At 31.9% G+C, this 50,730-nt stretch overlaps 1 protein-coding gene across 1 annotated transcript; it reads right to left on the bottom strand.

Annotated features, from left to right (window-relative positions):
* Positions 1 to 4,352: 4,352 nt before the first annotated feature.
* On the bottom strand, positions 4,353 to 44,860 carry LOC126888089 (alpha-tocopherol transfer protein-like). Its single transcript, XM_050656112.1, has 6 exons — positions 44,675 to 44,860; positions 29,482 to 29,641; positions 27,220 to 27,472; positions 18,546 to 18,656; positions 9,111 to 9,213; positions 4,353 to 4,753 (listed from the first exon to the last, which is right to left on the bottom strand). Exons 1-6 carry the CDS (start codon positions 44,814 to 44,816, stop codon positions 4,608 to 4,610), a joined length of 915 nt encoding a protein of 304 aa, XP_050512069.1. The 5' UTR covers positions 44,817 to 44,860; the 3' UTR covers positions 4,353 to 4,607.
* Between the last annotated feature and the right edge of the window lie 5,870 nt (positions 44,861 to 50,730).

Raw genomic sequence — 50,730 nt, 5'->3', positions numbered from 1 at the left:
GACGATCGTGGCGAGCCGTTATTACTTTTTGGCGACTTTCCCTTGCTTTATTTTTAGTTCTTGTTACCTAGCAAAAGTTTTGGACAGAACGCCCTTTGTTATGCATAGTTCTACAGCTATGTCCCTCTGAGAACATTACTTTCTCCACAAGACCAATATCTTTCCCTGTTGTAAGTTCTATAACCCCACATGAGGCATATTTTCGTTTTTGGACGAAAAAGTTAGTTTATTATCTATATTCGTTCAATTTGCAACTCAAGCAAATAACCTATACCGTACCGAGCTGTACTATTTGATTCTCTTATAGATTTGTTTATTTTCAATAAAAACCTTTATTCTTCGCAACAATAACAAGTTTTTTCAAAAGAAATAAATATTGCTTTGAAATACATGGAGATTCCATATAAGTTTGGGTGTGTGTACATTGTACATAGATACAAACATTCTCCCCTTTTTAAATAGAAATTGAGGCAAATTTCTGAGCTCGACTCGGTAACCATTGAATGGTGTAACCGATTTTCAGAATTAGGTATGCATTGGAAAGGTAATGATCAATGCTATCAGAAGCTGTAGAGGTTAGACTAAAATTTTCGAAATTTTTGGGAGTTTTGGGGACGAGAACGAAAAACGGATCCAAAATGGGGAGGGCCTTGGACCAAAATGGATGGTTGACATATGGATTGACTGGTCTTTTCCTAAACTTTAAGATGAGATTTGGACCATTTTTCAGTTGAGTCAGGTTAACAGAATCGAAAACTTCGCGTATATAGTGGCGAGAACTACGAGAACCACCGTTCTCTGGGATAAGCGTAGTATAGTGTAGGAAACAAAGGTTGAACCTTGCAAAATGGACACAAGTCCGGTTTTATTTTTTTTTTTCTAGTATATCAAGGGGTGCTTATTATAAGACCAACTTTTTCTGAAAAAATTTCGCCCCGGAACTCCCATTTTCACCCCTTTAAAGGGGGTAATTTGTGGTTTTTGCGGAACGTAGCCCTTCCTGTACCTTTTACAAAAAATTCCTTTTATAGAAATATGAAGAGGACTATATTTTCTACGATTTATTTCCCGACAGCATCTGTCTATCATCCACCGTTTAGCGGGGGTGGCGTCCCAAAGTTGACAAGTTTAAAAAAATGTTATAAAAAAATATATATTTTTCCCTAATTTTAACGTAAATTAAGAAGAAATCCTTCGGCAAATATTCACAAATAATTGATTGATTTTTTGGTATAGGCTTCACTTAAGAGTAGTAGCCCTTTTTTTAATTACAGGGTGTTACATTTTAAAAAACCCTTTTTTATACCATCTGAACTGTTTATGCTAGAGTAAAAAAACTTTCAGAGATTACCCATGTACTGGTGCTATTTACAAATTTGTATAATGCACCCCCATTTTTCCCCGGAACCACCCCAAAAAAAGAAGAATTAATAAATAAAGTGATTCTCTTGGAATCCTTCACACGCAATGCCCTTTATTAATATGCTTCATATATCCTTTTGTGCTCTTTATTATTACCTACACATGGACACCAAAAGCGATTTCGTAGTGCAACCTCTGTAGCAAAAAAAAATAAATAAAAGGGGGGGTTGATTTTTTTTTGTTTTTTGCTTTTTGATCCATATGGGCATATGCTTCATCAATAGTGCTTTTCAAAAATATATATGGTTATTGCAACATCCCTGCGGAAACCACCCTTATCCTTGAAAATATACTGCAGAAACTACCCCTAGCCCTTGGCGAGCATGTTTTTACGATTTTCTCATTACCTATGCATTTTTTTTAAACAAAACTTATACAAGGTTAAAGACCACTATTTACTCTAAAAATTAGGCCCTATTATTTTTTTTCGTATAAGCAACCGTTACGGCAGAGTGGCGCCGTAAACCTCATATATGCTTTGGCAGGCTCCAGTTTTTGTTTTTTATTTCGTCATCTGTTCGTTTTATTGATAAAGTGCTTATGTAAAATAAAACAACACAGTGTAACCTACAAATTATGACCTATGCCAGTGTTTCTCAACCTTGTACCATTTGCGACCCAATTTTCCATAATTATTTTCACCGCGCCCCCCTGGTACAATAACAATCTATTTGTGCAATAATAATGTACCTTGAGTATTTTGACCAAAAACAGTATGATGTTTTCTGCACTGAAAACCAAAGCGTTTCGTATACTATTACCGTTTTCAACATCCTGCCTTTGCGAAACAGGATTTTCCGCGATAGCTGCTTTGAAGACCAAATATAGCTCACAGATAAATATAGAAAAAGAACGTATATTTCTTATATTTCACCCTGTTTCGATAAACTTTGCTCTGCAAAACAGGCCCAAGGAAGTATATAATTTACATTAAACTTGTTGATAATTAATTTAGTATCTCTTTATAACTATAGCTCCTTATCAGTGTTCATGTGTATTTTATTTTTCATTTTGTCAGAATTTTGTTTTGATTTGATTTTAGTAAATTAGTTAATATTGTTGGCGTTTTTTCTTTGATATGCTCACGGCCCCCCATTACTAAAAGCGCGCCCCCCTAGGGGGGCGTGCCCCACAGGTTGAGAATCACTGACCTATGCACATTTTACATTATTTCCGCCCCAAAGCCACAGTGGTGGCCCAAAATCAATTTTTGCATATTTTCGCCACCTAGAAGCATTTTATTGCATTAATGCTACTTTAATAGTACAATAGGAGGGGTGATCGGGGCGATCACCCCCCCCTCCTTTCAAACCAAGTGATATTCTATTTAAAGATTATAAAAATATTCATTTATTTTTATAGAAATACTTATATTATATTATTATTTTTATAAGAATGGCGTACGTTTTATGCTTTAGCGACAGTGGCTGATCCAGCATCGTTAAGAGGGGGTGCCAATTGGCTAAATTTTTATAAAAATAAATGAATACTTTTATAATCTTTAAATATAATATCACTTGGTTTAAGAGGGGAGTGATCGTCCCCATCACCCCTCCCTGGATCCGCCACTGCTTAGTGACCACTTAAGGGTGAATATTGTGCTATTAAAGTAGCATTAATGCAATTAAATACGTGTAGGTGGCGAAAATAGGCAAAAATTCATTTTGGGCCACCACTGTGGCTTTGGGACGCAAAGAATGTAAAATGTGCATAGGTTATAATTTGTAGGTTACACTGTGTTGTTTTATTTTACATAAGTACTTTATCAATAAAACGAACAGATGACGAAATAAAAAACAAAAACTGGAGCCCGTCAAAGCATATATGAGGTTTACGGCGCCACTGTGCCGTAACGGTTGCTTATACGAAAAAAATTAATGAGACCTAATTTTTAGAGGAAATAGTGGTCTTTAACCCTGTATAAGTTTTGTTTAAAAAGAATGCACAGGTCATGAGAAAATCGTGAAAACATGCTCGCCAAGGGCTAGGGGAAGTTTCTGCAGTATATTTTCAAGGACAGAGGTGGTTTCAGCAGGGATGTTGCAATAACCATATATATTTTTGAAAAGCACTATTGATGAAGCATATGCCCGTATGGATCAAAAAGCAAAAAACAAAAAAAATTTCAACCTCCCATTTTATTTTTTATTTTTTTTTTGGCTACAGGAGTTGCACTAGGAAATCGCTTTTGGTGTCCATGCATGGGTAATAATAACGTGCACAAAATGATAAATGAAGCATATTAATAAAGTGCATTGTGTGTGAAGCATTCCAAGAAAATCACTTTATTTATTAATTCTTCTTTTTTGGGTGGTTCCGGGGAAAAATGGGGGTGCATTATACAAATTTATAAATAGCACCAGTACATGAGTAATCGCTGAAAGTTTTTTTACTCTAGCATAAACGGTTCAGATGGTATAAAAGGGGTTTTTTAAAATGTAACACCCTGTAATTAAAAATGGGGCAATTACCCTTAAGTCAAACCTATACCAAAAAATCAGTCACTTATTTGTGAATAATTGTAGCAGGATTTTTCTTAATTTGCGTTACAGTTAGGGAAAAATATATATTTTTTTAAAACATCTTTTTTAAAAACTTGTCAAGTTTGGGGCGCCACCCCCACTAAACGGTGGATGATAGACATATGCTGTCGGGTAATAAATCGTAGAAAATATAGTCCTCTTCATATTTCTAAAAAAAAATATTTGTAAAAGGTACAAGAAGGGCTACGTTCCGCAAAAACCACAAATTACCCCCTTTAAAGGGGTGAAAAGGGGGGTTCTGGGGCGAAATTTTTTCAGAAAAAGTTAGTCTTATAATAAGCACCCCTTGATATAACAGAAAAAAGATAAAACCAGACTTGTGTCCATTTTGCAAGGTTCAACTTCTGTTACCTACACTAATAGGAGAATTGAATGAACGAAACAATATGTTTGAAATATCAACATTTTATTAACATCAAATTTGATGTTTTAAACAACATTTATATTATTAATGAATTATATACAAGATTATGATACTAAGATAAATCATAATACAAAAATATACAATTATTAGGATTATTAGGAGCAGTAGTACCTGCCCAGGAACAATAAAAGCATTATACTATATCTATATTATCTTCTTAAATATCTTGTCTTCCAACTGTTCTAGTAATTATACTACTTTTAACTACTATTAACGAATTATTCCACATCGATTTTCATATAATTTCCATAATATTCGGAAAGGTTATTGGTACCAAATTTCGGTCTATTAGCATTGATGATATCCATATTTTCCAGTACTGCAAAGCGGTCATCATACTGTCTTAATTTTTTTAACCATGCATCTAAAAATTATTAAAATTTGAGATGTATACAAAAATATATTAGGCTAGTTACGGTTGTAAGGAAACAATTTTAAAATTGTGTCTGGATCATACTTTAGATTTTAGATACGGTAGCAATTCTTTTATGTATGCCTAGCCCAACCATTGCATTCCGTAGTCTTACACGATTACTTGAATCATGTTTGAAATCTATACAGATCTGATGTACATAAGTCAACTTTTAACAATTTTCAAGCATTTGTCTAATAGTAAATAATATTTCACCAATTTCCGATCTTTTAGGCATGAAGCCACACTGGTATCTTTTTAGGAATACCGAAGCCAATATGTTATACGTAGTAATTAGTAAAATTCCCCTACAGTTTATACAAGAGCTCTTTTTTCCTTGTTTGTGTATTGGTACAATAATACTGCTATACCGTTCTTTCTCTATACCATAGTGCGACCCATAACTTTAGAACCACCTTGTATATTTTTTTTATATTTGGTATATATAATATGTCTCATTTAGAACCCAAACCACCAAACTACTTATCACAAGAAAAATCAAGGTCCCAATAAAAAAAATTATAAATTCATTGTGACGTTGAAACAACACACTCTAATATGGAAATTTTCAAAACCCGTTTGCATATTTGAAAAGGGCACAACAAACTAAGTCTAATGGTTGATTTCAATTTTTTGACAAGACAATTTAATGACTTTAATTTTGAAACTCATTTATTTACAACAATACTTATTTACTACATCGGAAAACCCATTTAGTTATCACAAGAAAAATCCAGGTACGGATTAACAAAAAAAAATTAAAGTAATTGTGACCTTGTAACAACACGCTGTAAATTGAAATTTTCAAAAAATTCGTTTGTACATTTGAAAAGAGCACAAAAAACTAAGTTTAATGCCTCGCTTCAAATTTTTGCGCAGACAATTTAGTGGTATTCATTTTGAAATTATACCGAAATTTTTGCTAGAGTTCTCAGAGTTTTTAAAAACATCGACATAATTTCGACAATAAACTTAGTTTTTTGTGGACTTTTCAAATGTGCAAACAGATTTTCAAAATTTCCATATAGGTATAGGGTGTTTTTTCAAGGTCACAAATACTTTATATTTTTTTATTAATTCCGACCTGGATTTTTCTTGTGATTAGTAAGTGGGTCGTTTCAATGTAGTAAGGGCAATAGTGAGGGTATTTGGCTCCGAATTCCATCCTACTAAATCGATTGACTTGATATTTTCACAGTAAGTAGGGAATAGCTGAAGAAACAAAGTCTACCCTATGACGATGTGTGCTTTTTTCTTAGGGGTGATTTTCACCCCTTCTCGGGGGTGAAAAATTTTTTCGTTAAAATAGCCACGAAAGAGGCTAGAGAACCTAATTCTAAGCAAAAACTGTTCTATAATTATTTTTTGAAAACTCAATATTTTTGAGTTATTCGTGGTTGAAAATTGGGCATTTTCATTGAAAAATGACATCATTTCGGACGGATTTTGGCGAATACCTTAAAAACTATCCATCTAAAAAAAATTATCTACAAAACATTTTTGAACGTTATAAAAAAACAAAGAGATTCGTTCCTTCATAAATCTTCTAGTTATAATACAAAAAGAAATATGGTAGGTGAGAACAGTTTTTTTTTTGGTGCAAGCTCAAATCGGTGTATTCAATTTGAAATAACAGAGAAACGGTCGACTTTAGGTGTATTATAACTTTTGTAGTGCTTGAAAAGGCATTTAAAATGAGCAATATTAAATGTCGATTACATTCAAACTAAGCGAGATATGCTACAAAAAAATTGATGACTAATGTATTTTAAGAAGAAATGAGAAATATATTTTACCCCTCATCCATCAGAATTAAAATACATCGTTTTGCTTTTACCATACTTTTTATTACAGTGTTATTTCTATGTCCAAAAATTTGGACTGGTTTAAAATGAACGGTTTTTGAAAAAAATAAGATCAAATTATACATTTTGAAATTTTGCGCATTTTGAAATTTCCTTGAATATCTTCCTTTTTCTCCATGTAACTCGAAAATGATAAGAGATGCGAAAAAAAGATACCTCAAAAAAATGTGGAGTCCTTTTAGATAAAAATTTCATTTTTATTTTTCATTACTGTATCTCTTATCAGTTTCAAGTTACATGGAGAGAAAGGAATATTTTTAGAAAATTTAAAAATGCGCTCTATAATTTGATCTCCTTTTTTTTTAAACCATTCATTTAAAATCCGTTCAACTTTTTGAACATAGAAATAACACTATAATAAAAGGTATTGTAGAAGGAAAACGATGCATTTACATTCTGGTGGATGGGGGTTAAAATTATTTCTCATTTTTTCTTAAAATACATTAGTTATTAATTTTGTTTGCAGCATATCTCGTTTAGTTTGAATGAAATGGATCTTTAATATTGCTCATTTTAAAGGTCTTTTCACGGACTACAAAAGATACTGATTGCATTATACACCTAAAATCGACCGTTTCTCTGTTATTTCAAGTTGAATACACCAATTTGTGCATGTACCAAAAAAACAAACTCTTTGTACTTGTACAAATATGTATACTTTGTACTTGTACTTATAATACAAACTTGTATTATAAGTGGAAGATTTGTGAAGGCAAGCATCTCTTTGTTTTTTTATAACCTACAAAAATGTTTTATATAGTTTTTTTAGTTAGATGCATAGTTTTTATGGTATTTGCGAAAAACCGTTCGAAAAGGTATTACGTTTCAATGAAAATGGCCAATTTTCAACCACGAATAACTCAAAAATATTGAATTTTCAAAAAAAACTATGGAAGAGTTTTGGTTTAGAATTAGGTTCTCTAGCGAATTCCGTGGTTATTTTAACCTAAAAAATTTTCACACCTAAGAAGGGGTGGGAACCACCCCCCAAGATCGGCACACATCGGCATAGGGTAGACTTTGAATTAGGAGATAAGTAGAGGCTATTTCCAAAATTTCATTAAAATCCATGCTGTAGGATAGAATCTGGAGGTTATATCCTATTCTTACTCCCATTGGCTGGCGTATAAATAATTATTATTTAATGTTGTTCTGAAGCTATTTCCTTGTGGCATTTTTATGATTAATTATTTATATGGGAAATAAGCCACAATTAAAATGAAAAAAATAATTTTATTAACGTTTCGACGCCCAAATCGGGTTCCGTTGTCAAAATACAAAATATTACAGTAATATTTTGTATTTTGACAACGGAACCCGATTTGGGCGTCGAAACGTTAATAAAATTATTTTTTTCATTTTAATTGTGGCTTATTTCCCATATAAATAATTAATCATAATTATTATTTATTTTTAAAATAAGTATGTATTTATTTATTAACTTTAATATTTTATTATTTATTATTATTATTATTAAGTGCTTTAAAAATCTCCTTTTTAATTTCAGAGTTCTTAAAAATTTCAACATAATTTCAAAATTAAAGTCATTAAAATCTGACCAAAAAATTGAAGCATTAAACTTAGTTTTTGTGCTCTTTTTAAATATGCAAACGGAATTTGAAAATTTCAATATACAGGCTGTTATTTTAAGGTCATAATTACTTTATGTTTTTTTTAACCTTTAGCTGGATTTTTCTAGTGATTATTAAATTATTCGTTCCAATGCAGTAAATAACTATTGATTACTGTTAAAATGAGTACTTATTCAGTAACTTTAATAATTTATTAATAAAAGTTAATAATACATACCTTCGTTTTAATCTCAGAGTTATAAAAAAATTCAATTTAATTTCAAAATTAAAGTCATTATCTGGCCAAAAAATTTAAGCGAACCGTTAAACTTAGTTTTTGTGCTCTTATCAAATATGCAAACGGATTTTGAAAATTTCAATATACAGGGTGTTGTTTCAAGGTTACAATGAATTTATAATTTTTTTAACCCGGGCCTGGATTTTTGGTTGAGTTGTTTGGTTTCTAATTGAGAGATATTATGTGTACCAAATATCAAAAAATATACAAGGTAATTCTAAAGTTATGGATCCAGAAATAAATGAACAAAATCGATAAAACACCCTCTAACTCGGTTATAGAAATCGGTGAAGCAATAAATGTAATATAATCTAGAACCAGCTCAGTGACCTCTATTCACCATTTAATTATTTCCGTTTCCCAATGAAACACCGTGAATAAATCGATTAAAATATTTTTAAGTACTTATTTCAAATACAGCAAGTTTTTTTATCTTTTAGCACAAAAACAAAATATTACAAAAATCTAAAATGACAAGATGGTCGATGACAAACCAAAGGAAGATAAATGTCACGTTATTGGAAAATATTAATTGTATGTTAATCAAAACGTGTTACTCCATACTCCATACTTACCATTAAGTTCTGATAACGACTTTTGACTACCTCCATATTCCTTTGGCAAAATTTCTCTTGGAATAAACTTGTACACCTCTTCAATTGATTTATGAACAAAAATCTACAAAAGCAGTAAATTCTATATTTGTATTAAATTACAATAATATTTTCAATGCCATACCTATATAGGGTGTCAATTTGAAAAGTTGCCACCCCCTATAATTTGGTATCTATAAAAAATTTTAAAATATGCAAAAACACGTCAAATTTATTTGTGAGGGGAACATTTTATAGACCAGTTTTCAACTAAATTACACTAACCCTCTAGCGGGGGCAAACGCAACCCCCAAAATCTTTAATGGAAAGGGGGGTTGAGTGATACCTCATTTTAAAGATCGTTCGATTACCTTTTTAAAATTACCACATACATTATATTTCTTTTCAGTAGTTTTGGAAAAATCAAGTGAAACCGTACAGATATTAAGAGCAAACAGTAGCGAGCAACAGGTAGCAACAAACGCGTTCCAAGATTGCGGCTCTAATTTTGAATATTTTGTCGAGACATTTGGCACACATATTCGAAATATAATAAAGAAAGGCGGTACAGAGCCAAATTTCAGAAATATATTAGTATGTGGAAATTAGTCTATAAGTAAATAAAATATTAAAAAAAGGAATTTGTCTCGCCATTCACCTTCCGATGACCAACCTTTTTTTGTTACACGGATGACCAAGGGGAGGGGGGGGTGACCCCAGGTCAAAAATGTCAAAAATGACAACAAAAAAAATAAATTTTTGTTTATTTTTTATTTTTTTTATTTTTTTTTATTTTTTTTATTTTTTAATTTTTTTATTTATTTTTATTTTTTTTATTATTTTTTTATTTTTTTATTTTTTTTTTATTTTTTTTATTTTTTTTTACTTTTTTAATTTTTTTTATGGCATGGACTTTATGTCATTCAGCCAGTCACAACATGAGTATTAGTGTCATGTGTAGTGTGTATTTTGAGTAACTGTCTTGTTACTTTGCAAAGTCGACGTCATTAGCGTAAAACTACTTGGAATTACACATAATAGACGGTATTTTACTAAACATCAACTTCAGAATATATTTTTTATTCGTAAAATATAGGGAATCTTTTTTATTTTAAAATATGAGGATATCTAGAATGATATTCAATAATTGTCAAAGTTAATTTAAATTTGGAAATCTCTCCGAAAAATATTAATTTTTGGCGGATTATTTGATTTATACCGTTCTAATTTAGTTTGTTTAGTTTTGTTAAACTTTTCCTTATTTAGTTTACATTTTGAAAGTGTTCATAAGTTAAACGTTACTTGAAAACTCCTCTATGGAGTCATCTAGTGGAGGCGAACCGCCTGATATTGAGAATTCGATGGATAGTAGCTGTGATTTACAAGATTTAAATGGATTTCTACCCAACCAGCCTCAAAATAAGATAAGTAGTAGTATTAATCTTAACAATATTAATGAAAAACAAAATACTTTAGTAAACTCAGATCAACCAGAAAAAACCAGGCCTGTTTATTTATACGAAAAAATTGATTTAGGACCTTTTTACATTTTCATTGAAAACTCCAGTTTAAATTTTACAGGAAAATTAAACGCTGTTAAAATAGGCGAGATCCTATTTACGTTACATCCAGAAATTGACAATTATATAAAAAAAATTGACTCAATCGGACGCAACCGAGTTAGGGTCTCATTTAAAAATTATAGTAGCGCAAATGCTTTAGTTACTTCCAAATTCCTTATTCAAAAAAATCTGACCGCATACATTCCAAAATTTCAATTGTTTAAACTAGGTGTAGTAAGGGATATAGATTCAGATATATCGGAAGAATATCTTAAAAATAGAATAAAGGAATTTGATCACCATTGCAAATTCTCGGTTGAGTATGTGAAACGAATAACAAGAAAAATAGTAGCAGATGACAAAGTAATATTTAATCCAACAAAATCAGTTATTGTGTCTTTTAAATGCCAGAATATACCAAAGTATGTAGTAATTAATCATGTCTTACACACTGTTGAAAAATACCAGCAAAAGGTAATTATCTGTTACCACTGCTATAGGTATGGGCACATGAGTAAGCAGTGTAAAAGTAATCCTCGCTGTTTTAAGTGTCATGAATCTCACCTTTCCGATTCTTGTTCTTTATCATCGTTTAACAAAAAATGTCTATCCTGTGAAGGTGAACACTTCACTAATGAATGGGAGATATGCCCAGAATTTGATCGCCAAAAGAAAATAAAACATTATATGTCTGAAAACAGCTTATCTTTTAAGGAAACAATTAAACTCTTTCCTAAGATAACTTATGCATCTATAGCAGCCAATAATTCCTCAATAAATTCTCATCAAACTCCAAATATGAATGCACCATCCTCTTCATATTCCTTTACTCAATTGTCCACGTCTCAAACATCTTCCAATCAGTTCGCTCTACCTTCAGTTTCAAATAGATATACAATAATAAAACCACCAAAATACAAACGACCTATCTCTTCCTCACCAGACCAAGTAACAATGGAACATCAAAAAATAATAAAGTTAAACCCCATGTCCAACAGACCTGGTGGTATTATCACCTCTTCTTCGTATCAATCTACATTTAATCCAGAACAAGGATCTAAAATACATGAACCATCAAAAGAATTAACAGAATTAATATCAAATATAGTTACAAGTATTATCTATAATATAAATCACAAAAATTTTGAAATTCCAGAAAAATCAGTTCTAGTAAATTCAATTCAATCAGTTTTAAGTTCTCTCTTATATAATAATGAATAGATTGGTAATTTGTCAATGGAATTGTAGATCGGCTAACTCTAATAGAGAAAACCTTATCCACCTATTAGAAGACCAGAAAGTTGATATCGCATTATTGTCAGAAACTAGATTTAAACCAGAAAAGTATTATAACTTTCACGGGTACAATATTGTCAGAGACGACCGCTTTTCAGTAACTGTTGGCGGTGGCTCAGCAATTTTAATAAATTCAAACCTATATTACGAGGAAGTCACCATGAAAGTAGATTTAATAAACGTCAATAAAGTAGCAATAAAAATAAAGTTTAAGTCATATACTGTCACATTTATATCTATGTATGTTCCCCCAGGAACCAAGTTATTGTTACAACAATGGAACAATTTCATAACATCTATAGAAAGACCATTTATAATAGGAGGTGACCTTAATGCTCACCACATTGCCTGGGGCCTAGACAACCAAACAGATATGAAAGGTAAAATCTTGATGGACTGTATAGACGATAATAATTTAATATTCAAAAATGATGGCTCTCCTACTTTCTTTAGGAACTTCTCGAAATCGGCAATAGACCTGACCATTTGTACTCCTGACTTAAACCACCTGATCACTTGGAAAACACTTCAAGACCTATTTGGTTCAGACCATACACCTATAAGAGTAGAGTTAGAGGATCAACCAACTCATACATATAATCCATATTCACAAAAGTGGAATTTAAAGAATGCCGACTGGAAATTATATGAACAGTATTCGGAAGATGTATTCTCTCAATTTAAAGATATAAATTCTTATGAACAAATTTTGCACAATATAAATACAACTGCATCCTACTGCATCCCCAAATTTAAAATAAAAAAACCGACTTCCAGAGGAAAATACTGGTGGGATTTAGAATGTGAAGAAGCAGTCAGAAGAAGACAGGAAAGTTTTTGTATATTCAAAGAAAATCCAAACCATGAAAACCTACTTAAGTATAAAAAAGATGATGCACATGTCAAGAAGATCACTAAACAAACTAAAAGAAATAGCTGGAGAGATTATGTCGGATCCCTAAATAGGTCAGTCCCTATTAAAGATGTATGGTCAAAAGTTAACCGAATAAAAAATAGAAAAACAATGAACAAAGTCCCTGTTATTCTGTCGGAAGCTTCGTGGGTAGAAGAGTTCCATCAAAATATCACACCGCCGTCTGCAGAATTAGTAATTCCTGATTTACAACTAAATGCTCTGTACGACTATCCAGAACCAATCCGTTTCCTAGTCAAACCATTTTCTGCCACTGAACTAAACTTTGCGTTGAAGAAAAACTCAAATTCAGCACCAGGTGCCGATAATATCCATTACTCGATGCTATCAAATCTTTCAAGAATTGGTAAGGCTGCACTACTAAATATATATAATGAAATTTGGATGCGCCGCATAAAGATTCCTGACGATTGGCACGTTTACACTATTATCCCGGTTTTAAAACCAGGAAAATCATCAAAGAATTGGGATTCTTACCGTCCAATCGGTCTGGCTTCCTGTATACTAAAAACATATGAGAGACTTATTAAAAACCGTCTGGAATTTTGGCTAGAAAAGAACGACCTATTACCAAGAAGTCAGTTTGGTTTTAGAAAAGGTAAATCCACACAAGATAGCCTCTGCCACTTTTTAATAGACATTTATAGTTCCTTTACTTATAAGAAAGCAGTTAGTGCTTTGTTCTTAGATATAAAAGGGGCTTACGACAACGTTAATCTTCACATACTATACGCGAAAATGTTGGAAATAGGAATACCCGAGATAGTAACATGGAACATCATTAACTTATACATTAATCGAGCAGTTCACGTTAGATTAAATGGAGATCAATCTAACTCCCGATACACATCTTTGGGACTACCTGAGGGTAGCATCCTAAGTCCTATATTATATATACTGTATACTGCTGACTTAGAAACTAAACTTCCTCAACACATAAAAATCCTACAGTACGCTGATGATGTTGCGATATATGCAGAAAATAAGTCAATAGATAGATGTAATAACTACCTTAAATCGACATTGAATATTATAAAAAAATGGGCTACCGATAATAACTTAACAATATCAGAGAGTAAATCAACCATTGTTACCTTTACTAAAAAACGATATGTTCCTCAAAGCCATCTACAATTTGATAATACTAGTATTCCTTATAAAACTTCAATAAAATTTCTTGGCGTATTTTTAGACTCCAAATTAAATTGGAAAGAACACACAAATTACATATTACGAAGAATGGAAAATGCAATGAATATCATGAAGACTGTAAGTGTCAGTAACTGGGGAGCTGATCCAAACATATCAATATTACTATACAGAAATTTGATAAGATCAATCTTAGACTATGGATCTATTTTTTATGGCTCAGCATCAAACTCTGTACTCCAAAAAATCGAGAGGATCAAAAATAAGGCACTTAGGTTATGCACTGGTTATCTTCGTAGCACACCTATATTGGTCATGGAATGTGAGCTTAATAAACCTCCACTTTCATTACGCAGGGAATACCTAAGTGAGAAATTTATAGTTAAAACAGCGGTTAACGATAAACTGCTATTAAATAAAATTGTTCATTTAACCACCTCATACCTAACTCATTATTACTGGGAAAAAAAGAAACTGCTTTTAGTTGTGGAAAGCTTCCTCAACGTTTCTAATTCCATTGGCGACATACACCAAATTGAACAAAGCTCGTCTCGAAAGCTAAATTATGAAGATTATTTATCTCCAGTTAACTGTCATTTAAGTAATATTCGTGCGACAGACTTCCTTACTAAAATAGACCACCTTCAGTGTGTACAAAAAAACTGGGGGAGTTATCAGAAATTATATACGGATGGTTCAAAAATGGAAGGAAAAGTTGGATATGCTATATATTACCCACAAAAAAGTATAAAAATAAACAACAGATTACCTGATAAAATGACAATTTTCACAGCTGAACTCATTGCAATCAAAGAAGCATACAAAATATGTATTAATCAAAAAGAACTCAATTATGTTATATTTACAGACTGCCAAAGCATTGTAAAGACATTGAAATATAATGTACATAATTTTGCAGAAAATTATATCATCAGTGACATCATAGCAATGAACAGTGAAGATTTGAAATCGGGCAAAAATATAATATTGTGTTGGATAAAAGCACACATTGGTATAAAAAACAACGAAATAGTAGATGATCTGGCTAAAAAAGCAACAACGAAGGAATCCACTCTGCATACTTATCAACTTCCTATGGGAGACATAATTTCTATTATGAGATCTATCAAACGGACGAAATGGCAGGAACAATACAATAATTCAGACAAAGGAAATTATTACAAAAAAATCCAGCCTACACTTCCCATCAAGACATGGTTTAATCAAGTTTCCAACAAAGGCTTTATCAAAACTATTTGTCGAATAAGAAGTAATCACTGTCTGACTCCAGTCTACAAAAGAGAAATAGGACTTGTAGATAATGATGAATGTTTATGTGGAGAGCTAGCTGATCTACAACATATGCTGTTAGAATGTCCTTTACATTTTATTGAAATATCAAACTTTTTTGCCAATCTAGTTCAAGTTAATGTACAATTTCCTTTTAATCTTATATACCTTTTACAATCAAACAATCTAGATGTTTATAAAATTTTGTACAACCATGTTAATTGTTTAAAATTAAAGCTCTGAGAAAAAAAGAAAAAAAAAATAAAAAAAAATAAAAAAAAAAAAAAATAATTAAATAAAATAAAAAGTTACTAAGATCTAAACCTCCGCGAGGTTGAATCGGGTTTAGGTCTTAGCGCGATAAAAAAATATACAAAAAAAAAAAAAAAAAAAAAAAAAAAAAAAATAAAAAATGTAATAAAAAAAATGTTAAAAAATATAATAAAAAAAATAATAAAAAAAACAGTAATAAAAAAACAGTAGTACTAATAGTTTTAAATTTAGATACTAAGCATATATTTTGTAAAAGAGAGAATTCAAAACACACTGACTGGCCAGTTGGTTGCTTAAACCAGTGCCAATAAAACATAAACACACACACACAGAATGATATTAAAGTCAAATAAAAAAATAATGAGTTAAAAATTGAAAACACTTTTAAATTTATTAAAGAAAAACATACGCTGGGGTCACAATTTCCCCCGCTTGGTCATCCGAAGGTTAAGAAAGACAAACAAATACACTTTCTTCAAATAAACTTTTTTATCCCGTGCCTAGATTGTGCGTCACATTGGAGCTACTAAAAATCGATTTTTTTATAACAAGAAATCGAACGTCATTGACTTGGCAACATTTCGCGCCTATGTGTATAAAAATTATTGTTTTTGATAGTATAAACTTCACTGTCAATGTCGAATTACCGACGCACTGTTGCCTTACTTTTGAAAGTTCGCAGAACTTTCGCAATCTTGGACCGCGTTTGTTGCTACCTGTTGATCGCTACTGTGTGCTCTTAAATATCGAGTTCAGAACTCCAAAAAAATTTTTTTGGAGTATTGAACTCCAAATTGAATTTTTTTTGGGGTGTTGAAGTATTTAAAGTATTTTTTGAAGAATTTTTGGAAAAATCAAGTAAAACCGTAAAGATATTAAGTTTCGAGTTCAGAACTCCAAAATTTTTTAGATTATTGAGTCCAAGATTTTTCCAAAAGTAGTGAAAAGAAATATAAGGCATGTGGTATTTTTGAAAACGTAATTTCATGACCTGTAAAATGAGGTATCACTGGACCCCCCTTTCCATTAAAAATTTTGGGGGTTGTGTCCGCCCCCGCTATAGAGTCGATGTAATTTAGTTGAAAACTGGTCTACAAAATGTCCCCCTCACAAATAAATTTAACGAGTTTATGCATATTTTTAGATTTTCTATAGGGACCAAATTATAGCGGGTTGCAACTTTCCAAATTGACTAAATTTCAACTAGAGTGGAAATGAAATGAATAAATTCGGTATCTCGTAAGCCGGCGACTTTAGGGAAAAATACCGAAATAGGTCGATTTTTGTTTTTAAATTATAATTTTTTGGTTTATATATATTATCATACTAGTGGTGTCATCCATCCTGGCGTGACGACGTAAAATAAAGTTAGTCGCTTTTGTTTTGTTAAAAAAAAACGGGAAAATCACCCCCTAATTAGCACCTTAACCTTTAACTACCCAAGTTATAACATAACTACATCAAGTTATAACATAACTACACGCGTGGCGTACTTTGTACGCCACAAGAAAATTCACTTAAAAACAGCGGATTTGTTTAATTTTTTTTGAAAAAATACACTTAGTTGTTTGTTATAAACCTTATTCGGCATCAGTGAATACTTGGAGTTCCTTTTCAGTAAGCCAATTGGGATTTATAACTGGAACCATGGAATAACTGGATTCCATGATAAATAAAATTACTAATAAAAAATTTTTTTAAATGTGATTTTTTACAGGAGAAAAAGTATTGTTTACAAAGAAAAATATATTTTTTGCCATAATGACTAAAGAACAATTAAAATATGTACTTGTATTACGACTGATAGTAATATAATCCTGGGGTATATTGTCCACCAGCGGAAACAACAAATAATAAAATGTAAATTACGATCTGTCCAGAACGCCGATTATAACGAAACTAAAACCAAATTGTAAAGCACATTCCAGTGATGGGTTAGAAAAATAATCAAGGTCAAAAATTAAATTTTTAAATATATTTCCAGTAGAATTCTTATATCTGGCGTACAAAGTACGCCAGCGCGTGTAGTTAAAGGTAAAATGAAATTAATCGTTACCGCTTCATAAGTTGTTTTACTTATATTGTGTTTATATAATTTGTAAGTTGCAATGGCTTGAAGTGCTTACTTTTGAAAAAATTTGGTTTTAAAATAAAACTTTTAAAATTTTTAATTTTGAAAAAAAACATGCTTTTTTGCACACACTCGTGATTAATGATTCGTTCAATCTCTTTCAAAAACTACATCCCTTTCAAAAATAATGACTTTGAACCGATGAAACTTGTGAAGTGGTAACGATTAATTTCATTTGAAATGCTAATTAGGGGTGATTTTCCCGATTTTTTTACCAAAAAAGAAGGGACCAACTTTACTTTGAGAGCGAAACTTGCTTGCTTCTGATGATAGAAATTTTTTTGCCAAACAAAAATAAAGCTTTTTTAGACAAAAAAAACTTAAAAAAATTTGTAACGAGTTTTCTCCAAACAAGAAGGGAAATCATTCCCAGGGCAAAAGCACACATAGGCACCATATCACTTTTTTTCTTGGACTTGTTAGCTATGTGTATGCCAAATTTTATGTCAATCCAAGCTGTTCTTTAAAATTTAGATATTTAGCAATATTTTACCGTCAGTGAACGGACTATAAATCTTCCTAAGATTCGGTAGTTATTCTAAAGCTGTTACTTTTTAGCTGTCCTCACAAAAGATGTCTAGGAGAGTTCTCAACTTCAACACTCTGTATCTTTTACATTTACTTTAACTTTTTATTAAAGCGTGTTAACTTGTATCGTAATACTTTAAAGTGTAGAATCTACTGTTTCTCTATGCACATACAATTTTCTTTAGCATCGCCGTGTATAGGTACATTACGGAACAATTAGAGACTGTTACCTTATAACTAAAATGTTTACTTACTTTGTCGCCCAACGATTTTCCCAACACAATTTTACACAGTTGGACCAACTTTTCCGCATATGTAGGTACATTCATGAAGTGATACTCTTTAAGATGCAAATTCCATACTTTCTGAAACATATTTACTTAAATATATTATGAAAATATTAAAACATAATAATAGTTATTTATGTACCAAGTCAGTAAAGTGACTCTTTATCGAACGAGTCTGATATTACGAGTAGAGGGAGCGAAGAGAGCAAGGCGAGTAACAGATGAGTCCGATAAAGGGTCTTTACTGACGTGGTGTAAAAAAGAGTGTGTGTACTTTGTATGCACGTAAGAAGTAATACTACTCTGGGCTAATTAGCAAAATACAAGGAAAAGTTATTTACCAGCAATTTTATTGCAGAATAATATAGGCATGCAAAGTCCGCAGATAGTATGCTACTTTTTTATAAACAAAATGGCGCCCGAAATCCTGTTTTTTCAAGTTTTGCTCTATAACTCAAAAGACTTTAACTTTACACCAAAAACACTTGAAAAGAATTCACCGTAATTAAATCCTGCATAGAGACGTGTTTTTCCCGATTTATTTCGACGAAAATTTTTCCCGGAAAATGCGAGTTTTTCCAACAAAATCTTTTATTTCAACTAAAATTTTAGGTAAGCAATTATGTATCAATAATTCAATATCTTGCTAATTTAGAAGCTGTTTTCGTATATATTATAATTCCAGAAGCCAATGGAAATTGAATTAACAGTTTAGCGACAATTTAATTGTTTATTAAAAATTTACGGTCGCTATACTAACCACAATAATTATGGTGCATAAGAATCACTATGATTTTTGTATAAAAATACACTATATCTATCTAATGTACTTAACAGAATGGAAATTGGACTATTTAGACGACCTCAGGAATATTTTAAAATTATAAACAATTTTTTGGCTTATAAACAAATTTAGTATCTCGGGAAATATTGAATTACATTAAATCATAAAAACGGTATTGGAAAATAAGCGGAAGAACGCTTCTTTTAAAAGAAAAACGTTTAATTGTGATGAGTGCTTCCTGAGACACAACCGGTCAAATTTGACCGGCATTTACGGCAAAGATATAAACAATAGGATTTGAACCATCACCTTTTTATTTCGGTTCTCTTTCTACACACCAATTTTCATATCTTTAAAATACTAATAACATATATTATTATAATAAAAACTATCGACATTACGAGTGAAAATTGCCAAAAACAGCTAAATTCCAATAAAAAATTAGGTTGGAGAAAATGGAACCTACAAGTTCAAAATCGGTATACGTTAAAAAATGCATTTTCTCGGCTTCTCATGGAGCAATTTTCTTCATTCTTTTTTTGTTCTCAAGTAACTCGAGAAGATCCATTTAACTAACGCATTATTAAAGGTCAAAGTTGCTTTGAGTTACCATCTGTTATCCTCTATTAAGATAGGCCAAATGCCCTTACCAACAGAATTACTTTGTTTCATATTTTTACCTGCTACGTTATTAAAAAATAATACTTCGAATAATTTTAACCCTCAACCCATTCCCTCTCCCCACCATCAAAAACTTCTTTTTTTCGTTATTATATTTTTAGGTGGCATGTTGTCAATTTAAAATTTTCAAAAAATGTACTGTTACAAGACATGTTTATTTTTTATAGACCCGTAGGTTGAGTGTACATAACCTCAAAATACATTTTTAAAGCCCACAATTTTTTGTAGATGACTGCAGGTCTGTTTTTTTTTAGTTTGTGTATTTTATCAAATACTATATATATTTCTATTTTTTTTATTTTCGTCCTCAGAATAACCGGGAACACGACCCACATAACAATTTCACGTTCTTAGTAGATTCATAGAACATACTTTTTAGAAAAATTATATGCTGAGAATATGCGTAATTACCATTGCGAAAGTGCACAGCAGATACTGACATTGCAGTATATTATACTACATTACAGTATATACAGTGTATACTACATTACATCAAACGTTCTATTTATATACTTAGAATGTACTACCGCACTTCTTTTCAGTATATACCAAGAATATACTTTTTAGAATTTTCCAAGGAAGTGCTATAAACCTTCTATTTATATACTTAGAACGTACTACCGCACTTTTTTTAGTATATTGGAAGAACATACTTAAATTAACTTTTAAGAATATTCCAAGAAAGTGCTATATTGCTCAAAAGTATGTTTTAAGCATCACCTATTCTCATCTTAGGTTCTACTGGTTCTATCAAGTATATACCTACCTATTATATTTACATATTTCAATTGCATATGAGAATGTAGTTAGTAGGTACATTCTACAATATTACTTAAAAAGTAAGTACATATAATATATGAATTTTAGTTATTTATACAGGGTGTCCCGAAAAGATTGGTCATAAATTATACCACAGATTCTGGGGTCAAAAATAGATTGATTGAACCTCACTTACCTATATAAAATAGTGCACAAAAAAACGTTACATCCCTTTGAAGTTACAAAATGAAAATCGATTTTTTTTCATATGTCGAAAACTCTCAGAGATTTTTATTGAAAATGGACATGTGGCATTTTTGTGGCAGCAACATCTTAAAAAAATTAAAGTGAAATTTGTGCACCCCATAAATATTTTATGGGGTTTTGTTCTGTTAAACCTCCCCAAACTTTTGTGTACGTTCCAATTGAATTATTATTGTGGCACCCTTAGTTAAGCACAATGTTTCTAAAACTTTTTTGCCTCTTAGTACTTTTTTGATAAGTCAGTGTTTATCGAGATATTTTGAATATTTGTCGGATCCACCACATATTTGTATGTAGTTAAGTACGGTTATAAAGACCTGTTAATAATCTGAAAATTTATTTATAATTTACATTTTTAGGTATATTTTAAAAAAGAAGCTACATCTCAATAAAAGGTGACTTATAAAAAAAAGACTAAGAGGCAAAAAGTCTTAAAAACACTGTGTTTAACTAATGGTGCCAAAATAATAGTTTAATTGGAACGTACACAAACATTTGGGGGGTTTAAAGGAACAAAACCCCCATAAATATTTTACGTAAATATATTGAAAAAGAAGCCGCATCTCGATAAAAACGGGCTTATTGAAAAAATACTAGAAGACAAAAAAGTTTTAAGAACGTTGTTTTTAACTAATGGTACCACAATAATGAATTAATTGGAACGTACACAAAAGTTTGGGGGGGTTTAAAGAACAAAATCCCCATAATTTTTTTATGAGGTGGACAAATTTCATTATAATTTTGTTTTAAGATGTTCCTGCCATAAGAATGATACATGTCCTTTTTTAATAAAAAATCTCTAATAGTTTTTGATATATTGAAAAAAATCGATTTTCATTTTGTAAATTCAAAGGGCTGTAACTTTTTTTATGAGCACATTTGTACTAAGGTAAGTTAGGTTCAATCGAACTATTTTTGATCCCAGAATGTGTGGTATAATTTATGACCAATCTTTTCGGGACACCCTGTATAAATATTATATAATATTTGGCTAAACTGAACTACAAATAACTAAAATTTATATACTTACCTAGGTAGGTACTAAATAAGTAATATTGAGTTACTAAAATGAATTAAATTTTGAAGCATTGCAAACAAAATAAAGATATTCATGTTCTTTAATCCTAGTACATACTTTATTGTTCGTCTTCGTCCTTAAAACACTGCATAAATACAAATAATGCCTGTTTTAGTTTTCATATTTTACCTTTGTTTCCATATCCTATCACCCATCTCTATTCAGGTAGGAAGTGGACAGAAGAATGAGACTGGCCCTTTGCAGTTTGTTCACCGAACAACAGTCCGGTGTTGCCAACCAAAGGGAAATTTCCCTTTTTGCGGGAATTTTCAACATAAAAGGTGATATAAGGGAAAAAGTTAACTCAAAAGGGAATTTTTGCTCCAGTCCAAATAGTAAAATATTTTTAAAAAATCAAAATATTTGAAAATAATTAATATTATCTTCTCAGATTTTTTAAACAGGAGGGAATTTTTTCATAAAAGTGGGAATTTTTAAAATACGTTAAGGGAAAAAGCTTACTCGACGGTTGGCAACACCAAAGCCTTTGGTTGTGGATTTTGGCACGTTTTGATGTTGGAATGGCCCATATTGAATTGAATGTACCTAAATTCCAAGGATGTAAAAATACTCATGGTAAACTCGAGATGGTACATTCATTTCAATTATGAAAACGAATTTTTATTAATAATAATAATAAGAATAATAATAAACGTTAAACTTAGCAGACCACCGCTACCACGAATAAACTCTTGTAAGAAACTAGGTGCGCTGTTACAAATTGTGAACACTGAAGTCCTACCCAACTATGTCGTAGAAGCCCCCACGTTAGAATATTTGCATATGCTAATCTACTGTGCAGCAACAGCAATTGCTAATGTAATGGGCGTTAAGATCAGAACATGACGGGGTACAAATAACGAAAGAACTGGTAACAGAATTGCACCCTGGGAAAAAGACTACTCGGAAAAATTGAATTACTACGTAGGGATATTGGTATAGTCACAGAATTTATACGAGGTGTAACTAGTGGAAAAGTCATCAGGAGAGCTGAAGAAATAATGCTGAGTACCGCAAGACAGTCAAGATATGATCCAGAACCAACACAGCCCATCAGTGTCTGGATACATTAAAACAAAAACTCTCCGTTTATTCAGGACGACTAAGGAGGTACAATGTTGATAAGACTTACCCAAGCCAAGAAGAAATTCATGAGTTTTGGGGAAATCAACTTTCCACACCAGCTGCTCTTAACAACAATGCTGGATGGATAGAAGATACGACACAGAACTGCCAACACTACGTTACTACCCTTTACGAACCCTTCACTACTGAAGAAGTCTCAAATATCATCAAAGAGCTTCATAACTGGAAATCTCCTGGACCAGACGGAGTTCAAAACTTTTGGCTCAAGAAGTTTTAGAGTGTTCATAAATGCTTATCAACACTAATTAATCATGTTGTTTCTAATCCACAGGATATACCATCATTCCTAACTCAGGGAACCACTTATTTAATACCGAAAGATCAAAATAACACCCAAGATCCAGCCAAATACCGCCCAATTACTTGTCTTCCAACTTTGTATAAATTCGTCACATCCTGTGTAGCCCTTCGTATCTACCAACACTGTCCTCTGAAAAATATCATCGAGCCTCAACAGAAAGGATGCGCTAAGGGTTCCATGGGTTGCAAAGAACAACTCATCATCGACTCAGTCATTTCTAACCAGGCATATTCCAAAAAGAGGAATCTTTTTACTGCCTTCATTGATTACAAGAAGGCCTTTGATTCGGTGCCGCATGAGTGGCTTATAGATATATTGAGAATATATAAAGTCGATGATAATATAGTGACCTTTTTAGAACATCTCCCAAAATTTTTGGGAGATACACCTGCATACCAAGTCACCTAGGGCTCGATAACCCGGAAAGAGTCCCACCAGAGCTCAATACTTTTGATACCGTAGGTATCTGGGATGAGTCAATTTTTCACTTAGAGGGAGTGTGAGCCGTATGGCTAAATCTGGATAAACGTTAATACAATTTATGTTTAAACTTTTTTGCCATACAATTAAAACAATTTTAAGAAATGAATTCGTCCAATACTACATACATACCAAAATTTTATTAATTATTCTGAAAATTCCACACCTGTAATTTTGAACCAATCAAAATACGTTATTTTGACAGATCACCATGGCAACGGAGGTATTTTATCGGAAATTTTTTGCTCGTGGGGTACCCAATAGCGAATTATAGTGGAAATTTTTTGACGTTTACAATAACAGAACATTTTTGACAGACTGGTTTTTATTTGTTTACATAATTTAGTTTTGATTCATTTTAGTTACAAAGCTAAGATGTTTTCTATATTCTTCGGACACCTCCTCTCTTCTTAATGGCGAAAATGCAGGACTTTGAATGTTTTCAATTAAGTTTCTATGTCTAATAAAAAATATATAATATTTAGACACTAATTTATTTACCTTTTTCCCATTCAGTACTTTCAATTTTGCGTAGTTTAGACAAATACGCCAAAAAATAATTTTCTATCACTTGTAGTTACTCAAAACTTATGTAAAATTAAAGAATATACTATTTTCTATCTTGAAATGTTATTCCCATGCAACTACAATGAGTAGAAATTACGAATTTGAAAGCCTAAACAATTGCTGACAAAGCTATGGCGCGCTATTAATCTGTTCATGCAGCTTTGGATTTTCAAATGCAAATTTGGTGTGTAATTTTCTTACCGAATACCACGCGAAGTCAAATTAATATCCGGAAATTTTTTTTTGATCATGAATATTTTTAGAAAATTTCCCTCGTCTGCGACTCGGGAAATTTTCAAAATATTCATGATCTCAAAAAAATTTCCGGAAATAATTTGACCTCTAGTGGTATTACTAGTGAAAATAACGAAGTTGATAATCTCTAAGTCTAATATTGTTCTTCCTATACATACAAATTATTTTTAAAAAATTTTAAAAGTGATTATAAGTATGTGTTACGAATATAATTTTACAGAACATTCGATAAAGGTATATTATAAGAATAAAGTTTTACGAATATTTCGAGATACTACGTACATACACGAATGTGCTCAGTATATTTGGTATGAGAATATTCTTTGAAGTATATGCAAAGAACATGAAATTTATAATGTTTTTTAAGGTACATGCTATGCTTGTACTACGCATATACAAAAAAAATATATTCTGACGAATGTTGGTGGTATATGCTTTGAACATGATGCGAACATCATTGTTATGTGGGGACAATAGCTACACCTCGGCCGTTTTTCGTACAATTGTCGATTGTGGGGGCTTTGTCCTCCTTAGCACAAGGTTTCTCAAATATATCTTCAACTTTTCTTGCTTCTGTAAGCAGCTCAGTAAAAGTTGAAACGGAATCTCTAGAAATCTTTTCTCGAATCCCCTTGTTTAATACTCCATAAAACAATGATCTAGCTAAACTTCTTCTGTAAGGCTGCCTGGTTCTAATTGCGCGAGAACAGCCCTACATCGGCAAACAAAGACGTCCACTGTCGTTTTTTCGTCTTGCTCCTCGGCAAATAGTTCGCGGTGCGCACAATATGCCGTTTTTTTACCAAACGTAATACTTAATAAACGGACAAGTTCTTTCAATGTCGAAATGGTATCTTTAACGCCTTGATACCATTTTGCCGCGAAATCATCGAAAAACATATCGATTTCCCGAAATGCATTTTCGTCCGATACTAATGCACAATCTTTATATATTTCTACGCGCCGCTAATAAAGGCATTTACGGCGGTGTTCTTGTGTCCATTAAAATGCGAATGGCATTTCGACAGGTTGCCACTTTGGAACGACCGCGAAACGGGACCACTTTGTACCGACAATCTCGACAAAAGTTCTTGGAATTATTCATTGGTCAACATCACGTTTTGAGCCATGTCTCTAATGTTTATATCCACGGATCTATTTGAAAAATCAGAGTCCAACTCGGAATGATTTATCGCACTCAAATGTTGAAGGTTACTGTTTGCGTGGAACGCAAATTGTATAAATGATTTTGCATGCAAAGATTGGAAAGTACTTGCCAGTAAATAGCTGTGTCCAAGCTTGGATAAAAATACCTTCAGCACTTTTCTGCACACCACACTGAATGATCCTTGGAACCTTGGAACAACTGGCACAAAATCACTTCAGAGTTCGACAAAACAGAAGGTTTTTAAACGTAAAGTCCAGTAAGTCATACTGAAGCAGTCAATTAATTGTCTAATAAATTAAATAAAAAAAGCATCCGAATATCCGAAGCACTTTGAAGAATATTTCGACTAATTATATACCGAAGCGAATTATGTCCGAATACTATAATTACCGAATCCCTTTGTTACTTGTTAACAAACAATAGGTCCACTAAATATTTATACCGAAGAGAATGTCCAATATAAAGTGTAATAGTAACCGAAACACTTAATTATTTTTAACTTTGAGTTAACGATCTAATACCCGCGAAAATGTCCGATTAACTCCCGAAACTCACTTTTCACGTAACGAAAAACAGAAAAACTCGATTTAACCCGAAATTTTCAAATAAAAGCCACTAGTTGGGGGCCAAATATAACTTCTAAGCGCCACGACGGGTGACGAATATTACACAATGTTACTAATAATAATTAATCTCAGATTTCTTTAGGGTTTTTTTTACAATGAAAATCACGATATTGGATGGAACAGTGTATTTCGTGTTTACCATACAAAAGTCTATCGCTAACTAAAAGCAAAAGCTAGTATATGTCTTTGTGTGTTCTATTCACATCTGCAAACCTTAAAATAAAAAACGCAAACACTTGGACCTCCCACACACTAGGGCACGGGCCATGTTTTGGTGGTTTACCATACGCATATTAGAACATCCCTTACATAGGCGCCACACAAAGGGTTGGTTTGTTACAAAGCTTAATAAAAGTCACGAAAAATAAAAATTCTTAGAGAATACCTTATTTGTATTAGTTTAATAAAACGATTAGTAATAATTTAATAATTAAACGATTGCATTAAAATTATGTTCGTTATATATTATTTTGTAAAAATCTCTTTTAAGACATCATCGACAAATAATTGGTATTGACAGACACTTACTTACCTCCAAAATAAATCCGATCTTTCTAATATCTTTGGGACCCACTGCTGCAGCTTGGCTAATTTTTATATTTTTTAAATCAACAAATATTTTTTCGCCCAAACAAAGATCTTCCCACATTTTCACTTCAAACATATTGGCATATGCCAAAGCTGATAGTTTGATTGTATTAAACGTATCCACTTCTACGTCATTGATTTTTACCATTATAATTCTTTCTAAATTTGGAGTAAGATCAGGTAACGGGAAGCAAGTCCTGAAATAGTAATTTACGTAACAAATTCCGAAAGTGATATTTTACGAGACGAGTAGGAAGTTTCCAGGGCGAGCCGTAGGCGAGTCCTGGAATCCTGCGAGTCTCGTAAAATCACTTTTGGATCGTGTTACGTGCAATACTTTTTCTGCAGCCGTTTTGTATGTTAAAAAGAATATATGTATAAACTTTACTTATGAACTGCCTTTTCTTCTTGGTCGACAGCAGGACAATTTTGGCAGCTTTCACCAGAGCAAGAACCGCAAGATTTAGTGCAATATAATTCAAGTTTGCGACACCCACAAGTTGAGCCACATCCTTTTTTGCAGTTGCAAAATATAATTTTAAGTAGTTTTTCTGGTACAGGACTATCCGTCATTTTGTTTAGTTTAGTACCAAGGTGCCATTCACTTTTGTCGATCCCCAATCAGCAAAACTGAGAGTTCTGTTACCCGATATGTAAATACAAAGCAGACACTGCATGTATAAAAGAATAAATACTCAAAAAACATCAAAATTTAGACGCTCCGTAATTTTCAAACATTATCTCTAGAAAAATGTATTTGGGTTTTTAACAATAACCTGGCTTCCCTTTAAGTTTTTTGCATTCACTCTCACACCATTTTGTAGGGAATTTCATAAGCTATAATATCATGAGGGTTGAAATCTCTCTAGAGCCTTTTGTTCAGAGAATTCTAATGTTAATGGGCTAAAAAGACGCTCCCTTTGCATTGAAATCGACATTTTAAACTCTTATATCTCGCTTAATTTATAAGCTACGTAAGTTGTAAAAAAAGTAAAATTTTTAGTAAAAAAAGTTAAATTTTTGGAGAGAACACTTTTTTTCATAAATCCAATGGTTTTTGAGATATTTGGAAAAAATAACGTATTTTTTGAAAAATCGAAAAAAAAAAGAAATTTACTTAAAACAAGTTTTTTCAACATGTAATTGTTTTAAATAATTCAAACTTCTGGAACGTGTTTCGGAACACAAATAAAGTTAATTTTACATGGGCTACGATTAATGTTAATTTTGCCGGACATGGCATACATTTTACCGTCATTTTTTCTTTTATAATTTCGACGTATTTGACTTATTTTCGTCATAATTTGCTTAAATTTCATGCTAGAGGCTATTATCAAAGCTTATTTTGAAGATCTAAAAAAGTACTTTATTAACATTTTCTATGAAAAATTAATCATTTTTTCCGTTATTTGAGCTCAAATCTTTGCATAAATTTACGAAAAACAAAAGATTCGTTTTCAATGACTCATAAGTTGCTTAATGTTATCTAAAAAATTTAATTAATACTGACAATTTTTTTTGTTTTTTATAAGCTTAATATTTAATAAGAATGATTTTTCCTGAAAATGCGTAATTTTCGAGTTATTCGCGAAGAACTATTGAAAAACAAGTTTTTTTTGGAATGTTCAACCGCGAATAACTCAGAAATTATTAAATTAAGTAAAAAATTGTACTCTACATTTTCTTCATAAAATACAATTCTCTATCGATTCCCGGTGTCATTTTGAAATTTTAAATTTCCACTCCCGAGAAAGGGTGGCATTCACCCCCTGCAAAAGTAATTTCTTATTTCTTCTGGAAAATAGAGGATAGAATAAACAAGAGTTTCTTTTATTGGTTTCACAAAATGTTCAAAATGTTTCATATATTCCATAAATAAGTTCTATTTTATACAACCGTTTGGACATACCGCCAAATATAAAAAATATTGGCCTAGGTAGTGCACCATGCATCAAATTATCATTTCGATTTTTTCGCGAGAAAGGTCGGATTTGTTTCCCTTGTTTATCCTAATTGTAATTACTTATCCGTGGTTAAGTATTGTCGTGAATGTTTTTGGTCCCTAGATGAAAAGCGGGTGACCTTGTATAGTTCTTTGTGTATCTATTAATTATTCATCTCAACCGCGATAGGGATTGTATTTTTCTGATCCAGTAATGTATTGGCAGAATGATGAAAGTTTACGCCACAAAAAAAATATACTTACATTTGTTTGTATGTCGATTCCATACCGCTAGATGATGGACTCCTATTCATAAAGAGTTCTGGAATAACTGTTCTCACTGCGTAATACATATCCAAACATTGTTTTGCTCTTTCAATGCTAAAGTTACAGATCGTCAAAAAATATTGAATCATAATATCATCTGAAAAATAAATTTATTTTATTTTAGAAATACATAATTAAAAAAAAATAAAAAGGGTAAGATCTACAAAGCTATTTACCACATTATTAGCGGAACAAGGGGGTCTGTTCTTAATAATAATCTGCGATCCCGGGAGGGGATGTACTTCAGGAATAGCACACGTACCCACGCTAAGGGATTTCCCTATCCTCCCATCCCCCCGGAAAAGCCATGTCTAAACCAAAAGTATTCCCACCGACTCTGAAGATAATCTTCCGAGAATTTTGCATCATTTTAACACAAAAAGGAAAATTCTGAATATGCCAATAGCAATGGAAAAAAACATGCATAAAAGTTGACAGGAAATGAGAAAACACGTAATGAATTTTTCCACCTACCTCTATCGAAAGTATACTTTTCCGGACTTGATTGTAGGGACCAAAGTTGTACTTTTCCTCCCTAGGGAGGAAAATATTTTCCTCCCTAGGGAGGAAAAGTAAAAGTGACGTCATGGTATTTCATTCATGAAATATAACTTATTGACGCCCTGTAAACAGGGCCGCGTTTAGGTCAAATAACGCCCTAGGCAATTATCTAGTAGCCGCCCTTCAAACATGTACCATTTTTGCGAAAAAAAAATGCAAGCAGAATTTTTTATTTAAATAAGAATGTTAGGTTCTTCAAATAATGTTTGGATATGTGTTAAAAATATTCTTTATTTTACATCAGGCGTAGTGTTACACATTACTATTATAAGTATGTTTGAGGGTTTTGACCTGTGCCCAATGCATGCGTTTTAATGAATGATACGTAGAAATTGCCTGTTTGTAGGCGCGCCTACTCGTTCGATTTTAAATGAGAGATGCATTGAAAACATTACTCAAGCACTATGTGTTTATAGCTTTGTTTAACAATAAAAAAAATGAATTTTTAGCAATGCAAATAATCAAAACCGGTATAATTTGACACGAACTTTCAAATGCGGTAAGCAGAATTGCTATTTTATTTTTTAATCAAAAGTTATTCGGGTTCAAAAATTGCAATTTTTCGATATTTTGAAAGTTCAACCGCGTTTATCTCAAAAACTATGCATCCTACGAAAAAACTTGTAACAACATTTTTTGCTTAGAGTGACCCAAAAAATAGAAAAAATGGTTTGTTTTGCTAAGAATCGCTGTTACGTAATTCCTCAAGTTCTTTGTTTATAACAATCTTATCGACATCCGGATCAACTGTTACCCAAGTTTTTTTTGTATTTTGTCCCGTAGAACACTAATTTTTTGGTTAAGTCCATCTGAATAAGTAGGCCGTTGTACCCGGGCCGAGAAAAAATTATTTTTTCAAAAATTGTTTAAAAAATTAGACTGTTTATTATCTAATTAATAAATGTCTAGACAAATTGCATATTTGTAATGTACACAAAAGTACATACAAATTAAAAGAAGAAAGATCAAAATCCATTGAGTAGATCCCAAGATATAGAAAATTATAGTAGTTTTAAGTTGCTTTTTTAATTTTTGAACTCATGCATTTGTCGGCTCCCGCCAGGTAGCTGACAACTTTTTAGTTATTGTTGACCTATAGATGAAAACATAGAGAGTTTCCTGCCTAGAGTTCGCGTCCGTTTTTTAAGTAACAATTTAGTGCAATCAAAGCAGTAGCCCTCCCTTCACTTACCATGACTAGTCACCATTTGAACTACATTTTCAAAAACTCGAGTAAAATATCACCTTTTTAAATATGTAAAAAGATGTTTTCTACAGACAATATTTTTAAAGTTATTCTAAATGTTTATAAACTAGTATTTTTTATTATATTAGATAATTTTTTATCTTTTATTAATACATTTTGATAGTATCACTTTTCTACTTTCATTTGGCATACGCAGAATTGTCCTATCTTCATTATTTTCTGTCATTTGTTATTGCAAAACAAAGGTCTCTGGGATAAACAAATAGAATAACTTTTAAACTAATTAATGGATCGGTCTCAAATTTGAGGGTTTGTTATGTACCCCAATACCCATCTTTGAGTGAAACACTAAAGTTCTAAGTTAGTTTTAGTAAAAGTTATTAATAAATAACGATTTTCAGTTATTTTGCAGTTTACTAACCAACATATTAACTTTTTGACTTTCAAAAATCGTCATTTTGAAGGTTCTTCAATGTTCTAAAAAAATAAATTTTGTAATTTTGTCAACTATTAAGCTTTTTAATTGAGTGCAAAAAATGGAAAAAATCGCGTTGATTGCACTAAATTGTTAATAATTAAAAAACGGATGCGAAGTCTAGGCAGGAAACATGTAGGTTTTCATCATATAGGTCAACAGTCAACAATAACTAAAAAAGTAGTCAGCTACATCGATATTTCAGTGTCCCGAACATGGTCTATTTGTTGCTTATTTCCCTGGAGTATATCTGTGCGACGACACGAACCTTATCTACTTGTAATAATACAGTTTGAAAATCCCAACTCTAACTCGATGTCCTACTGTAGACAAGTCAAATCTTTAGTTTCTGCAAAATGTGCAACATTGAAGTGTTCAATGGCCCTTTGCCCAGCTGCCGGCGGCCTAATAATCACTAAATTATGACTTCCGTCCTTTTTGAATGAATTGTGTTAAGATAACAGAATGCTGTTTGTTTTATTTTTGTTATGAATGCAATTTGTTTTATTCTATTTAGAAATGATTGCCCACTTCTATTTCATTGATGGATGAACATATTATATGAAACTTGTTATTCGATTTTAATCTTTATATACAAATATTTTTGTACAGTATTTTTGCCGCCCTCTCACAATTTGCCGCCCTAGGCAACTGCCTATATTGCCTAATGGATAAAGCAGCCCTGCCTGTAAAATATCTATTTTCTATTACGTAAGTATCTATACATTTTAACGTTTATTTATAAAACACCCTGTATTTTGCAGAATGGTAAAAAACAGTAAATTGTTATTTTGATTTAACAATGTTTACATTAATAATTTGACTTATATTTGACAGTTGACAGTTATATTGTAAAACCATATGTATAACATGGGAGTAAAGTGCCTTTTCCTCCCTTGAATGATTACTGCCCTCTGCTACGCGTCGGGCAGTAAACTTCATTCTCGGGAGGAAAAGTAGCACTTTCCTCCCTTGTTATACAAATAGCTATTAACTATCTAGGATAGACACATCAAGTTCAATCAATACCGAAAATAAAGTAAGACTTTAAGCTGAAAAGGCTAATCAAGTAGCAGTGTGTGTAAATGACATATTATGGAGAAATAAATATCTGGATATAAATACATTAAGCATCAAAATAATTAACACACCACATTAAAATGGGACATTTTTGATGTCTCGTATTTCCTAAACCTGTTGTCCGATTTGAGTAATTCTTTTAATTATTCTTTAAGAATGTCGGTTTGATAATATTATTGCTAAACAGGTAAGTGTCATTATATACCGGGTGTAACAATCATAATGTGTTTTTCCTCAAAGTGTGAAACATCCTGTGAAATATTCTAGCGTATATAAAATATTAAAGTTAAAACATAAGTGTAGCTATAGGCTTTCTTAACATTCTACTTTTTAATTCAGTCACTTATGTGGGATAATAAAAAAGTTAGGTACTTTAACAACTAGCCATGTTATTCATCAATACAAGGTGTTTCTAAATAAGTGCCACAAACTTTAAGGGGTAATTTTGCATGCAAAAATAATGACCGTTTGCTTTATAAACATATGTCCACAAATTCTTCGTTTCCGAGATACGGGATGTTGAATTTTTTCTTACAATCTGACGATTTATTTATTGCTCTAAAACCGGTTGAGGTATGAAAATTAAATTTGGTAGGTTTTAGGAGGTAGCTATTGCGCATTTTTTGACATACAATTAAGAACTTTATGTTCACCATTGGCGTGCATACGGGATGTATCTAAAATGTTTATACCCGTATGCACGCCAATTGTGAATATAAAATTTTTAATTGTCTGTAAAAAATCGAGCAATAACTACCTCTTAAAATCTACCAAACCTCATTTGCATATCTCAACCAGTTTAGAGCAATAAATAAATCGTCAGTTTGTAAGAAAAAATTCAACATCCCGTATCTCGGAAACAAAGCATTTGCGGATAATATATGTTTATAAAGCAAACGGTCATTATTTTTTCATGCAGACTTACCCTTTAAAGTTTGTCGCACTTATTTAGAAACACTCTAATGTACACACTGTATTGATGAATAACATTGCTAGTTGTTAAAGTACCTAACTTTTTTATTATCCAACATAAGCTAATAAATGAAAAACCAAAATGTTAAGAAAGCCTAAAGATACAGTAGAGTTTTAATTTAAATATTATTTTACAAGGTGTCCCAAAAGTAGCGGAACGGTCGAATATTTCGCGAACTAAACATCGTATCGAAAAACTGAAAAATACGTGTTTAATCATTTTCAAAAATCTATCCAGTGACACCAAACACCAACCCCCACTACATCCTCTGGAGGTAGGGTGGGGGGTAACTCTAAAATCTCAAATGGAAACCCCAGTTTTTCTTGCAGATTTGGATTCGTTACGTAAAAGTAAGCAACTTTTATTCAAGACATTTTTTCGAACTGTGGATAGATGGCGCTATAATTGGGATTTATCCTGATACTATAGGTAAATTATAGAAACGGTCTAATATCTCGAGAAATACACTTCCAAATGAGAAACCAAAAAAAAATTTTTAATACTTTTCGAAAACCTATCTAATAACACCAAACATGACCCTCCAACCCACCCCCTCTAGGTGGCGTGGGGGGTATTTTTAAAATCTCAAATAGCAACCGCCACTTTTTATTGCATATTCGGATTCGTCATGAAAATTAAGCAACATTTATTCAAAACATTTTTTAGAATTGTTGATAGATGGCGCTTTAATGGCAAAAACGATTTATTAGCGCCATCTATCAGTGGAGGGTCATTTTGGTGTTTATCGATAGGTTTTCGAAAAATATTAAAAACCTGTTTTTTGGTTTCTCATTTGGAAGTGTATTTCTCGAGAGATATTAGACCGTTTCTATAATTTACCTATGGTAAATAAATCAAAATAATCTTCGAACCTTTCATTCAATTCTGAATAAAGCCTGTCAATTGCAACATTGAATGTATTAATCTTTAAGTCTTCTTTGCCACTAAAGTTGGGTTCAGAGGATTCCTTTTTTTTTGTCTTCGCCAGGGGGAGCTTTTCTTTTCGGCCGTCTTTTTATTTCAAGGATATAGTAGTCCAGGGCGCATCTGTTTTGAGATGGAAGTTGAGAGTTGACTCAAATTTTTTGCAGAAATTGCTTGAAAATAACTCAAATAATAATATTTGAGTTATCCTCCCACTCAAAATGGTCCGGAACATAGTTTAAATAATCAAAATGTCAAAATATGAAGGAAAAATTCGATTTTTTTATTGGTTTTTTTATTATAACTTTAAAACTATTCATTTCTGAGAAAAATTGTACTAACATAAAAGTTGCATAATTAAATTTCGTACAATATAGAACTGGTTAAAACTTTAAAAAATAGTCTCCCTTGTTGCAGAATAGCAATAATTGCGAAAAAGCCCATATAAAAACAAGTATTCGCATTTTACGTTTTTCAACCATTTATGCTATACTTAGGACCTTCATATTTTACCCAGAAAAACTTTATGATATAGTAAAACAAAACTATAAATTTCATTAGGATTGGTGTAATAGATTTTGTAAAATAAATTTTGCAATCCAGCTTTCGCAAAAAAAATTAATTTTTTTTAAATGTTGCAGAACTGAAAATAAAGCAGATAGCAAATTGATTTTTTTTGCTTGTAGAAGTGTACTGTACCTTTCATTTGCAATTTGCAAAATTAAAATCGATTAATTACCACTTCGTCAGGAAATCTTTTAAATAAACATTAATTTTTGGTGCTACGCGCAGGACAGGGGTGTTCGATTCACACAAGTTGATTTCCACCAAAATTTCTTCCAATCTTTATCTAATATAATTATTTTCTTACTCTATATTTTGTTGTATTTTCTTATTTTAATTCCACAAAAATCAAACTAATTTTATTATTGTTTAAACAATTGCATATGTTTAAAAATAATAAACTTTTATTCTCTAAGTTAAAATATATAAACAAAGAAAGTTTTTGCTAAAAAAAGTGTTATTTCAAAGGATAGAGTATGTGTTTTCATTTTGCAATAAACAAATTTATTTATTTATATCGATTTATTTATCGAACAAATTTATTTATTTATATCGAAATGTAATAAAAATTAAAATGTATCAATCATTATCAAAGGTCATTGGAATGCCCAATCAGAGCAAACTATCCGCTGTCCTGCGCGTAGCACCAATAATTAAAGTTTATTTAAAAAAATTCCTGACGCCGTGGTAGTTAATCGATTTTAATTTTACAAATTGCAGATGAGAGGTACAGTACACTTCTATACGCAAAAAAATTTCAACTTGCTACCTGCTTTATTTTTAGTCCTGTAACATTTTGAAAAAATGAATTTTTTTTGCGAAAGCTGGATTGCAAAATTTATTTTGCAAAATCGATTAAACCGACCTTAATGAAATTTACAGTATTGTTTTACTGTATCATAAAGTTTTTCTGGGTGAAATATGAAGGTCCTAAGTGTAGCATAAATGGTTGAAAAACGTAAAATGCCAATACTTGTTTTTGTATGTTTTTTTTTCGCAATTATTGCTATTTTGCAACAAGAGTAACTATGTTTTAAATTTTTAACTAATTCTATATTGTTTAAAATTTAATTACGCAAGTTTTATGTCGGTACCACTTTTCTCGGAAATTAATACTTTTAAAGGTATAATTAAAAAACGAAGAAAAAAATCGAATTTTTTATTCATTTTTTGACATTTTGATTATTTAAACAATGTTTCGGACCTTTTTGAGAGGGATGATAACTCAAATATTATTATTTGAGTTATTTTCAAGCAATTTTTGAAAAAAAATGTAAGTCACCTATCAACGTCCAAATGCACTAATATTTTTACAGATGCTCCCTGGTCTATAGGTTTAGACAACTCTTTTCCCCTTTTTTATAGGAATCAAAGTTGTCTCTGAGGCTCAATACGTACTCCTTTAGAGATTTGTATATGTTGCAAGTCACATTCAAGTATGCAGCAGTCTTGCAATGTTTTGCTACTCTTATCAAAACGTTGTAAAATATCGTACCACATGTTTAGTAGAATAGAATTCTCTAATTTGAAAAATTGTTTATAGATTTCGTTAGCTTCAGCTCCGCTCACATTTGTTTTCCTTGTATCGGCGATATTTTTTTACTGCATCGTAGTAGCTCCAGTAGTTAAGTAAAATAGCTTTTACAGCATGCCATTTGGCATCTTGTAACGTTTACTCTTTTTAGAAAGAGTTTATTTTCGTTATTTCTATTTTTGACAATGTTTTCCAACACGACCCATCTTGAACTAGATGCACTCATGAAAATGTAAAATTCTTGAATTAACATGAATAGTTTTGTTACTGCCAAATAAGAATCAGACGTATGTGTGCCTACTACTACGCTGCGACCCCCTTTTGCTTGCGGCCCTAGGCCGCGGCCTAGACGGCCTAGTGGTAAATCCGGCACTGATTCCACAGGGTGTTCAAAATTTTCAGGAAAGAACGAAGCAATTATTTGAATTTTTCAACGAAGCAATTATTTGAATATTTATTTCTACATGGTGAACCGAAACTGTTGGTTTATTATTGGAATTAACTTATAAAAAATGTTGAGTAATATGCAATAAAATTATAAGAAATATTGAAATTGATGACCTTCAAAATGATGCCATGAAAAAGACTGGCAGCAAATTCGTCCTTAAGGTAATATAATAATAATAAGTAATAAAAGTTATTACACTTAAATACATAAATTTTTAACAAAAAAGAAATGTATAAAGCCAGTCAAAGATACAGGTTTAAAATTATGACATTTACATAAAAGTAAAAAAATAATAATTAGCAAGTGCACTACTTACATAAGTTTATATAGGTACATTTAGATATGTTAGTTCCATGTACTATTCATAAAATCGTTTGTTGTATACGGTTCTAATTTACACAAAAAGCGTATTACAATCTCCCTTTTTATCATGGAGATATCATCGGATATCTTCAAGTGTAGAGAGGCAGGTGGTTGTAGAATTGTATACCTGCATATAAAGCTCGTTTTTCCAGTAATGTGAGCCTATGATAAGGCATATTGTAATTGAACTTGTTTGTGGTGTTAAAGTTGTGTGATATGTCAAATGGTTGAAAGTACTGCTTGTTGGTAAATATGAGTTTGAGACACTCATATATGTATAGGGCTGGTATAGTGAGTAACTTTAGCGATTTAGAATGACTCCTGCATGATTCAGAGTATTTCAATTGCTTCAGGACACGTACTGCTTTTTTGGTATTTCAAAAACTTCGTTAAAAAAACTGCGATGTACTTATTCTTAGATGTTGCCCAGGCATTTGACAGAGTTTGGCATGAAGGACTATTTCATAAATTAGAAACTATTCTTCCAAAATCATACACAGACATAATTAAATCGTACTTAACTGATAGATGTTTCAGAATCAAGCAAGATGATGCTTATTCTGAACTTAAAGAAATAAAAGCCGGAGTCCCCCAGGGTAGCGTATTGGGCCCGGTTCTATATCTCCTTTATACATGTGATCTACCAGAATTCGATAACTACTGTTTAGCTACCTTTGCCGACGACACCGCCATACTAGCAGTAGGTAAAGATAACGTAGAAACAGCCAATAAACTAACTACAAAATGCGATAAGCAAATTTCAAAAATGGACTAAGACGTGGAAGATTACATTGAATGAAAGCAAATCAGTACATGTTGATTTCACTAATAAAAAAATTCTGTACGCACCAATAAAAATTAATGGACAAGACATTCCGTATGCCAACACAGCCAAATACCTGGGCTTAAACCTAGACACGAAGCTTCGCTGGAAAGCCCATGTAAAGAAAAAGAAGGAAGAATTAAATATTAAATATAAAAAATTGTACTGGCTACTGGGAAGATACTCAGGGTTGTCAACGTATAACAAGATGCTAATCTACAAACAAGTTATAAAACCAGTATGGACGTATGGTATCCAACTGTGGGGATGTACAAAAAAGACAAACTTGAAAATAATACAAACTTTTCAAAACAAAGTATTAAGGGGCATAGTTAACGCACCCTGGTACATCCGTAATGACGATATCCACAAGGATCTACGAATGGAGCCCGTCGACAAAGAAATCCGAAAACACGCAGAAAGTCATGAAAAAAGACTTCTTCTCCACGAAAATATTGACGCCATCCAGCTCCTGGACAACTCAAACCAGAAAAGAAGACTGAAGAGGACCAAACCTCACGAGTTGGTGTAGTGTGCGACAAAGCTAATAGCGGAGCATTGCGCGACTAGTGTGCAAGCAACGTGTTGGTGTAGTGCGTGATAAAGTGAAAAGCAGCGCTTTGTGTGATAGTGCGCAATCAAAAAGTGCGCCAGTAATAATAAAGACAACTAAGAAGACATCAAAGGGTGACTCTTAGATATTAAGTAGTTAGTAAGATAGGATAGATAAAAAGTTACTCATTGGTCAAAGACCAGATTGTAGCACTTAGCAAATAAAAATAAATAAAAAAAAAACTACCCCATACTATGATGTTATATCGAGCTCTCGAATAAAAATTAGAAAAACAAAAAGACTCTACTACATTGATGTTAACATTTTTTACAAGAATTCTCAAACCATAGTTCTGCTTAGTTCTTTGCAAAGATTCTCGATATGATATGTGAAATCTAAGTTTTGGTCAATCCAAACCCCTAAGCATTTGACATATTCAGATGTTCATTTAGGTTAATATTGTCAGGTGTGTCTGGACCTCGGTTTGTTTTAAAGAATACAGCTTTAGTTTTTTCAGGATTTAAAACTAGTCTTGAGTTCAAGAACCAGTTTTCTACTTCTGACATCAAAGAGTTATCTGCCAGAACTAGTTCAGGTAAATTTCGGGCAGAAACCAACAGTGTACTGTCATCTGCATAATTAATAATTAATTCCTTAGTTTTAGCAACTGATGCCAAATCATTTAAGTAGATAATAAATATTAGCGGTCGCAGAACACCTCCCAGTGGAACACCCCTGGACACTGCCAGAGACTCTGACCGCACATATTGCATTGTTTTTTCCTTAATTTTTAGTGCATGTGCACGTCCAGTAATGTAGCTCTTTAACCAATTTAATTCCACACCTCTAACCCCGTAATGTTCAAGCTTCACAAATAAAACATCAAAATCAACGCAGACAAAGGCCCTGCTTAAATTCAGAAAAATCCCACATGAGACATTCCCAGCATTAAAACAATTATATAATCCCATTAGTTCATTCAAATAGAGCAGTCTCGGTGCACCTACCTTTAAAGAAACCGTGCTGGCTATGGCTGAATAATTCTATAATTATCAAAATAATCGATATCACCCTTTTTTAGGCAGGGTTTAATAATCGCAAATTTCAGATTGGCAGGAAAGCTCCCAGTTTGAACTGAAAAATTCATTATATGCCTAAGAGGTGTACAAATATGAGGAAAACATTTTTTTAGCAAGTACATGGAGACTTCATCATATTCTGAACTGTTTTTTGTTTCAATTTTTTGCATTATTTCTGAAAGTAATTCACAAGTTATTTGCTTAAAAAGAAAGGTGTTTTTATTGTGCGGAATGTCGTATTTATACGTACCTTATTGTGGAAGTTCGTTAGCTATTAATGTACAAGCTTTTTAGTTAAAATAACGATTAAATGAATTTGCACCTATAAGAGTATCCTCAAATTATGGCTGATCGTTCTTTGTTTTTTTTTGTGTTGTGTAAGTTGCCATGTTGTATGATTTGCCAAGAAGTTTTACTTTTATTTTTTTAATTAGCTAATCTATGCTCAGAATGTTAATTTTTCTCTTTTTGTAATAATTGATTATATATTTGCTGAGAATTTTTAAACAGTTGTTTAAATTCTAACGATTGAGCCGATAAGCTCTGAAAATTAATCATTTCATTTTTGCCAGCTATTAGTTCAGGTGTTTTAAATGTAAACTTAGGATTTTTATTATTTGTGATTTTAAGAGGAAAATGTTTGTTAAAGTACAACAAGAAGATGTTAATGAATGCATTGTATTTAGCATCTACTCATTGAGCACAGTAAACATTTTCAAAAAATTCGTTACAAATATCACAACAGAAATCTTCAATAGCTTCGCTCGACATAAATCAAATTTTATGTTTTGTTTCACTTTTTAGACTGTGCAGATCTAAAGCAATACCTGATAATTTAGTTTAGTGAATGAGTATTTATTGTAATTCCATGTTACTTCCAAGTGTATAATTTGGGTTAACCCTATAGAAATAAATAATCGAATAATAAATAGACCGTTGCATAGCCGATGAGAAGAACTTTCAAATGAATAACAATTGATGGATATTCAAAAATTAAAATTGACATTAAGGTTTTTTAAAGTTGCTCTTTCGGAAATAATTAATACATTCCCTACTTTTGTATCATACTGTAGAATATAATAAAATAAACATATGTATTGATAAAATGGCGCACCGCTAGATAGAAAGAATATTTAGGAAAAATTCTCCAATATGTCGAAGAAGTATTGGACAAACTAAAAAATGATGGTATGAATGTTTAGAAGTTATCGAAGATTGAACAGACATTAACTGAAGAAGTGTGTGATATGCCACATCCATAACGTAGACGTAGAAAATTCATGTGATGAATGCAGCAAATATTTAATCGAAACGAAAATGTATATCCTTATAAATAACCGTGAAACAATAGTTAATGTAATATGTAATACCAATTAGCAAAAGTCTATAACTTTTATGACTATAAAGAGTTGTATGGAACCTAATAATATCTTTGGCCATGACCTTTTACACCAATAGCAAATTTCGACTAAAAATTAGCTTCCTTGGTAAAGACTAGACTATTTATAGAACAGCATACTGTAACTCTTTGTGGTGTGTTCAGGATGACGTCAGAACAGTAGAAAAATGACTAGAATCGCATTTTAAAGTGCTTATAAAGCATCCAAAATAGGAAAAACTCAAAATCAGTATATTAAGGGTCAGATTTTGTTATTCGTGGTTTTTTGGGTCACCAAAAACCAATAGGCAATCAAAACCAACCCCAGGAGCACCAGGGGCACAGGGTCACTGCTAAAGCATGTCATATGGAGTCTCGAGGGTTTTCGGCACTAAATTGATGCCAAGAGGTTACTCGGAGGTTTTTGGGGTCGTTGAACAAGAATAAATTATCAGAAACGACACCCGAAGCACCCGGTGCCTAGAATCACTGCTAAGGTAAGTCATCTTATGAAGTTTAGAGGATTTTCGGCACTAAATTGGTGCAACCAGATTACTCGCGGGTATTTGGTGTTGCTAAACATGTATACGCCATCAAAACAGATAGCCGGAGCACCTGGTGCCCACGGTTTTGCTAAGGCATGTCATCTTCTGAAATTTCGAGGGTTTTTGGCACTAAATGTATGCAAATAGATTACTAAGGTCTTTTTGGAGTCACTAAATATGAATACGTCATCATAGCGGACCTCCAGACCACCTGAAGCTCTGGGTCACTGCTAGGGTACGTCATCTGGATATCAGAATTATCTGGATTTTTGGACACCAGGTATACTGGAGGTCGGTTATAATAGCATATTCTTGTTAAGCGACCCCAAACAGTCACGAGTAATCGGTTTGCATCAATTTAGTGATGAGCACCCTCGAAACTCCAGATGACGTGCCTTAGTAGTGACCCTGGTCACTAAGGGCTCCGGAGAACGGTTTTTATGGCGTATTCGTGTTAAGTAACACCAAAAACTCCCTATTAATAACATTTGGCCCTTAAGATACTGATTTTAATATGTTTATGTACTTTTGAATGCATTTTATGCACTGCAAATGCAATTCAATATTTACACCCATGTTTCTATTGTAGACTTTTTCCTGGTAGTCCATTCTTTCACGGTTTTTGCTCTAAATTTTAAAGAACCGCTTGGATTGAAATGATATTTGGCATACGTATAGCTTACATGTCAAAGAAAAAAAGTGATATCGTGCCGATGTGTGCTTTTGCCCTGGGGGTGACTTTCACCCCCTTTTGGGGGTGAAAAAATATATGTCCAAAATAAGTCCGGAAATGGGTAAACTGACTAATTTTAAGTAACTTTTGTTCTATAGATATTTTTCGCCAAGTCAACACTTTTCGAGTTATTTGCGAGTGAATATGTTCATTTTTCAACAAAATAACCACATTTTTAGACGGTTTTTCGCAAATAACTCAAAAAGTAAGTATTTTGTCGCAAAAAAGGTTCTTAGCAAAAATATAGCATATAAAAAAGTAAAAAAAAATGATGTACATGTTAGGTCTCTGGATCTCGTAGAACCAGAGTTATAGCCAATGAAAAATAGATTCATATTCACCAAATTTCAAATAGAATATTTCGACGTGAAATATCCAAAAAATTAAGCACTTTTTGGGAAAAACCCATTTTCACTTTTTTAAAGTGTTTAAAAAAAGCTTTATTTCTATTTTTGCAAAAAGCTTTTAGTATTAAATTTAAGCAAGTTACGCTCAAAATAATGTTGGTCCCTTTTGTTTTTGCAAAAAAAAATCGGGAGGACCCCCCTCTAATTAGCAACTATAAAAAAAATTAATCGTTACCGCTCCACACATTATTTTACTGATGTTGTGTTTATATGATCTGTAAGTTTCATCAATTTAAAGTGCTTATTTTTGAAAAAATTTGGTTTCAAAATAAAATTTTTAAAAATTTAAATTTTAAAAAATATGCTTTTTTTCAAAATAACTTAAAAATTGTTAGAGATACCAAAAATCTCAAAAAACAAAAAAAGTCAGGTTTGCTTTTCTGAATATCATGTACTTTTTTGTTTTCTGTTAGACAAAAATTGATTGAGATTTGGTGTTTTTAAATTTGCATACATTCGTGATCAGTGACTCGTTCAACCCCTTTTAACTACAGCCCTTTCAATAATAAGGACTTTGAACCGATAAAACTTACAGATAATATAAACAATATATACACGAGTTAAAAAATTTATGAAATCGTAACGATTAAGTTCATTTAATATACTAATTAGGGGGTAATTTTCTCGATTTTTTTACCAAAACCAAAAGGGACTAACTTTATTTTGAGCGTAACTTGTATAATTTTGATGCTAGAATTTTTTTTTTGTAAAACAAAAATGAAGCTTTTTTTTCAACACTTTAAATAAGTTGTAATGAGTTTTCCCCGAAATGTTCTTCATTTTTGGTTATTTCACGTTAAAGTATTCCATTTGGAATTTGACGAAAATGAACCTATCTTTCATTAGCTATAACTCTGCTTCTACTAGGTGTAGAGACGTGATATATACACCATTTTTTTAAATTATTATACAGGCTATATTTTTGCTAAGAATATTTTTTCGACAAAATACTTACTATTTGAGTTATTTGCGAAAAACCGTCTAAAAGCGTGGTTATTTCGTTGAAAAAATGAACATATTCACTGCCAAATAACTCGAAAAATATTGACTTAGTGAAAAAACTCTATAGAACAAAAGTTACTTAAAATTAGCCAGTTTATCCATTTCCTGACTTTCTTTGGACGAATATTTCTTCACCCTCAAGAGGGGGTGAAAACCACCCCCAGGGCAAAAGCACATATCGGCACAATATCACTTTTTTTCTTTGACTTGTTAGCTATGTGTATGCCAAATTTCATGTCAATCCAAGCGGTTCTTTAAAATTTAGAGGTTTTGCAATATTTTACCGTTAAAGAACGGACTATGGCGTCCGTCGTCCCGAACACAATACAAAAAAGTTGCAAGTAGATAGGTGCTGTATTTAAAGATCGATTTATTTTTTCCTAAATGCTCTGATCTACTATGAAAAATATGAAATATATTAATAATTTCTTGAAAATGTGTAATTGTAAAGAGAATAGTAAGTAGAAAACGAAATACTCACCTGGAATTTCAGGAAAATAATTATTAATTTTGATCCAATATTTGATATTATTTATATCTCTAATAACGGTTTCTTTATTTCTTCCAAAATGTGCCCATATTTTATTTTCGTCTGTTATTAATATACTTCTGGAACCACTCATTTTTACAGACGAAGTCGAATATAGCTGAAGGCAGTAAAAATAATAATTTTATTTTTATTGAAAACGCTTTATATAGATAGTAAAACCAGATTTTTAAATAGTGATTATTAAAATATTTATACTAGTCTTTATTACAAAATATTTTACGTTTTGTTAATATACTAGATAGACCAGGGCGCATCTGTAAAAATATTAGTACATTTGGACGTTGAGAAATGACTCAAATTTTTTTGCAGAAATTGCTTGAAAATAACTCAAATAATAATATTTGAGTTATCCTCCCTCTCAAAAAGGTCCGGAACATTGTTTAAATAATCAAAATGTCAAAAAATTAAAGAAAAATTCGATTTTTTTGTTAGTTTCTTGATTGTAACTTTAAAAGTATTCATTTCCGAGAAAAGTTATACCAACATAAAAGTTGTGTAATTAAATTTCCTACAATACAGAATTAGTTAAAAATTTAAAAAATAGTCACGCCTGTTGCAAAATAGTAATAATTGCGAAAAACCCGTACAAAAACAAGTATTCGCATTTTTCGTTTTTCAATCATTTATGCTACACTTAGGACCTTCACATTTCACCCAGAAAATATTTTTGATGCAGTAAAACAATACTGTAAATTTCATTAAGATCGGTTTAACAGATTTTGCAAAGTAAATTTTGCAATCCAGCTTTCGCAAAAAAAATAATTTTTTCAAAATGTTACAGGACTGAAAATAAAGCAAATAGCAAGTTGAAATTTTTTGTGCCTATAGAAGTGCACTGTACCTTTCATTTGCAATTTGAAAAACTAAAATCGATTAACTATCACGGCGTCAGGAATTTTTTAAATAAACATTAATTATTGGTGCTACGCGCAGGACAGCGGATAGTTTGCTCTGATTGGGCATTCCAATGACCTTTTATAATGATTGATACATTTTAATTTTTATTAAATTTCGATATAAACAAATAAATTTGTTTTTTTCAAAATAAAAACACATACTCTATTCTTTGAAATAACACTTTTTTAAGCAAAAACTTTCTTTGTTCATATATTTTAACTTAGAGAATAAAAGTTTATTATTTTTAAACACATGCAATTGTTTAAACAATATTTTACAAACAATAATAAAATTAGTTTGATTTTTGTGGAATTAAAATATGAAAATACAGCAAAATATAGAGTAAGAAAATAATATATTAGATAAAGATTAGAAGAAATTTTGGTGAAAATCAACTTATGTGAATCGAACACCGCTGTCCTGCGTGTAGCACCAAAAATTAATGTTTATTTTAAAAATTTCCTGACGCCGTGGTAATTAATCGATTTTAATTTTGCGAATTGCAAATGAAAGGTACAGTACACTTTTATAAGCTAAAAAAAAATCAACTTGTTATCTGCTTTATTTTCAGTCCTGCAACATTTAAAAAATGAATTTTTTTTTGCGAAAGCTGGATTGCAAAATTTATTTTGCAAAATCTATTAAACCGATCTTAATAAAATTTGCAGTGTTGTTTTACTATATAATAAAGTTTTTCTGTGTAAAATATGAAGGTCCTAAGTGTAGCATAAATGGTTGAAAAACGTAAAATGCGAATACTTGTTCTTGTATGGTTTTTTTCGCAATTATTGCTATTTTGCAACAAGGGTAACCATTTTTTAAATTTTTGAACCAATTCTATATTGTAGGAAATTTAATTACGCCACTTTTATGTCAGTACAACTTTTTTCAAAAATGGATAGTTGTAAAGTTATAATCAAAAACCAATAAAAAAATCGAATTTTTCCTTCATATTTTGACATATTATTTAAACAATGGGTGCGTTCGGACGACCACAGCGCTGGCCTGCAGGCTGTCCTGAGCCTGCTGGCGTCCTGAGCCAGCAGTAGCTGTCAGACGTCACCGCTGGAAGTCACGCTTAGAGATTTACTAAGCTTTCCCTATCATGGCTGGATACAACCACCGACTTCTGCTGACAGTCAGCCGCTATGGTCGTCCGAACGCACCCAATGTTCCGGACCATTTTGAGTGAGAGGATAACTCAAATATTATTATTTGAGTTATTTTCAAGCAACTTCTGCAAAAAAAATTTGAGTCACCTCTCAACGTCCATCTCAAAAGAGATGCGCCCTGGACTAAGATGGATTTATGTTATTGACTTGTTTTAATTGGGTTTTTTATTTTGCATTTTTTTTTAATAATAATATAGGAATAACAACTCACGTGCAACTTTGAAGGTGATTTGACATAACCCACGTGCGTGCAATTATTTTCTAATACGTTTAGTCCATTGAAATGTCACATCTTTAAGGCTATACCTTGCATATCGCACACCTAGTTCAATAGTGCCACAAGTGCAAAACACAATATTCTCGAGAAATGAGCAAAACGTTCTGTAGTAAACGCGTTTTGCCCTGTAAATAATTTATTTTGAGAACGACTGGTTTCAAAATTACAATTTAGGTAGCAAATTATACACTTATTGGCTGGATCTTATTACAATTTATTAAAAATAAAACGTTATTATTATTTTGATAGTTATGGCGATATTGCGTTGTGAAGAAAGTTATTTATAAAACGATACCTAGGAGATACGGCGGCAATATAATGAAAAAATCAATTGATTTTTGCAGTTGTGGCCGTATTGAATTATATCGGTTGTATTGTGGCAGTGTATATTATCGCCACATCTCTCTTGATTTTTGCAGTTGTGGCCGTATTGAACGTATTGAATTACATCGGTTGTATTGTGAAAGTGTATATTATCGCCACATCTTCCAGTTATGGCCATATTCATTTTCAAAACCTCCAAAAACCCTACAGTGAAATACCGAAGTAACTTACTTTATACTTAATCAAAACAATATTTTAGTTCAGGCTGTATTGCATTAGATGGGCCATTATATAGGCAATATTTTACAGCCTTCACCCAAAATTCAAATTTTTTGCAGTTGTGGCACAATTGAACTAGGTGTGCGATATGTTAATGGAGTCAATTTTATTTTTTTAATGTATAGTGGGGCTTAGTAGAAGCTTAAATTCAAGTTTGTGAGAACGCCACTCTTATCCCCCGGCCGCCATCTTGGAAAAGGAATGCAAATAGTTTTCGCGCTTTATCTCGTAAACTATTAACCCTACAGAAAATCTAATAAACATAAAATGTTGAAAATTAAATGTTCTACAATTTTATTTCTATTACTTTTTTTCTTCAAGTGACCAACAAAAAAGATATAAACAAAAATAAGTAAACATTTTTTAACAAGTTTCCTTTTGGAGGTTAAAACTTTTTTTCAGTTTATTTTACAATAAAATAACATTATAGTAATTTTGTAGAGGGTTTTTCAGCAAACAATTTTCCATATAAAGATGCTTAATTCCATTTATTTACCTACGTTTTACAGCGTTCCAAGCTTGACCAGATTCTCGAATGCTCATAGGAATACAATAAAAACAAAACGTTAGGCTTACTTTTCTATCTATATATTTTTTTCTACAATCACTTGATAAATACCTAAGACTTTTTCGCTTGTTAATGGAAACAAAAAGTTGACGTTTACTGAGTACCGTCACTTTATGGCTCTAGCGCGTAAAGTTTGATTTTACGCGTGTCGTCCGTAGCAACCATACAATCATAAAATACAAACACAATAAACATTCAAACTGAAAGATATAAAAGTTAATGTTATGACATTATAATGACAGATATAAAATAGTTACAATAAAGTTAATGATTTAAAAATTTTTATTTTATTAAGTGATTTTAGAAAAAATTATATATGTATTATAAGCGCAAAGTGATATTATTGCTTTCGAGTACTCGACCTCTTAGAGCAAGGACACACCAGGCGGCGCGCGTCGAATCGACGTCGAGGCAGCGTGAAACACATGGCGCGGTATAACAGCGGCAGCTATGCTACGATTTAAAGTATTTGTATTTCGTTGTTGCCAAATTTAGTCGCGTGTTGGCTGCTGTACGATAAGATGTCTGAAAGTTATGACGATTTGTCTTTTGTAATAAATACAAGTTTATTTTATCTTAGATTAAAGAAAAAAAGAAACGCAGATATTGGATACATCCGATCATAAAGGAACGAAATTATAAGGGATTTTTTACATATTATATTAACGAAATTAATATAATAAAGGCCCAGAGATATTTTTTAATTTTACAAGAATGTCTAAATAATCTTTTCAGGAGTTATTAGTGAGTATTAAAAAGCCGTGTTCAAGAAATAACACCGTTATGAGGGAAAACATATCACCTAAGAAAAACTATTTATAACGCTAAGAGGCATTCCATTCTATGGTACGCCACTGAGCAAATACAGGTGTTAAATTGATTAAAAAAATTATTCAAATTAAAGCCAAAGTACGTATCGAGAAAGACGAAAACCAGAATATAAAAAACCGTAATAATAGCAACAGCCATTTACGGATGTGAGACATGGGTGCTAAATAAAACAGAAGAAAAAAAGATATAGAGTTGAGAACGGAACGTGCTAAGAGCTATTTTCAGGGAAAGAATACAGATAGGGAAGACGGCTGGCATAGAAGCACCAATCAAGAATTAAGGATGCTTTACAAGGGACCAAGTGTAACAAGATACACAAAGTCATAAATAATCAGGTGGGCAGGTCATGTTGAGGGGATGGATAAGGGAAGAATGCCAAATATGGTACTGCACAGAAGACCAGTTGGGACTAGGAGACGAGGTAGACGAAGAAAAAGACGGCCAGAAAGTTTCAGGAAGGTGTAGTATCGATGAAAATTACACACTGGAAAGAGGAGCTGAATAATAGGATATAGTGGAGAACCATAGTTCAGCAATTTTTACATAGACATCAAATAAAATTATATACAGTGGAACCTGATTAATTCGAACTTCCATAATTCGAAATCTTCTTTAATTCGAATTTTTATTCTCGTCCCTAGCATTTCCTATATAAGGAATGGTAAAAAGTCGTGAATAATTCGAATTATATTTTGGATAATTCGAACTTTTCTACTATCTTTTCTGAATATCTTAGAATCCTTTGTCATTACTGAGAAGCTAAATTCTAAAAAGCAGCTTAAAATTTCGGATCTCTTTGGAAAAAAATAAAGTCGGTCCTTTTTATAGCTTGCAAATGTTTTAATTTGTATTTTTGGCCGAATTTTGTTGGCCCATTTTTTTAGGTTGACAAAAACTCGCGCAAGAATAGGAACAAAAACATTTCCAGCGATAAAAATGATCATCTACTGTTTTTTGCTGATCAATTACTGGTATTTATCATTATTTGCAGATGTTTTTGTAGGTACTCCTTGTTTTTGAAGATTTATTTTTTAATTCGAATTTTTGGATAATTCGAATTTTTTTAACGGTTCCCTGAGATTCGAATTATCCAAGTTTCACTGTATAAATTATTAGCATATACTGTATTATCTAAAATTGTAAATACAAGGCCTGTAGAGCATAATAAATAAAATAATAAATAAATAAAATAATAAATAATAATAAATAAGGTTTTTTTTTATTATTTTGTTTGAATATTCATCAATGCGCATATCCCAAATAGCTGGTCTCATCTGAATTTCATTAATTAATTTTTCTACATGTGCATTTCCCATCACAAAAACACTCACTACAGAATTCGCTAGAAAACAGCTGAAACGTCTGTGTTGCACCACGATACACGCTTTATGATATGCCGTCGAAGTCATAAAACCGATTGGCGGTGGATGGGTTCCAGGATATGTCGCCAGAAAGCCGCTGCATCGAAAATTTTAAGAGCGTCTGGTGTGTGTTACTGCATCAAAGTATAGTAAGGGATGCGTCGCTATCGACATCTGAGCGGGGGTTCAGTCGACGTACGCCGCCCCGTCTGTGTTACCTCTTACTCTCAAGCAGTACTCGAACTCTTACTCTCAAGCAGTAATGTATCACTTTTCGC

This window comes from Diabrotica virgifera, chromosome 7 (assembly GCF_917563875.1).
Source record: "Diabrotica virgifera virgifera chromosome 7, PGI_DIABVI_V3a".
Classification (NCBI taxonomy): domain Eukaryota; kingdom Metazoa; phylum Arthropoda; class Insecta; order Coleoptera; family Chrysomelidae; genus Diabrotica; species Diabrotica virgifera.
Note: the sequence above shows the minus strand (reverse complement) of the source record. Positions and strands in the feature narration are given on the sequence as shown.

Coding starts and splice junctions, on each gene's coding strand:
- LOC126888089 (XM_050656112.1), bottom strand. CDS start 44,816: ATGAGTGGTTCCAGAAGTATATTAATAACAGACGAAAATAAAATATGG. Junction 18,657..27,219: donor AGATCGGATTTATTTTGGAG/GTAAGTAAGTGT, acceptor AATATGTTTCAG/AAAGTATGGAATTTGCATCT. Junction 4,754..9,110: donor GTCGTTATCAGAACTTAATG/GTAAGTATGGAG, acceptor AATAATTTTTAG/ATGCATGGTTAAAAAAATTA.